The 71,828-nt window shown below is 47.6% G+C and overlaps 3 protein-coding genes across 3 annotated transcripts; 1 reads left to right on the forward strand and 2 right to left on the reverse strand.

Moving 5' to 3' along the window:
• Window positions 1-11,135: 11,135 nt before the first annotated feature.
• On the reverse strand, window positions 11,136-13,894 carry LOC124694902 (protein SOSEKI 2-like). The gene is made up of 5 exons (XM_047227826.1): window positions 13,714-13,894; window positions 13,508-13,577; window positions 13,266-13,381; window positions 11,991-12,648; window positions 11,136-11,256 (listed from the first exon to the last, which is right to left on the reverse strand). Exons 1-5 carry the CDS (start codon window positions 13,889-13,891, stop codon window positions 11,136-11,138), a joined length of 1,143 nt encoding a protein of 380 aa, XP_047083782.1. The 5' UTR covers window positions 13,892-13,894.
• A 13,525-nt stretch (window positions 13,895-27,419) lies between these two features.
• Window positions 27,420-32,520, reverse strand: LOC124701669 (NADH dehydrogenase [ubiquinone] 1 alpha subcomplex subunit 13-B). Its single transcript, XM_047233763.1, has 3 exons — window positions 32,196-32,520; window positions 27,958-28,029; window positions 27,420-27,875 (listed from the first exon to the last, which is right to left on the reverse strand). Exons 1-3 carry the CDS (start codon window positions 32,408-32,410, stop codon window positions 27,731-27,733), a joined length of 432 nt encoding a protein of 143 aa, XP_047089719.1. The 5' UTR covers window positions 32,411-32,520; the 3' UTR covers window positions 27,420-27,730.
• A 10,601-nt stretch (window positions 32,521-43,121) lies between these two features.
• Window positions 43,122-48,084, forward strand: LOC124694904. The gene is made up of 4 exons (XM_047227829.1): window positions 43,122-43,192; window positions 44,595-45,690; window positions 46,149-46,528; window positions 47,540-48,084. The coding sequence occupies exons 1-3, from the start codon at window positions 43,122-43,124 to the stop codon at window positions 46,461-46,463; spliced, it is 1,482 nt and encodes a 493-aa protein (XP_047083785.1). The 3' UTR covers window positions 46,464-46,528; window positions 47,540-48,084.
• Window positions 48,085-71,828: the final 23,744 nt, after the last annotated feature.

Raw genomic sequence — 71,828 nt, forward strand, 5'->3', positions numbered from 1 at the left:
CCTCGCGATCTATCCTTCGTCTTTTCACCGATGACTTTGAGCTCCGGTGGACAATGTGGAAGACCAATGCCTTCAAGAGAGTCCTAGAACCGCTCGTTGAAACAACTTGTCGTTGAAGCCGAGACTTCGCGAGAACGATATATCACCCTGCTCTGTTCCTTTGCAGCAACCGGATAGCCCGAGCCAACTCTCTATCGGTGATGATGGATCCCTCTTTTGCAAGAACTCGCCGCCTTTGAGAGAAATTGCGTTGCGGGACCGCGATGACCTCGATCGACCTCTCCAGATCGGTCGGTTGCCGCTGAGCTCGTTGACAAACGGACCCAAACTTGAGCGAATCTGAGCAAACGTGCCACCATCGATCACCTTTTTCTTCCGTTGAAATCCGATATCGAAGGCGAAGCATCAATCGGCTTAACCGTCAAAGGGTTGTGAGTCCTTGAAGAGAAAGTTCTGGCACCAAATCGGCTCATTGTCGCCGAGGAAGCTCTCACTGTTTACTCCCTCCAGGAATCAGAAGGTGATCCGCGTCTTGAACGCGCAGCGGGTAGATCTTGTGTAATTGTGCTAGAGTCGATGGCCGTGCATCGGCTTTGTTCCTTAGTTCTAAAGTCGATGTCCGTGCATCGGCTGTACATTGTGAGAAACTGCGTGAGAATTTTTTTTTACTGGCCGATTTTTCTATCGGTCCCCAATGCTTCACTGCACATGTATCGCACATGTTCATCTGATTAGGTGCCCCCCGATCCGATTCTGCCAGGTAACTGCTGATATCGGCTCTGTAGTTAGCCAAGGCACTGTACCTGAACGTCGGCTCTGTTAGGACCAATGTCGACTTCTTCCAGCTCATCAGCCGACGTAAAACCGTTGCCCATTAGATCGACGTTGAACCCAGGCAGAATGAATGGTGAGGATAATTTTGGCCGATTGCTGGAATCGGCCTCCATGTTGAATTGCTCAATGAAGGTTTTGCAATGTTCCTCCATATATCCTTGGGGCCGATCACATGGATCGGCATCGCCACGTTTGTCCATAGATGCTGCTCTTGTTACACGGTCAGGCCGGTGGATAAAACCAGCCTAACCCCGTCCTTTGTCACGTCGATGCGCTCGCGGTCGTCCAAATTGATGCCTGAGAGTGGCTCTTGGCCTGATGTCTCCCAAACGTTCATGCCGGCCGTTGAAATCTCGGCTGAATCATCTGCGTGGACGACTTCTACTTCATCTCCATCCCACTGTATTAGGCATTGGTGTATCGTGGATGGAATGCAACAGTTGGCGTGGATCCAATCTCTGCCTAGTAGGACAGCATAGGTGCTCTTGCTGTCGACAATAAAGAACGTCGTAGGGACAGTTTTCCTTCCTACGGTCAGATCCACGTTCAGAACACCTTGTGCGTCAGACGCTTGGCCGTTGAAACCGCTCAGAGTCACATTGGTCTTGATCAGATCCGAGATAGAGCGTCCCAACCGACGTAGCATGGAGTATGGCATAATGTTGACTGCCGCTCCGGTGTCCACCAGCATCTTGTTGACGGGCTGCCCATTGATGTAACCTCGCAAATACGGGGCCTTCGGATGCTTGTAGCTTCTTTCTCGTGGCTTCTCAAAGATGACCGGCCGTGGGCTGCGATCAAGTTGTGCCACGGGTGCTTCGTCTAATCCTGGAGCACTAAACTCCGTTGGAAGGATGAACACCATGTTTGTGCCAGCCGATGTCTCATCATCGGCTTTCTTTTATCTGGGGCGCCACTCTTTCCTTTGTGGCCGACCTTCTTCGTCCAGGGTTCGCTGAATTTTAGCGGCCAGATCGGGCCGCGCCTTCCTCAACGTGTGCAGGTACAACCTTTCGACTTCCTCCAAACCACGTAGTCGCTGAACCCTTCGCTTTTGGGAACGGCTGAGCCCATCAGGGCACCACCTTGGCCGATGATACTTGTCTTCTTCTTCATCATCGTCCTCTAGTTCCTCGAGATCTTCCACCCGAGCGGACTCGGCATGCTTGTTCCGAGGCGGGAGAGGCCCTAGACGTTTGAACACGGACACGTTAGCTGCATCCTTCTTCTTTTGCTTACATTACGGGCGATTGCCGATTGTAGGCAATCGGCTCATTCCTGAATCCCAGCAGTGTCTGAAGAAGGGGCAGTCCCAGTGCCTATCCACGTCGTCTTGCTCTCTCGACTTTTCCTTGGCGTGGCGCTCATATCTCTCCTCGTCGCGATCATGCCGACGACGTCTCCTGTCGTCCCTAGCCAGACGATCTCTTTCATCATCGTCGTTGTATCGCCGGCGTTGGTCATGTTGACCCACATACTTGTTGAGGAGGTGATCAGAGAGAGGTCGTTGATATCTTACGTTCCTCACTTCTCCCTCTGTGATGTAGCGCTTGCCATCGTGACGGAGCCGATCGCGTGGAGCGGCTTCCTCTGTGTCCTTGCTATGAGAGCAGCTGCCCTCATCTCCGTCCTTACCAGAGTGGTGCCCGGGTCCTACCATGTTGATATTGCACGAGAAATCTGGCTGGCACCCTCCATGGTAAGTGCACTCCACCATGTTAACGGCGGGGAAGGGGTGTGTGTCGACCTTCATGGCGTGCTGGCTGAAAATTAGACGCCCTTGTTCTATCGCCATTTGGACCTGCCGACGCCACACCCTGCGGTCGTTGGTGGCGTGGGTGAACGTGTTATGCCACTTGCAGTATGGCTTTCCGTTCAGCTCCTGCACCGTGGGGATCTTGTGGCCTTCGGGTAACTTTAGCTGCTTCTCCTTGAGTAAGAGGTCGAAAATTTGCTCAGCTTTGGTCACGTCGAAGTCAAACCCTTTTGGAGGACCTTGTGGCTTAACCCATTTACAGGACACGGGGCTTGCCCCCGAGTCCATTCAGCCATTGCTACCTCTTGATCTCCCGCGAGCACCTTCGTCTTCATCCGCCTCAACCGGGACCACCGCACGCTTGAATTTATCCTGGTAAACATCCGGGTGGCGCTTGTTCATATGCCGACGACTTCGCACCATGTGCGCCGGTGAAGGGTAGTCCGCTTGGGAGGCCACGTCCTTGATCGATGATGAGAGACCCACCGCCGCCAACTCGATCTGCTTCTTTTCACTCACATGAACCGAATAGCATCGGTTCCTAATGGTCCTGAAGCGCTGGACGTATTCCGCCACTTGTTTCCCGCGCTTCGTCGCACTTGTGCTAGATCGGCAATGCCGGCCTCGGAAGCCTCGAGTGATACCGCACGTGGAACTTGTTCTTCCAGCTGCTTCCAAGTTCGGATTGAGTTTGGTGGCAGCGATGTGTACCACCCGAAAGCCGATCCTGTGAGGGACTGTGCGAAGAACCTCACACGCAGCTCGTCCGATGCTGAGATCGTGCCCAGCTGTGCCAAATATCGGCTCACATGCTCGATGGAGCTGGAACCATCTGATCCATTAAGCTTGGTGAAATCAGGGAGCCGATATTTAGGTGGTAGCGGGATCAACTCGTACTCATTGGGGTACGTCTTGGAATAGCCGATTGTTCTCCTTTTCGGCATCATGCCGAACTGGTCTTTCAGAATTGTACAAATCTGATCCGCGGTGATGGCTGCAGGCGTCGAACTACGAAGATTCGCCGGGGTGGCATACTTAGCCAGCCATGCTTGCTTTTCCAGCTCCGAGCCAAGCTGCGGGAGCTGGGCTACGGAGGTTTGTCGGAGTGGCATACTTAGCTAGCCACGTACGCTTCTCAAGATCTGTTCCCGAAGTTCCTCCTGCTGCTCCGGAAGTCCCTGCTTGTTGCGGCTCGGTTCGAGAGTGCCCGATTCTTGCGGTCTGGCACGTATGCGCACGTGTATCCGTGAGGGATCTCCTTGGGCGCCTCATGCAAGAATTGGTAGTCACTAGGGTCACCACCGATCTTGTAGACGACGTATGCCGATGAACTCGGCACTTCTGGTGCTGCCAACGCGAACGGCAGCGGTGGATGGGACTGGAGTGGCATCTCTCCTTGGTAAGTCCCCAGAGCTGGTCCTGACGGAGAATACTGATGGCTCATGATTTCCTGGATCACGCGCAGAGCGATACGCTCCAAAGTGTTCACCAGGCTCTCGGAATGGCGGTGCAGCGAATGAGCCACCATGAAGTTGATCTCCTGACGCAGCGACCTGGTGCGTTCTTCTGACGGGGTGGACAGGTCCACTCCATCGAGCGCGCCTTCAGGTGAGAACCCTTTCCACCGATGCCATGTGAGCGGGTTACGTGAAAAGAGCCGATGAGGTCGGCTTCGAGGACCGCTTTGATCTCGTCATGCTTCTTCTTGAGCTCCTCGGTCGGATCCTCGTACTTGGCCGGAGTGCCTTCCGCCATCTCGGATGTAGATGGCGATGCGGTTGATGTCGAAGATCGTCCCACCGGGCGTGCCGAGAATGTGTTGCGGTCGAGAAACCCACCGGCGGGCAGCGACGGGCAGCACCGTAGAGCCGGGAATCTCCCAGGACTGCGGCTGGCCCTGGTCCCTCCGAGCGACGGCCCGCAAAGCCTTCGGCACGCACGTCCGATGCTGATGCAAGGGCGTGCCACCTGACCTGTACCTGGTCAGGAAGGTGTTGGATGATGCCTCGCTTAGTTTCCTGCATGGCATACACGTAAACATTAAATACGAGCCTCGATCGGCTCTCGGGTTATCCTGTGAATCGGCTCAAAGAGCCGATCCACCCATGATGCGTACGAGGTGTACGATCAGATGGTGGTCCTGCTTGATCAAGATAAAGCTAAAGCGACCTACTATGATTTGGGGTTTTCACCGCATAATCGGAACATCCTACTCGTGATCGAGCCTGGCGGCCACGCACGGTGATCGTAAACCGACCCTAGACAAGGCCTAAAAACCAACACGAAGTTGATCCTCGGAACATCCTGTCTAGGGCTAGCAAACTACACCCTACGCGCCACTTGGATCCTTCGACCCGTTTGTAAGGCCTAACAATGCAGATATTAAACTAATCCTTGAAGAACAAGGAGCAATCATACCGGATCGGATCTACTAAATAATGATCAAGCGGGGTGCCGCCCTTACACCCAAGATAGGTGTAAGGGCGGCTAGATGCCTAAGGGTCGCACGACGATAGCATATGATACGAAGAACAATGCTAACCCTAAAACATCTATGATAACTACGTTGCTCGCCATCAAAAAGGCTTCGGCACGAGCAACGCATGAACGACGAATAAACGTGTCTTGCCTAGATCGCAAGATGCGATCTAGGCAGCATGGTGCTTACCGGAAGAAACCCTCGAGACGGGGGAGTTGGCGATGCGCCTAGATTGGTTTGTGGTGAACGTGATTGTTGTTTATTTCATAAACCCTAGATACATATTTATAGTCCGTAGACTTTCTAATGTGGGAATAATCCCAACCGGGCACGAGCCCAAACTCCATCTAACCGACACGTATCCTACTATGTTACAGATACACGGGCAAACTAGCCCAAATTTGGTATATAAGGCCGATTCATGTCTTTCTTCCATGTATATTCTTCAAGCCCATCTTCAATCGCGGCCCACTTCTGATCCGGTCAAATTCTGGTGATAACAGTCCCACAATGTGCTCACCCTTTAGGAGTTGTTTAAGATTTCTCATGTTGACATGACCAAGGCGGCGATGCCACAACCAACCTTCGTCATGCTTGGACGCCATTAGACATGTGGAGGGAGAGGAGCTCTCTTTCGAGAGGTCAACCACGTAAAGGTTGTTCTCCACATATCCAACAAGGACCAATTTGAGATTGTCACTCCTAAAGACTTTCACACAATAATTAGTAAAATATGAATTGTAACCGGCATCGGCAAGATGATATATAGAAAGTAAGTTATAGCCAAGGGATTCAACAAGCATGACCGTCTCAAGGCACAAGTCCTTAGAGATTGCCACCTTGCCATACCCAAGTACCTTTCCCTTTGAGTTGTCACCAAAGGTGATGCTTGACTTCTTGTTGATATCTTCAATGAATTGATCAAGCACACCTCTTCCTCCGGTCATATGATTGGTGCATCCACTATCAAACACCCATTTTGGACCACCGGAGGAATACCCCTACAAAATCAAGTAGAGGATTTAGGAACCCATCGATTAATGGGTTCCTTTGCAATGGGAACAATATCTTTTGGTACCCAAATTGAGTACTCTCTATAAGCATAGCCATTACGAGGGCCAACATAGCTAGCATAAACATCACCATAATAATCAACAAATAAAGCATAGTGATTGTTTGGCCCCGTGCGATCACCACTAGTGGCTTTGCCCTTTGAGGCTTTGCCATCATTAGTGACCTTCTTGTTCTTTTCTTTAGCGGGCTTCTCCTTCTTGTAGTTCTTCTTCTTGTGAGACTTGGGAACATATCCAAGTCCAAACTTTTGATTGTTTGACCTTTGCTTACTCAAAAGGTCATCCAATCCCATCTTATTCTTGGCGGTGGTGAACTTTGCAAGTTCCTTTGTTAACCTAACATTTTCCTCAAGAATAGATGTTTGCTCACAAGAAGATTCATTAGGATGATAGTCGAGACCATATTTAGTCACCAAGGATTCAAGATACGCATTGGTCTCAACATGCAAGGAGAGTTCCTCTTGTAAACGAACATGTTTCTCAATAAGCTTAGCATCTCACTAGTAAAATAAGTGGGGGAACAAGCAAGCTTTACAACAACAACAGTGGGATCCTTCATTGATCCAAGAGCCTTTTTGTAGGTTTCTTGGAGTAGGTCATGGTTCTCTCCAAGTTTCTTGAGCTCATCCTTAACAAGCTTGTTAGCTCTTTCAAGGTGGTCAAGATCCCTAGAGAGAGAAGCATGAGCAACTTCAAGCTCCTCCTTTGAGGCATTGAGCTCTTGAGTCAATGATTGAGCCCTATCAATAGTTTCTAGGTCCTTAACTTTATCAAGTTCATAAGTTTCAATTTGTTGCTTAAGGCCTTGAGATATGCACCTTTCGGTTTTTAGCTCTTGTCTTAGGAGATTGAATCTCCGTTCATTTTCATTCAATTGATATTCTAATTCCTCAATGGACTCATCCTTTTCTTTGAGGGAGTCCATCAAGAAATCAAACTTGACAAGAGCTTCACCACGAAGGGTGCATCTAACATTTTAAAGTTCCTTAAGCACAATTAATTCTTCTTGATTTTCAGTTTCATCATCAAGAACACTAGATAAAGAAGGTGGGGATTCCATTACCTTGGTTTCTCTTGTCATAAGACAAGAGCCAATGATTGTAGAGGAGGGAGAGTCATCGGAGTCAACATCTTGAGTTGTTCTTGCCATGAAGGAAGAACCAACATCATTCTCCGTGGAGTAATCCTTGGAGTAGTCATATGTGAAGAGTGACCCGGGCTTAGAGAAAGCCAAACCGGCCACTCCGGCCTCCTTCTCCTCATCTTCATCTTCTTCATCGGACAAGTACTCGGCCCCAACAAAGGCTCTTCCCTTGTTCTTCTTGTATCGATCGTTGATTGGGTTTGGCTTCAATCTTGGCTTGACCCCTTTGATGAACTTTGGCTTGTCTACCCTTTTCTCATAAGGGCACTCATTTGCAAAGTGGCTATCTTCATCACAGTTGTAGCAAGTTCTCTTCTTCTTCTTGTCATTGAGGAGCATTGGAAGCTTTCCCTTGTACTTCTTGGCAAAGAAAGCAAAGTCGGTAGCAATGTCACTAGTTGAGGTCATCTCTTCATCTTCTTCAATTTCATAGTCTTCTTCTCTTCCATGGTCAGCTCTAGCTTTGAGAGCAAGGTTGTGTGACGCTTCATGGTTGTGTGAGACTTCATCAACACGGTTCATTGCCATGAGCCTTTTTCCTGCCTTGGCCATGTTTTCATTGGCGGCCACATAGGAGACTAGATCATCGGAGTTCAGATCAGCACTCTTGGTCATGATTTGCAAGTTGAGTGCAAGGTTGGTGTCTTCTTCCTTGACAACAATCATAGCAATGACCTTGGACTTTATGAATGCTTCATTCATCTCGAAGCCGTCATTGTACTTCTCAACTCCATGTCCCTTGACCCTTACTCTAAGAGCACCAAGCCTTGCATAGGCATCGGCCACGGATTCTCCTTCTCGAATCATGAACTGGTGGGCCTCTTGCTTTGCGGTCTCATAAAGAGCTGATTGGATCAAATCGGTTCCCTCTTGGAGTACTATGATTTGATCCCACAACTCTTTAGCGGAGTCAATGTCATTGACTTGATCAAGGAGCTTGCGGTTGATGCCACTTCTAATCTTGTCACGTGTGGAGGCATTGAGTTGACGGTTCTAGAATTCGGTGGAGGTCAACCGAGCGGGATCATGTGGCTCCCGGTATTCATGAACAATGATCTACCATAACTCCACACTGCAGCTGCGAATATGAGATTCCATAGCAGATTTCCAAAAAGGAAAGTGAGTTCGATCAAACTGGGGAACATTCCCACTATGGTTTATGTGAGGCATGGGTGACGTGTTTTTGGGATAGTCATGGTTGACTTCATGGAAACTTCCTTGAGAGGCCGAAGCCCCACTAGGATTCCCACTAGTCAAGTTCTTAAGCATGGCAGTCATCTCTGCCATTTGGCTTTGTAGGTCATCCTCCTTTTTCTTCTTCTCGGCATCATATGCCAAGAATCTAGATTTCATCTCTTTAACTAGAAAGGTTAGAGTCTTCATCTAGACCCTCGAATAGTTTATCCGTCTCACTCTTAAGGCGGTGAAGCCCTTAATAAGAGTCCAGACTCTGATACCAATTGAAAGTTCAGAGATGGTAAACCTAGAGTGGGGGTGAATAGGTTTCTACAAATTTTAATTCTTTCTTTGCAATATTAGGCTTTGCGGAATATAAAGGTGAGCCTAATGCAAACTAGGTGAAACAACCTATATGAGGATACAACTAACTCGAGCACGAAGGCTCTCACGAGCGATTAAATCACAAGTAAGGAGTTCGGTTAGAGATAGCTAGATAGCACGCGGAGACGAGGATGTATTCCCGTGTTCCCTTCCTTTGCAAGAAGGTGCGTCACGTTTGGAGGGGTGGAGGTCCCAGGAAGGATTCCCCACGCCACGAAGGCTCACCCTATTCTCCGGAGCCTATCCCACGAAGGAATAGCTCACTCACTTGTGGTAGACTTTGAGGTAGCCTCCAAACCTTCACAATCTTGTCAGGAGCAAATCCACAGCCCGGATGCTTCCGGACCACTCTTGCCCACCTAAACACTAGAGAGCAAGATTCTTGATGAATACAAGGGGGAATGAGATTTGGCTTGGTAGAACAGTAGATCGGGTCCTCCTCTATCGTTTCCCCCGAGGGATTTGAGTTTGGGTGGAGGAGGAGGGAGATCTGAGGCTTTTGGTGTTTCTAGCAATGAAGTATGAGAGACAGAACTCAAGAACAGCTTGTAGTGTAGTGCCTAACTTTTCAGAGGTAGGAGAAGGGCTATTTATAGTGTCACTTGAAATATGGCCGTTGGTCACTTGACACATCAGCTTTCTCCCGAGATTCCCGGTCAACCGGGCCATAGACCGGAGAGCCCGGCGCAGGGGCCAGTCGGACCGGGCTAGGGACCGGACCCGCCGGTCCAAACCGGGCGGCAGACCGGACCCCAACCGGAGCCTCGAAATGTCGCGCAGAACTCCCTCCGATTGCAGTCGGCGCGGAGCCCGGTCGGCGCCGGGACGCCCGGTCCGAGCCCGGTCGAGCCGGGCCGGGGACCGGACCCGTCGGTCCAAACCGGGCGGCGAGCCGGATCCCGACCGGGGGCACTTCGTGTCTTCCGGTGGGTCGCCCGGTTGGCATCGGCGTAGGAGCCGGTCGGCGCCGGAGCGCCGGCCGTGCGCCCGGTCGACCGGGCGGCAGGCCGGAGCCAGCCGGCGCACGGTCCGGTCCGGCCGGGTCTCTGACCGGATTCCTGCTGTAGACCCCTTTTTGATTGTTGTCGAAGTGGGGGGGGGGGTCTCCTTTAGACTTCTTGTTCCTTTGATACACCATTTATGCCTCTTTGGCTAATACCTGGGATTATCCTTACAAATATGTATTAGGCCAAATACTCTAGCACGGTGTCATTGTTACCAAAATAATGGTTAAGGGTAAAATACCCTTACAGCATGGTCGGCATCGGCGAAGAAAAAGAAGCCACACATCCGCGTCCAAGTCACCATCCCCCTGGCCCGCGGCCTATCCTACGAGTGCACGCAATGCGTCCTTGGGTGGACCGACGTCCACCTCCACAGTGGCTGGCGCTTTAGCCACCGAAGGGTGCCCATGCCTCCATTGACATGGCAGGGACATGAGCAGCGCCAGGAGATTACCCGACGAAGGGCCCTTCTGCCAGCAGATCTCCTCGTCAACCCGACATTTGGCTTTGAGTCACCAATTTGGGACTCGTTCGGCCACCTTGAAAGGGATTCGAAGCGCCGAGCGGTGTTCCTCGGCAACAACGGGTGCATCTACGCCGCTCTGCTCGCGCCGGTGAAGGAGGAGAAGTGGACGGAATAAGAGGAGGAGGAGCGAGACGACACCGAGGACTACTTCAACTACCTTGCGTACCTCGCGAAGAAGGCCAAGGAGGGCAAGCTGGACGAGATCCCCTGATACGAAAGGGCGTGGATGAGGAGATGGTACGTATGACTATTACGTTATCTACGACCCAAGGCAAACAGATCAAAATGAACATAAATTGTGTTCGAAATGTATGGGACGGCTGGAGATGCCGGAAGCGTTCCGCGGACTTGTAGTTTTTACCGAACACGACCCAGGAGAGGCCTACCAAATTGCTGACACACAGCGTCAAGAAGTACACACGCAGTAGTCACTTTCGAACAACGAGGCACTTACGTAGCGCCACAACTTCTACCAGTCCTTATCAACATACTACTCCGTCCATACATGATGCAAAATGACCTTCCTCCTTCCATACAGGATCCAAAATTAAGTGCTACGCGAGCCATCACTTGACAACGAAGAAATGGATCCATGGAACTACCTAAAAATTCTGGCTAAGCCTACTTCTGCTAAGCTCTCAGCACTGGACACGTCGCCCATTACAAGCACGTAGAGATGCTAATGTACTACTTGTACTCGAACAAGATGTTTAGATTCCAGCAAACTAATCTGGATAACCGAGGCGCCGGCCGGCCGCCCTATTTCTGCTGCTGCCTCTTCCTGCCCGGAATGCACCTTCCCCTCACCATCCCATCCTCCGGTATAGTCCGGTCGTCCGCTGCTTGCTCGCCGATCGCTCCGGCGCCGAGCCTGGAACTCCTGGAAATTAAGCACCCAAAAACATCATTATCAGCGTTTATTTTCAGAGCCTACACATACGACGACTAATATTCTGTCCTGATGAACAGTGACACAGTTGGGCTGCTCGATGAACGGCCGAACAGAGCGGGAGGTGGTCCGAGCATGAGCATCCACAGTGCACACTGCAACCACGACGCAAAGTCCACATGACAGCCTAAACATGCTACGGTGGTACAGCACACCGCCAACGAGAATCCATGGAAACAGTACCATCGAGTACGAATGGTACTTCCTCCGGCAATAATGCTCGTGCTATTGTACCGGTCTATGATCCTGGATGAACCGCTGGATCATGCAGCGTGCTTTGGCTTTGTTGGCGAGCGACGACATATATGCATGCATGCAAGCCTTTTCTTTTCATTTTTCCAGGACGAAGCAAGGACATGCATGCATGTTGGCCTTTTGACCTGCTGGTGTGACTCCTGTACTGTGATGGCTAGCAGTTGGCTACAGACCAAACTTCGTGGGCTACTACCTCTACATGACATGACCTAGTTATAATCGGCGACACATGTGTCCTGCAAACGATAGGCCTAATGTGATCAGAGGTACTCTAACTCGATGCATCTAAAATTTAGACAAAGAAGAGAGTACTTGGAACTTGAGGTACAACCGTACAAGCTTAATAAGGATAAACAGGGAGGAATTGCTGTGATAATCTTAAGACTGAAGAGATCTCCAATGTTAATTACCTCTCCTCGTTGTACGAGTTGGAGCGCTTGAGCGACGACGCCGGCAGCGGGGTGCCGCGGCCGCCGCTCTCCACGATGCTGCCGCTGAAGTACTCCTTCTCGTCCACCCGCATCTGCCCCAGCCGCCGCCTCAGCTCCCCGCCCTCCCCCTCCTCGTCCTCCTCATCCTCCTCCGCGCCGGCGCGCGACGAGAGGCGGCTCACCAGCCCGCAGCTCCGCCTCGGCTCGGCCCGCCCGCCGCCACACTTAGCCGAGCCGGCGGTGGCCGACCCGCACGCGATGAGCTGCAGGAGCATCGAGCCGGCCCGGTTCGGCTCCGCCTCCTCCCCCTCGCAGCGGCTCGCCTGCCGAGCCACCGGCGGCTTGTCGGAGGAGGTCGACGACGGCGGCGAGGTCTCCTCCACCGGCAGCTCCACGGGGTGGCCGCGGCTGGTGCGCACCGACACGGGCTTGCTGTCATGCCGGGCGAGACGGGCCGCGGCGACGCGCCGGTGGTAAGGGTACCCCAGCTGCTCCTCGTCCTCGGGCTCCTCCTCGCCGGCGTCGTCCCGGTACCCGTTTTCCACGTACTGCTTGTGGCTGTGCGCCGGCAACGCCAGCGGCGGCTTCGTCGGCGACCGGTCGGTCACGCGGAGGTGCTGGAACCGGTCTGCTGCAACTGTGGTTCAGCCAAACACAAAATTAAGATTACAAGATCGTCAAGCTGAACAGTTAACAGTGCGCATGCTAAATTCAGCTGATGCAGTGTGTTACTTTACTAGATACTGCTGCGCATCATTTAGATTTCGTTTCAGACGATACGTGCGATAGTGTGGTGCCACACTGCCAGTCCATACTGCTAATGCGCATGCTGCATTAAGCTCAGGGAGAAAACAGGACAAGGAATTGAAGCCTTGGGCTGCTGCTGCATGTTGGCTAATAAAGTCTTCGCGACTTACGATGCGACCGAGTGCAGAAAGGGAACGTGCAAGGTGCAGGAAGCTGTACTTCCTGCCCTCACCGGCTTTGGACCATTCATTTGAAAACGAGTTGACAATGAGAAAGGAGAGAGACATGAAAAGGCGCTCGTTTTTAATGGACAAGACGGCTGGTTTTTTCTAGGAAAAGAAGGAACAAAAAAATCAAGTTCTATCTCAAGTTAGGAAGATGAAAAATTTCAGCTAAAAAAAAGATAAAAACCTTACTTACATGCATCATGCAAGTCATGTTCATCCGTAATCTCAAGTTCTCAAGAAAAGTGACAGTAAGTTACAGAGAGTTGATAATGATGGTTACCGGAAGAACAGCCAGGGAATATCTCGGAGCCCTTGAGGACGTACTCCACGCCGTCCGAAGGGTAGATGACGTCGTTGTCCGAGAGGTCGTTCCACACGTAGCCGTTCTTGTAGTTCCTACAGATGCAAAACCATGTGTAAGTTGCAGCTTTCATCGTAAAAAAAAGTGCAAGTTGTACCAACTGTTCTAAAAATACATTGACGAAGACTCTCGGGTGTGAACGGCCAGGAAATGGGTAGTACCTCTTGCAAGACCATGAGAAGAGAGCAGGCATGCCTTTCCCCCTCAGCACCGTCAGCTTGTCCATCACATCTTCAGTTCACACCAAGAAGAAGGAGAAACCCATGAATCAGTCAGTGAATAGCGAGTAGATTTACCAAGCTTGTGGCCGACGGAGGTAGCAGATAGATGTAGCAACCATATATGCAATGCAGGCAAAGGCGGGTACCTTTGAGGCGAAGCGGCTGGTGGGGGTGCTGAGCGAGCTCCATGAAGTGCGGGTGCTCGAGCTGGCCGTTCCGGCAGAGGTAGTAGATGATCTGCACCCGCCGCATGGGCCTCGCCGGCGCCGACCTCGCCGGCGGGTACACTGGCCGGCCCCGCTCCGGGCTCGCCTCCGCCGTCATCCTGCCACTCACGTGATGCGGCAGCTTCCTCCCTTCCCCCATCGCCGCCTCCATTTCTCTCGCGAGGCCGGCCGGCGGCGGGCAAGCTAGCTCCTCTCAGTCAGTCTCGCCACTCTAGCTGGCTGCAAATGCCACTACTGCCGGAGGTAGTACGAGTCAGCAGCTTATATTACTACCGCGCGCGCGCTGGCTTGGTAGGCGTTGGCCGGGCCCCACGGGTTTTACTAGAGGAATGGAGGAGACGAGGAGGGAGAAGAAGGGATTTGAGGTCGTCATCATGCCACTATGATCGATCGATCGATGCGTGTGGCGTGGGAATGGAACATCCTAGTACCCAGCGCCCATGCTCTGCTCCTCTTTATAACGCACACACAGCAGCTACGAGCGCACAGCGTCACACTGTTATGCACGTCACCTCGCGCGCTTTGCGGTGCTAAAAAAGAGCCCAACCACTCGTCCGTGTATCTCGCCTTTGTTATTTACTCTCTCGGATGCATGGTAAAAAAATTCTCCAAAAAATAATCCTCCCACTTGGCAACATTTCAACTCACTTCGTTCAAAAAAAGATTTTCACCGTTGCCTAAATTGGAATGTATCTAGAAGTGTTTTAGTGTCCAAACACGTGCAAATTTATGCAAATTTATACAAATTTAAGATATCTTTTTTCAGAAGGAGGGAGTAATACTATATTTTTAACAAAGATTTAGAAATTAATACATCGAGCAACACGAAATCACGACTGTTGCTGCATGTACAAGTTTGATGAATGGGTGGCCATAATAGCGGTCGAGTTCCTGACCTAAACCTTCACACATCATCTAACTTCAGAGGCATCACCATGACGTCCACCGGCCAGCCAGGAGTCACAACCAATCCCATGCACGTGTCGATCATCACTCGTTCGCCGCCAAGAATGTGATGCACCATGCAGCCGAGACTCACCGTCGATGATGTGGCATATGCCACGACGCTCCACCCTGGCCACCTCGCGGGAGCACGTGGAAACCTACGCCCATAGCCGAAGCAATCCACCAGTCAATCCAACCGATATTGACTCCAAAGCATAGTTTTAAAAACCGGACCGGACCGCCGGTTGAACCGGAAAAAACCAGAACCAGACCCTGCACCGGTCTTTTTGGCGCACTAGACCGCTCGCACACCTGACCCAGTGAAAACCGGACGAACCGCGGCTCAACAGGCGGTTTTGGAAGAAAACCAGGAGCACTGAATCGCCGGTCCAACCAGTAGTAGCGTTACTTCGCGTGAAAAATTAAATGCATGAGGTAGGATTCGATCCTGTAACCTCCAGCAGAGCAGACACCCGCCCAGACCAATTGAGCTATAATTGTTTGATGACTTTAGAAGATAGCAGTTTATTTTATACATAGTTCACACGATAGGGGCTTTGCTTTTTTACGCCGCATAGCATACGTGCATGGTGCATGTTCTGTACGCTAGATTTGCTGCCTTTTAGCATTGCTGGATGCAAAAAATGAATTGCACGAGCGTGTGTTAGGTGCTTGGCTGTATTAGACATGGCAAAGTTGGTAAGTTGTCGACTACTTTATGAATTATTATAAAAATTTGCAAGTTTAAAATATATTTGTATACATAATTATTTATTTACTGCAGTATTTATAAGTAAAATATACTACTCTATATCTTAAAAAACCAGACAATGAACCGGTGAACCAGTGGTCCAACCGGTAAAAACCTGAACCGATAGCCTTACCGTTTCGGTCACCGGTCCGGTTTTTAAAACTATGCTCCAAAGATGATGCCTCGAAGGGGAGAGAAGCGACGTAGGCACGCTGCCATCATCCGATTCAGAAACTCCAAATCTGATATTTCCCTGGAGCACACTTTTTTTTCGACAAAGAGTATATTTTAATATCTCAATACCAATTACACCCAGTCCTGCAACAATGCATTGCCCTATTGGCAATACGGATACACAAAACCAAAGAAAGAAGAAGAAATATAATAAAAGAAAAGTCCCGTTACAGTGATCACTCCCTTGTAGCGCAGCATCACTAACACCACCGCCTCCAAGAAAGAAACAGTAAACAAGTGTCGTCATCGTCCAATCAAAGATCTTAGGTTTTTAACCTGGAGATGAAAGCCCTCGCTCACAAAATAATATCTTCAACAAGATCATTGCCAGGGACAACCAATTAAGGCACCTTGGATGTTCACCCTGAGAGGCCAGATTTTGAACTTCTCTTGTGCTGACGCCCCCACTTACGATGGCATTGCTTCAAGTAAAAAATCACCAAACCAATTTCATGTTGCCACAAAGACGGGGACCACCATAGCTAGTCCTGAGATCCCAACTTCAATGGCATTTTCTCAGCTGACTTAAACATGGACCGTCAAAGCGAGGTACATGATGGTAACATCCTGCAGAGCTTCGCAACGCTCCCTCTGAAACCAAACGGACAGCGAAAGACACGAGTGCGCACGACCGAATACCACCTGATCCAGCAATCTCAAGAATGGAATCGCCATGGAGTTCGCCAGCGGAGCCTTCCCGAACACGACACTCCAGCCAAATCGATGAGGACTCGCATCTTGCAGATCATCATCTTAGCGTGAGTTGCAACACCGGGACAACCACCATTATTCAAGGTCGTGCCAGTAGCCCCCACGCCACCAATTGATAACACAAGAGGCCACGAAGTGCCAGGATGCCGAGGTGGAGACTGGCGAGAACGCAGACGGCGGACAAGCCAACGCTATACATGGGGTCACCAACAAGCGAGATCGCTCAAGGGACGACCACAACCATCAGTAGGACAGCCAACCCCATTGGGCCCAGATCGGCCCGATCCGCTGCCGGTAGGTCAAGCACCGCCACCAACCATGGCGCGCTGCACTAGCCTCCCCTTCAAGCGCCCATCACCTCAACACCTCCTCCGCAGGGCCGTCGCAAGACATTCCCGACGCCGTGCCCCACCGCCTGGAGCACCACAGGACGCGACACCACACCGAAGAGCATGCCGCCCTTGGCAGGATGAGCGCCGCCACCGCCGCCTTTGTCGGCGGCAGCTAGGCAGTGGCGGGCATGGGGTCTCGAGGTGAAGGGGATGAGCGGCCTCCGGAGTCACCCAGGCGGAGATGACCCGAGAGGCAGATGCTCCCAAAGCACACGTAGAACAAAAAACCCTACAACACCTCCAACAAGATAATGGCGCTCAAAGACGTCGCCATAAAGAAATTCTAGCCAAGGATTAAACAAGCTTTCGCTGGCAGAATCGCACACGTCACCGAACGGCTCACGAAACCGTCCTCCATGTCATGTCCCACGGGGGCATCTGAATCGCCACCGTCAAGTAGCCGCGCAGAGCCTGAGCCGCAACGGTATTATCACCGCCATGATCTTGCTGCACTGCGGGGGGTGGGCCAATGATTCCAACATCTTTGCAATGTCGACGCTGGACCGTGCACACACTCTAACAATGATACCAGGCGTGTGCACGAGATCTGCGCCCTAGAGCCACGGCGGAGGAAAGCCCCGCCACCACCATCATCCCGTGCGCGGGTTTTACCTAGCGTCACTCTGACCACGGCGCGAAGATTGGCAGCGGCTGGTGAACCCTATATTGCGAGGATGGAGGGATGGCTGCTAACTACCTTCACTTTTTTACTTGATATGTGCACACCGAAAAAGCATAGCATAACTCCGGTTTTTTATTGTGAGACACTATGTTCCCGACGATACCGAGACGTCTGTGGTAACTTTACCAATATCAAAGACCCGCCAGATCAGTTTATTGTACTCGGTCTCTCTGGGTGATCATAGAGGTAGGTTCTACATGTATGCCTTCATAGTATGTACGTATTTGTAAGTGTCTGGTACTCTGTGTTTCGAAAAAAAAAAGGATATTGATTCATTTTTTCTAAACTATTTTGTCAAATCTTTAAAATTTTGGCTCTGATTAAACCTAAAATTCAGGATAATTATGAACAGAAGGAAATTAGGGTGCGAGAAAATTGGGCAGCGGGGCGCAGGGTGCCAGCAAGCAAGCATGCACCGCCACTGTCGGGCAATAAGTGCACCTGCCGCGGCGAGCAGTGTCAACCGCTGGGCGCGCGCGCGCGCGCCGGCCCCGGCCTGGGACCTCTGCCGCTGCCCCTGGAGCTACTTCCCCAGCGCAGCGCAGCGTCGAGAAAAAGCTTGGCACCGGGGCCCCATGGCACGGCGGGACGACCCCTCTCTTCGCGCAGGTCCTTGCCAAGGACTCCTTGGGTTGGGTTGGGATGGATCAACCGCTAATCGATCGCAGTTTGAAATTTGTTTGCGATGTGTAGTGGGCACTGGAAGGGATATTCACTTTGGCTTGTGTGAATCAACATTTCGAAGTGTTAAAAAATTCTAAACTAAAAAATTTCATGTACATCTACACATTTTATGTTTGTACACAAGTTTTCAAAAAAAAACTATAAAAATTTGTGGCTCCAGTAAAAAAGACAAATTTTGATGCTTTATACTACTGACTACGTACAGGACATTTTTTTGTTTTTTTTGTACACGCCACATAAAATGTTGTTTCTCCATAAAAACTTGTGCACTAACATAGAATATCACGATGTACAAAAAAAAATTATGTCAGAATTTTTTAACATTTTTAAAATTATTTTTTAATTATTTTGTATAATAGGAGCATTTGCTCCTATGAGCCAAAACGCCACCTACGCACTGGAACGCAATGTCCATATGTTGGCTTGTGCTGAGTGGGGTTGAAGCTTTTGGCGCGCAGTGTAACGGGGAGGCTTGGACGGTTGTTGTTCTCCACTCGCGGATAGATCAGCTTTAGCTTTGGTGGATCCAATGCATGCACGAGATCGATCGGGAGAAAAACAGACAGGTCATGCGTGCATGGAATGATCTCTGCCTGCAATATAATCCAAGCGCTCCGTCCATGGCTCCAATCGATCTTGGGTTTGCATTATCTGACCTTCTTTGGGTTTTGTTCGTTTGCTCTTGTACTGGTACAGGTGTGCACTTGCATCAGATTTAGGTTTGGATTCACAGGCTATTTCCGCTTCCAGCTTAAAGTTCATCACAGATAAGCGGCTCAGGTAGAGGATTAGAATAAGATATGGCCGCTTGCCTGCATTCGTGCAGACATTCACCAATGAGAGGGGCATGATCAGTACTGTGTGCCGTCAAGACCAAATTGGAGGATGACAGCCAAGTTATTTAGAGAAAAAAAACGGAGGCAAAAAATTTGCCTCATTTCTGAAAAATAGTTTGACAAAGCAAAGTATAAAAAAACATACTTAAGGAGAAATAGGAGGACAAGATCTGAACATGACGTACCAGAACTCCAAAGTACGACCCCCAACCCTAGCCCCCACCACACCCACTCCTCCCGCCGTCGCCGCCGATGGTGCCGCCGAGCAAAGCCCCGGTGGCGTGGTGGCGGCGGCGGGTCTTCCTCTGCTGCGCTAGGTAGTGCCCAACCTAGACTTCGCTCGGTGTACTGGGACGGCGTCGAGATGGTGGAGGCGACGTTGCATCGGAATAAGGATGCTTGAATACGATCCCCATCTCGGCAAGGCCACTTGTGGCGGCGCCAGCGAGCTGCTAGCCTGGTTTCCTCTTAGATCTGCGGATCGGGGGAGAGTGGATTCCCCGGGCACGGTCAAATTTCGACCCTGCCGTGGAGTTTGCGGAGTCTGTTCTGGAGTCGGAGGAGTGCTGATCCTGTTGCCTTCTCCTCGGCCGGCCGTGGTGGCGAGGGAGAGGAAGGAGATGGCACCAATGTCTTCCTTTTTAGGGTTTGTGTTCTTCTGGTGGTTTGCAGCGTTCACGTTTTGCAGTTTCTTCCGGCCGGCCTTGGTGGCTAGGGGAGGAGGCGATTCGACGTGTCGATGCCAAAATCGGCCAGATGGTTGAGCGTTCTGCTGGTGGGCGAAATACCCTTCTTCCTCCTTGTCGGTATGATTTGCTACTGCTGTTCTTCTTCGTCCTCGGCGCTGATGCTGGAGGGAGTTCCTGGTTTTCCCGGGAGGATGGTCCGGCCGCGGTGCTGGATCGGTCGGTTGACTCGAGTTCCCTTCCTTTCGGAAGGGACACTTTTCGCGGTACTCAAAGCCAAAGATGGCGACGGCTGCTGCAGGCGTGTTGGATTGGTGTCCATGCCTTCTCGGTGCTTGTGTCAAGGAAGGAGGAAGCAGCGTGGTGGCAATTGTACAGTGGTCGAAGATGATGACCTGCTTGCACTTTTTGAGTTCTTTCTGCTGCAAGGGTCTTCTCTTAAGTTTATGGGATGATGACACAGGGCTCCAGAGATCTTCATGGGTTATGGTGGTCTTAGGGTGCTCTAGGTGTTCTTGCTCCTTTGTGTTTGTTTATCTCTGTGCTTGTATGGGTCAACAACTTTGTATCTTTTCGTGATATGAATGTAGAGAAATTCTCAAAAAAGATCTGAACATGACGTCTTGGCCTGTGAACAAGATCTAAACACGGCTGTGATACGTCTCAAACGTATCTATAATTTCTTGTGTTTCATGCTAGTTTTATGATAATACTCACATGTTTTATATACACTTTATATCATTTTTATGCATTTTCCGGTACTAACCTATTAACAAGATGCCGAACCGCCAGTTCCTGTTTTCTGCTGTTTTTGGTTTCAGAAATCCTACACAGGAAGTATTCTCGGAATTGGACGAAACAAAAGCCCACGGCCCTATTTTCCACGGAGGATTCCAGAACACCGAAGAACAGTCGGAGGCGGCCACCAGGGGGCCACCCCATAGGGCGGCGCGGCCCAGCCCCCTGGCGCGCCCAGGTGTGGGGAGGCCACCCCCTGGCTCCTCCGACGCTGCCTCTTCGCCTATATAATCCTTCGTATCGGAAAACCCTAGCACCGAGAGCCATGATACGAGAAAAGTTACTGAGACGCCGCCGCCGTCAACCCCATCTCGGGGGGTTCTGAAGATCACCTCCGGCACCCTGCCGGAGAGGGGAATCATCACCGGAGGGCTCTACATCACCATGCCCGCCTCCGGACTGATGCGCGAGTAGTTCATCCTTGGACTATAGGTTCATAGCAGTAGCTAGATGGTTATCTTCTCCTATTGTGCCATCATGTTTAGATCTTGTGAGCTACCTATCATGATCAAGATCATCTATTTGTAATGCTACATGTTGTGTTTGTTGGGATCCGATGAATATGGAATACTATGTCAAGTTGATTATCGATCTATCATATATGTGTTGTTTGCATGCTCTTCGTTGCTAGTAGAGGCTCTGGCCAAGTTGATACTTGTAACTCCAAGAGGGGGTATTTATGCTAGATAGTGGGTTCATGCCTCCATTGAATCTGGGACAGTGACAGAAAGTTCTAAGGTTGTGGATGTGCTGTTACCACTAGGGATAAAACATCAATGCTTTGTCTAAGGATATTTGTATTGTTTACATTACGCACAGTACTTAATGCAATTGTGTGTTGTTTGCAACTTAATACTGGAAGGGGTGCGGATGCTAACCCGAAGGTGGACTTTGTAGGCATAGATGCATGCTGGATAGCGGTCTATGTTCTTTGTCGTAATGCCCTAAGTAAATCTCATAGTAGTCATCATGATATGTATGTGCATTGTTATGCCCTCTTTATTTGTCAATTGCCCAACTGTAATTTGTTCACCCAACATGTTATTTATCTTATTGGAGAGACACCACTAGTGAACTGTAGACCCCGGTCCATTCTTTTACATCTAAAATACAACCTACTGCAATCATTGTTCTCTGTTGTTCTTTGCAAGCAAACATCATTCTTCACACCATACGTTTAATCCTTTGTCTACAGCAAGCCGGTGAGATTGACAACCTCACTGTTAAGTTGGGGCAAAGTATCTTGATTGTGTTGTGCAGGTTCCACGTTGGCGCCGGAATCCCTGGTGTTGCGCCGCACTACACTCTTTCACCAACAACCTTCACGTGGCCTTCATCTTCTACTGGTTCGATAACCTTGGTTTCTTACTGAGGGAAAACTCGCTGTTGTACGCATCACACCTTCCTCTTGGGGTTCCCAACGGACGTGTGCTTCACGCGTCATCAGGCTGCTCCTCCCCGCCTTCCCGCGCTGCTCGTCCGTCCTTTTTGGCCCTGGATCTCCGGCGGTCGGTGGGTGGACCGGAGGTGGCGCTAACCGGGGGAAAGCCTTGGCCGACGATGGCGGCCACGATGTCAATGACGCTGCGCGCCGTTCTCTTCTTCAAGCCGACTTCGAGGTTTGTTTCCCCTCTCCCCCTTTCCTGACTGTCTCGAGTGAAAACCCAAAGCTTCGGCTTGGGCAGCGGCGGCGCTCCGGCGTCGTACCCTTCTTGAAGACGCTGCCTTGAGATAACGGATCTGGTGGTTGAGCTCGGCGATGGTTGGTGGTAGCTTGTAGGTCGGCGCTGGTTGGTGGTAGCTTGTAGCGGGTGCGGTGGTTGGTCATGTGCTCGCAAGGCTCGGCTTTGGGAAAGCTTTGGCGACTCTTGGTCTGGCCCGGTGGCACTAGCCCTTTCTCACCGTGTGTTCAATGGCGACCTGCCTGGCAGTTTGCGTCTCAGTATGGTGGTTGGTGCCGTGGGTGGTGGTGTGGTCTGTGGGTGACGGCGTTGAGGCGGTAGTGCCCGGAATCTTCCTCCTGGCAACGTGTGTGTCATTGGTCATGCATGCTTAGGGGAGTTGCTCCACCTCTTGACGGGTGCGGCACCTCTCGATCCGAGTGGAAAAGCAGGGTACTTTCTTTGGAGGTGGACGATGCCACTGCGACACGGCTCGCCTCCCTGAGGTTGACAAGGGCATGAGGTCCTCATTGGTGTGCACCTTCACCAACTCTACTTCTGTTTCGGTTGGATCACGGAGCTGGACGAAGGCCTTGGTGAAGAAGTTGTGCTTCTTTTCATCCTTTTCTTGTTTTCGATGTGTGTAAGCTGCCTTTCAGCATTGTGTAATATTAATTTAACGCAGAGCTAAAGCCTTACCTTTAAAAAAAATATAGGAGGACAGCGAAGTGGTGTGCACAATTAAAACTGCACCGAGCAAATTGAAGCCTACACTGCAATTTATACTTCTGATGGCCAGTACTGCTCCGATTTATCTCGAGCAGTAGGCATTCTGATAGCATCTTCGTCTCTCGTAAGACTTAAGAACCAAAATTTATATCTTGGCCCGTCAACGACGCCGACGCTCGCGTAAGTACAGGATTGACATCAATGGGTGTTAGTCATTTTACGCCAGATGTGCACGCCACATGTACCTATCTTAAGAAAGGAGTAGACCTCTCCAGCGTCAGTAATTGTAGTACTGTAGTATACACCCCATGTTCAGCAGCTCTGTCATACTCCAGACAGGCAAGTTGACATGCTTACATGCCTCCTCGATCTGGACTTCTAGAGCAACTATAACTAACTGCCTTCCATGAGAAAAATATTAAGGAATTCTGACAATCACCATTCCTACTGTTGGACATGTGTTCCTGAGCTGCCAGTTCGCGAAATACAGACGATGAACAAGGGCATCGCATACCCCTTCTTCTGTATACATCCACACATAAATTCGATGAAGATGAGCTAGCAGCTTTCCATGGATTATGCCATGCACAAATTCTGGAAACAAAAAGTGAATAGTGGCAGGCTGCAGAAGGCGATCTTGAAGCAACAACGCATATATAGCACCATAGGCAGGGGCTGGACCTGGAGTCCTGAACATGGACGATGTCACGAGGAGGAGAAGGAAATGAATGTGGGGTGGAGTACGTGCACCGATGACCAATAATGGCGGCTACGTGCACGCCCACAGGCTACAGTGCACGAGGAGGAACATCTAGGAAGAGCATGAGCAGATTGCCTCTGTCTACGTATGTAGAGGAGGTGCAGCCCCTTGTTTCTGAATTCTGATGCAGAGGCGTCGCCGCCTAGTCTATCGAGGATGAAATGTAGAGGGGAAACAGTGGATCCTCATTAACTTCATTGCCATTCTCTGGCCCTGCTGCATGATGCTTTGCTTGGGGTACCTGATCGTGACATTGCGCCCACTTGTGTCTCTCTGAACCCTCCAAATTAGCTAGCCTAGCATCCTGTTTGTTGTACTGGTCGACTGGTGGTCTATGGTGTTCCCACTGATCATGGTGAGATCAATTATCCCATCCATGGCTGTGTAATGTAGTGTTGTAAACCGTAGTACTCCCACCAAGTTGAAGAGAGCATTGGTTTGGAGTTCGGACACTGGTAGGACAGTTGTTTGTAGGAATTTAATCTGGAAATGGTAATCCATCTGAAACAACATGGAATGCTAGCAACTCTTGGAACGAAGCCTTTGTACTCTGCTAATCTACTGACGAACGAAGCGATCACGCAGGAGGAAAAAAGCTAAGGGCATCTCCAGCGGCGCGACGCAAACGGACGCTGAGCGACCGTTTGTGTCCGCCGTGACCGAAAATGCATCGTGTACCACCTCCAGCGGCGCGACGCAAAGTGACCGGGCGCTCGCAGAGACGCAAACCTGACCCAAATATGCGCTAGGTTTGTGTCTCGGCGGACGCCGCGCGGACGCGCAAAGTGTCCGCTCGGTCCTCGCACGGGCCCGCCCGCGCGCGGCACAACCGCTTCGTCTTCCGCAGCATTACTTCCGGGCGGCGCGCTGCAGCCTTCGCAGGGCCGCGTTAATGGCATGCCTCGGCTTCCGCGAGCGTGCGCAGCTAGTAGACGTTGCACTGGCAGGCCATTGAAGGCGATATGGCGTCGGAGCTTTTTAAATGGACGCTGCCGGCGTCCATTTTGACGACCAAACCATTGCCAAATCCCCCAGTATCCACCCCACCGACGCCATGGGAAAGAAATGCTGGCCGTTCCGCAAGACGAAGAACGACCAGGAGGCAAGCGGCTCGCGTTCCGGCAAGAAGGCAAGGGTCGGCCGGCACGTCCGCGTTGAGCTCGCGCGGCAGCTATGGGAGGAAAACCGGCTCGTGCCATGGCCGGACGCGAACTTGCCGGGAGGGCCGGTACTCGAACTCGCGGCGCGTGCCGGTCCCCCCCCCCCGTGCCGCACGAGGGCCGAGAGTCAAGCCGGCAATTCGACCCATGGGTACGTCCGCCCATGGGCACCCGACCCAAATGGGTAGGGTATGGGTCCCGATGTTCGTCCATGGAAATAACCTATGGGCAACCCGATTAGTCGTGGGTCGGGCATGGGTATCAGTCTATGCCCACGGGTTGCCCGATGGGTCACCCGATTAATATTACTAATTAAAATAATTGCATAATTTTATATGGTACGTAAGCTATGATACACATACATTATACATGTAGACAATATACATCATTTACACACAAAGCTCTTTTATCTAGACACCAAACATGTGCATATTAGTACTACTTTCGGTCACAAAGCCATGAACGGGAATACACCACTCTTTGTCCTGGCATCCCAACAATGTGCCGATGTGTTCTAGATATTTGGTTGCGTCAAACTCTCCATTTTTTGTACCCGATGGGTTGCCCGATAGGGTCGGGTTGCCCGATGGGTTTGGGCATGGGTCTCGTTCCTTACCCATGGGTAGAGTCGTGGGTCACAGGTGTGCCCGATAAGGGTGATGGGCATGGGTCTAGTTTAGGTCGACCCGACCAAACCCGACCCATTGCCAGCTTTAGCCGAGAGCGGCGGGACGAGGTGCGCTGCCGCCGGCAGATCTTGCCGCCGGATCTGCGGGAGGATGAGGCGTACGCGCTGAACTCCTACAACTGGATTTCATTCGGGACGTGGGAGTTCGACGCGCGCCGCCGCGCTGGCTACCTCGGCGACGTGGACTTCTTCGACCGAGAGATCGCCGAAGAAGAAGAAGAGAACGACGCCGAGGACGCGGACGACGAGGAGGACGTGACGAGGACGTCCACATGGTCGACTACGACCACGACGACGGCGGGCCGGCGTGGGATCCGGAGACCCAGCCGCCGGACCTTTCCGAGGATGAGGCCATTGCCATGGCACTGGTCAACAGCACGCGCAGACGAGCTCAACGAGCTCGCTTTGTGGGAGGGGCTCGCAATCCAGCCGCGGGAGTCGGCGCTCGCGCAGGGAGGCCGGCGACTCCTCCGGCTACGCCGACGCGTTCCAACGACCGCGCTCCGCCCGCTCGCTCCGGCGTGGGATCCCCGGCCACGCCCTCCCGCCCATGCGGCGGTACCTCCTCCACCGCCGGCGTACGAGCTTCCATGGCCGACGCCGGAGTTCATTAACTCGTCGGCCGACGACGACCGCAGAGGCAGCAGCAACTTTTAGCACGCCTTTATGGCTTTTTTATGTTTTTTTTTAACGTAAATTATGGTTGCATGAATGAAAAAAAAAATTTATGCGTCGCGCCGCTGGAGCCACCCCGACGCAAACGGACGCCCGGACGATTTCGACCATTTCGGCCGACGCAAACGGACACGACGCGTCCGTTTCGACGTCCGAAATGCGTCGCGCCGCTGGAGATGCCCTAATAGAAACATAAAAACCAGACATGAGAAAATGGCGTGTCTACTTTATTTGGTCTGTGAGCTCAGAAACGTCTTATCTACTGCGGCCATCTCATGCTGCCTGCTGCTGCACTTACATATAGACTGTTGCAACGGTGCAGCGGGAAGGCTGACGCGGTGCCGCAGGGCCCAGAAGAAGAAACCAAGCCAGAATAGTATAGTAGAGTACTGGGAAGAAGAAGAAGAAGAAGAAGAGGCACGAGAAGCCAAGGCCACCAGATTTAATAGAAGGAGGAGCTGCAGTACTCATAACTGCGTGTCTGCGACTCTGGTGGTGGCTTGCATTTACGCAGCTCGTGTCAGGCCAGGCAAAAGACAAGAGGAAGCCTTCACTTCTCTGGCTTTGGCAATGGCGATGTGTTGGCGTCCACGGCCATGGACGACCAAGCTAGGGCAGAAGGACCTACAGGACCCGTCGATCGATCGGCCATATCTCTCTTCGGATCTTGTGCTTCTGCACGCCTGTAACAAGTTTGACACCGCAAGCAGCAAATGTTGGGTCTCACGGGCGACGGGGTCAGCAGGATCAGCTGCAACAATGGCTGGCTATGTGCGTGGCATAGTAGCTGATGACTTGCTGCTGCGAGCATGGATGGACGTCGAACAGCGTCGTCGTCGTGGTCAACGGTGCGGCGTGCAACACGTAGCCGACCCTAGTGGCATAGTGGAAGCAGGGGCATGTCGATTCTTGCACAGCAGCCATCTCTATGAAGATGATCCTCGCACAGTACTACCAGACGATGTGTCGAGGAGACCATGCTTGCTCGAGTTGGCATCAGCTCATTCTGTTCCAGGCCATCCAAAGCTCACCGAGGATGTCCAAGGACCAAGGGAATATGATCGGGAACGAACAATATGCAGCTAGAAAACAAAGGTTTTGCAATAAACATTGTACTGTGCAGTCACATGAAGATGAACACGGGTTTCTTGAGTCGTCTACCAAACAAATGTGCTTCAATGGCGATCATACAATCCATGTTTCTATTAACACAAAGACATCACTCAGGTTGAATTTCAGAGAAACGACACCAATTTTTCCTGGCATGTCGATATACCCATGTTTTCCGCAGATACAGAAACAAAGATCAAGGGCAAAATAGTTATAGCCGTAAGATTACAAAAGCAGCATACTTAAAAAAAACAGATAATTCATATAGGACCAAAGTCGGCTTGGTATATCCAATTATTAGCCAGCCAAATTTCGTCAATATAAGAAATACACGACAAGTGCTCAGGAGTGGACTCCACGTAGCAAATTTTGGGGTATCCAGGTCTAAAAGCCTTATTCATGCCTTCAAGACATGATGTTACCCACCATGTGCTTTACCAGACCTCGGGACGCAGCTCACCGGTTGCAGGAGGCATCCATTTCCCAGAATTGTACACACTTTCGCCAACTTTCCACCCAGGAACATTTTTCATGATCCTCGCTTCCTCTTCAAGATACTTCTTCCATTCCTTCACAAATCTACAACAGGAGTATCAAAGGCCTTATGCATTATGCAGATGATATAAGGTGAAAACCAATGGCTTACGGTAACAAGTTTTACCTTTCATCCTCTTCAGCTTGGAGCATTGGCAGTATAGCACTACGTGCAGCGATTTTCTCTTCCTTCAGTGCACTGCACATACAGAATTCCACACCATTAAACTATAAGATAAGCATAACATGCACAGCATTCAGGACTTGTGAAGCTAAAGGATAGATAGATATATAATATAACATGGATGTGACAATATAGAATAAGAACTGCAGAGCTATAAAGCATGAACAGAAAACAAGGACTGTGGCTGGTTTCAGTATAAAATGGAGTGGAAACAACTAAAATTTGTATTGTGTTGATAAAATGATGCACAAGTTTATAAAAACAAAATTTTAATGGCAAATACAGAACGAAGATCCATAGCAGGAAGGAACGTTAGGCACCACTTTTGTCTGTCAAAGTTTGTCCATCATGAAAAACTGAATGTTTCGATAGATTGGACGATTGTCATTAGACCACTGTATTAACCAAAAATCTATTTTCTCATCTGACCCTAGTAGTAGAAGTAATCGGATTATTGCCTGGACTACAACCGCCTAAAGTGCACCCTTAACTGACAATACCAGTACTTGACCCTACCGTACCCACGCTGACCAAGGGTCAAGAGAGAGAGCAACAATGACATTGGTGAAGGCATAAGGTGAGCTTGGACCTGTACAGAGATACCCTGTGAGGTGTCAACACCATGAGGTTGCGAGGTGCAGTTACATGTCTTCAGAAAAGGGATCCCAGGGAGAGGATTCCCTGAGTGGACTGATGGTCTGGTAGGGAGTAGTTTGATTATGCTGGGCGGAGGACTTCAAGAATTTTGTCAATGGCTGCTCACCAGATAGTGAAGATGAAGGGCTCTGACATCTGGTTTACCAACTGACATGAGAGAGTCAGACCCATCCGACCCGCTGCAACATGATGTGAAAACCACGAAACGAAGGGGCAAAGGGGGTAAAGTGACTGTTTTGGGAGTTGAAGGCTGTATTTTAGGCAGTTACGGAATTTTAGGTCAGACTAGGACTCACTCAATAGTTCATCGGTTAGATATGGGTTACTCTTCTACAATAGTTACCACTAAAGCCATCTCTGCTAAAATTTCGAACTCATACATCTTACCTACAACACAGGTGACTTTAAAACTCTGTGCCAGGGTGCTGAAGGGGTGCTATTTCCCGGAAACCGATTTCCTTTCTGCGGTGAAACCTAGGGCATCCTCGTATACCTGGCGATCAATTCTGTTTGGTCGAGACCTACTGGTACAAGGGATCGGATGGGTTGTTGGTAATGGGGAAAGGATCAGTATTTTGAATAATAGCTGGATCCCAGGATACCATTCTGGTACATTTACCACTTTACAGAATCTGCACAAGGGTACCGACAAAGTGAAGTTTCTGTTGAACAACAGTGCAGATAAATCAAGTTACAGAATCTGCACGAGGGTGTCAACAAGTGAAGTTTCTGTTGAACAACAGTGCAGATGAATGGGATATGGACAGAGTTCACGAGTACTTTCCAGAGCCCATGGCGAATTTGATCCAGCAGATTCCGATCAGCAACTTTGGACGCGAGGATTTCGTCTCATGGCCACAAGCTAGACTGGGCATTTACACAGGCCGATCTGCATATAATATGGCCATGACTGCGAAGCTCTTCTCAAAGCGGTGTGCAAAAGGACACAGCGATAGTTTTGATCTGGCTAGCAAAGAGAAGAGCTGGAAAGCGATTTGGGCGGTAAATTCACCCAATAAAGATAGTGCTGTGGCGAATGGCCCATGACTGCCTCCCAACTGGTTTTCAACTTCAGTATCGCAAAATACCTGCAGACGACCAGTGTTTGTTTTGTGGGCGGTCGGAGAGAGTGGAGCACTTCTTCTTGTTCTGCCCTTTTGCTCGAACAGTTTGGGATGTGGTGAAGGAACATGTTCAGGTCAAGCTCAATAGAAGCTTGTTTTCGGATATGAAACAGTGGGTATTTGAGTTCCTGGACAAAGCATCTCCTATACAAGCAACAACAATGGTGGTCAGGTGTTGGCATCTGTGGGAAGCTTGAAACGATGCCAGGAACTGACATGACCGACTGCAACCAGCACGGGTAGCTAACAAGATCACGACCTATGTTGAACAATATTGTACAGTATTGCTTCAAGGCATCGTCGGCAAACAGGTGTGATTCCTCCTCACATCCACGATGGATTCCACCACCAGCCAGTCTGGTTTGTGTGAACATTTACGCTGTTGTGTTCAAGCCGAGAATCAGATGGGTCTGCGAGTGGTGGTGCGAGACCACTTATGTACCTTCAAATTTGCCTGCAGTGAAGGGATAGATGGCATCACCTTCCCTGAACTTGTAGAGGTTACGACTGTGAGGAGAGCTCTGGTGCTCGCAAGGGATCAGGGATTCAAACATATTGTCCTGGCATCACACTATCTCACTCTGATTCAGAAGATCTCAGCTCCGGCGAAGGATTGATCCATGCATGGTGGGCTGTGTGGTAGGTGACATAAAAAATCTAGCCTCAGAGTTTTCAATCTGCTCGTTCACGCATGTTGGATGGAAAGTGAATGTCGCGACGCATAATTTAGCTCGTAGTAGTGAGCCTTCTATTTGTAATCTCTCTTTTGATGTTATCCTGGAGTGTATTTGGGAAGTACTTTGTACTGATGTTGAGCAATCAATAAAGCGCCGCAATTCTCCCAAAAATGGTGACTTTAAATATATCGCCAAGTGTGTGTATGTGTGTGGTGGAGCGCATGGCAGGTTCATGAGGGGGACATGACAGACACAGTGTTTATAACAAAGGTGGATGGCCTCAGCGAGAGAGGGAGAAGGAGAGGGCTTGGCTATTGATGTACAATGGAAGTGGAAGAGTATTCTGGGTTTTTAGATTATATATCTAAAGGCCCAGTGAAAGATGGCTACTTCTTACTTCTTTAGAGAAAAAGGAGTACCTATGCCAATGACAGAGCCATAATTGTAACTACGATGATTTTGTGACTTGATGTATGCAGTATGCTACAACATTGACCATTATTCAGCTGTTCATGTGCCTATGATGTGCAAAGGATGTGCAGCAAAAAGTGGTGCTTTCAAATTCACAGAAATACACAATACGTATGCACAAAATGTTGTACATTATCACTAGAACCCATCCATCATAATTTTCACATACGAACCAATAATCATGCTCAAATTGGTCGCTGAGCTATAGATTTGGTGATATAGAGGTAAGAATTGTGAACTTGAAGTATTCCCAGTTTTAGCTAACTAGACGTTACAGTAGGTTGAGTGACATAAACTTGGAGCAGTTGCAAAGGAATATAGTAGCATATTAATTGTAATGTAACACATCCATTTACATATGAACCTAAAAATGACTCTTGTGTGATTTGAGACAAGATCCCAAGAGGCAAATAGTTTCTTCGGCATAGGATACATCTAAATGATGTCATGAGCCTACAACTAACCTGCCCAACACCAAAAAACACCAGAGGCACAATGTTTTACAGGATGTTCACTCTGCGTTCCATCGACAAAATCTCTAAAAATTCCATCGAAGATTGTTAATCATCAGCAGTGTATTGCTTTGGCCAAATTTTACAGAAAATAATGTTCCAATATAGTAACACACCGAGTCAAAATGGTACTCATGCGCTTTGAGATTTTTTTAAAAAAAATCAATTGAAGGTCACTTAGTTTCTTCAGCGTACGGAATACGTATAAATAAGGTCATCAGCCTACACGATACCACCATGCAGGCACATTGTTTTACAGAAAATTTAGTCTGTGCTACATCGAGAAAATATCAAACTGTTAAAATGCCGTGAAAGATTGTAAATCGACAACATTCCATTAGTTTGGTGAAATTTTACAGAAATGGCATTCCATTACGATCAGCAATTCAAGATGACATTCCTACGCTTTGATACCAAAACAAAAATCAGTTGGAGACCACTTAGTTTTTTTTTTGGCGTATGGAATGTATCTCCTGCTAATGCAAGTTCTTGCTAGATGCTACTACTGCCATTACTATATTGGTGTATCTTTGTTCACAAATGATATCTAATTATCAAACTAAATCATTTTTTTGAGATCAAACCAGCTGCATCAACGCATAGCGGTAGGCAAGGCGAGCAGTCATGGAAGATCGATACGTGACCAGTGGCCATTCGGATGGAATCGGTGGCTGGCGGGCAACAGCAAGAGATACGAATTTAGAACATACAGCAAATACATGGGAATGGCACAAACTTACCGGCGGACCTTGTTCCCCTTCCCGACCTGGTACATGCCCCATGAGAAGGCGCCGAAGGTGGTGAGGAAGATGGCCCAGGCGCTGGGCCCCGTGGTGGGGATGCGGCGCGCGTAGCGCACGGGCGCGAACCCGCCCGGCGGCGGCCCGTCCTGCAGCAGCGGCATGTCCTTGACGCTGGCCATCCCGGGCTTGTTCCGCACCAACGCCTCCGTCATCTTGGCTCCGATCCGGTAGCCTCGCCACCAGCGCGGAAGCGAGAACCTGCGGATCTGGAGCTCCGGCGATCGGGGGTGCGGCTGTCGCTAGGGTTAGTAGCGGATGGGAGACGACGGTGCGAATTGGGGGAGCTTGGTGGGAGGAATGGACGAGGCTGTGACTGTGTGAGAGGGTGGGTGGGTAGTGCGTAAATTCGTTGCTCTTCAGGGTCTTTTCTGCAAGACTTGTGCGTAGGAGGCCGCTTATGGGCTTTGGGTTACGTATGGCCAGCCTGGGCCAGGCGTATGGCCCAGTTCCCTTTTTGGGTAAACACTATCTAACGGAGTCCGATGGAAGTGTATTCATCGGACGGACTGGTTGCCGTTGATCAATACTCCATCGCACGGTAGTACGGTACCAGGTTGCTTCTCACGTAAAAAAAAGAGGCCCACGAACATCGCATGATGCCATCTGCACTCAGGATTATAGCTTCTACTAGTCATGTTACTTCTTCCCCAAATCCTCTCCACCAACCCCCGAAGATGTTTTCCCTGCCGAGCCGCCATTGTTCTCACGAACGAGTTGCGCCCTTCAATCTCGCGCGTGACCTGCTGCTCCACTTGGATTGACATCTGTGCCCACGCCGGCACACGCATGCCAATCCGCAAATCATCGTTCGGGCACCCCTCATTGCCGGCTGTCGTGGCAGTGGTTCAGACGTTTAGTCTGGAGCCGGCCAGCTTTGATTGTTCCCTTTGCAGATCAGCAGCGGGCGGGAGACCTCTTCCAATCGATCAGTGGCGGCACAATTCCGTGGCACTATTCCGCTCAGTAGCTACCACACCTTGTGCCCCAACTTCGCCAGGCTCAACATCAACCATCCTGCCAGAGTTCGCCCGACCGGTGTGTTGGCCATATCATGTTCGGGATTGCAGGTATGCCATAATTTTGGATAGTATAATCCAAGCTTCGTTTGTTTCTGCTATATGCTTAATCCAAGCTTCGTTTGTTTCTGCTATATGCTTCTACTGAATATGAGTTTTGCTTCATACATGCAGATCATGATTCATTGTGTCTATTTATATGATTCTATTCTATACAAAAAAAAGAACTCTGGAAATGCTTCATACATGCAGATCATGATCCATTGTGTCTATTTATCTTTCTTTTTTAGATATGGGAGCATTGCCCCAGCCTCTGCGTCAATAGATGCACACGGATTTCTTTATTTAAAACGAGTACGAGTTTACAGAGTATCCATTATTACAATCAAGGAGAAGCTAAGGTTGACACATGAATCAACCACAAGAAAATGCAACACGTGGAAAAGCTATACATTTGCTATTCTATCAGCATGTTGCTATCCAGTAGCCTGGAAAAAGAAGTTCTGAGCATCCGGTTGCATCCAGTAACCATATCCTGCCGCTGGTCCGACAGGAGAAGAAAAACCCATTGTTGGATCCATTGACCAGCGCGTCGGATAACCTGCAAAAAATTAGTCCCAGTATGTTTGTTAAAAATGATACTCCCTCCGTTCCTTTCTATAGTGCCTATTGTTTTTTGGCACGGAAATTAGCGCAAGCAAATTTATTGACACAAAACCCCCAGCGCTATTTGAGAGAAAAAAGGAAACCGGAAACAGATCGGAGACGTGATCTCGCTCCCTACGCGCGGCCTACTCCTTCCTAATCTCACGTGGTCCGTATTTGCTATTTCCTTAACCGTACGCGTGCGTGATCTACTCCTTCCTAATCTCACGTCTAGATTTTCTCTACGTGATTGCATACCAGATTTTGTCAACGTGAACATATTCTTTCCAGATTTTCTGGACGGAAACAAATCGGTGGAAGGGGTTATTTGCAAAAAAACACAGCTTTCCTCTTATATTCTGAAACAATTGCGAAAAAACAATAGGCATTACAGAAAGGAACGAAGGGAGTATCATTCCTGGTCCTCCAAATGATATCATTGTGTCTATTTAGCATCATGATCATGCTTTATACATGCAGATGCATGGTCGTTGGCTGCATGGTGGTAGCACGACAAGGAGCTAGCCCAATACATGCCGTTGTCACTTGTCAGTCATGCTACTGAACCTTGTGATGGCAATTGTCATGCTACTAAACCTTGTAATGGCACCGGTGATGCTACGGAACCCGGGAATGGCGAAGGTTGCATCGCCACGAACCGCGTTAGTTTCCCAACGGCATCGTTTGGCAAGAGATCATAGATATACAAACATGGTGCATCATTTCCAGTTCAGGGCAAGGCGTCGATGGATCAAAGTACACCGAGCTCACGCGTCTTTGCTTGGTTGTTCGACCGCTGCGAGGACGACGGCCGGTTTCTATGTAAACATAGATCATGCAGGCAATTGTAATCCTCTATGTATCAAGCAATAGTGGGAACAATGGAAAATCTATATTGTTATACATGGAAGCAGGTTCTCAAGTCGACAGGAGCTATTTTTAATTGCTTTGAAACATTGCCTAATTTGTTTGAATCACGTGTAAATTACCGGTGATGATTATACTGATCTTGACCAGAAAACCCCCTTTTTTTTGTATGGAAGCAATTTTGTTGTAGATGGAAGCAATATTGTAATGCTTATGAATCAAGTACAACTGTACAAGTACAAGTAACCCTTACATAATACATATTTACGTTAAGCTGAAACAGGACCTGGGAGCAAGTTTTTTGTTGTAGACAAATTGTTCTTCAGAAGGAAGCAAAGTATATAAATAGGAAGCAAATCCTCCGGTGTATGAACACGATTTTTGAAGCAAATTTTGGTTGCCTAGGAAGCTAATTTGACTAACATTATATCCTTCATATGGAAGAAAAATATATGAATATTCATGTTAAGCTGGAGCAAGGAAACAAAATCATGTTGTCTTTGAAGCCGAATTCCCTTTCTGGCGATCGACCGCCGGAGCGGTTAGTTTTTCCACCGCGAAACCCGCCGCGCCCACCTACCCGGTTTTGTCGTATTCGAGTGTGTATGCGAATCATTCATGCCATGATATTGTCAGTTATTATTTTTGCTGTATGCAGCAGATTGCATGAGCAGTATAGTCGAGTGTGCAACATAATCGGATTGTAGAGGGGGCACCTTGGTATAGAATTCTGTTCTATCCATAAGTGAGCCAAGACCAGTAATTTTCCTGGTTTATTACTTTGAAAAGCTACTAAATCCCAGCCACATGCACATCTGAAATCTTGATTTTATTTTTGCAACAGAGGTTAATTAAGTACATCCCTATGAATGCAATGGAATCTGTATGTTTGTTCATTCACCAGTACTTAGTTTCACACTTCTAGATGCACATGCCTTTGATTAGCTTTTTTTTTTTTGGTTATTCAAGTGGTCAACATCTCTTTGTCCACTGTATAATGTACGAGGTTCGCAATGCAGATACAACCTTCAAGCTTATTACATGACCTCCATCTGCATCATTTACAGATTGTTTGCTTTGGTAAGGTCTTTGTACTACTTACGGCTAAATATCTCTTGGTTTTGTTTTCTACTATATATAGTGCTATCATCAACAGTTCAATGTCTTGTGAACCAAAGCCAATAGCAGTTAAAGGTTCATCTGGCAGCCATCGTTCTTGCCTAGGTTGGTTCTTCATCCTATATGTTCCCTTTTTTTCACTGGAATGTCTTATGCTGGCTTCATGTTGGTCTTCGACACCTGCAGTGCTAGGAACGGTTGCACTCCCTGCTGGGGGTTGATGGCGCGTCAACCATTGTGCAACACAGAGTTCAAGTGAGGAGGGGAGGAGCTACGGCTACGGCCTGATGTACAAGCACAATAACCGGCATAGATCGGTGTTCATTCTCCAGACTGGGTCAGCTGAATGTGTCGAAGAGAACATTCCAGGTCTGCATTCATCAGTCTAAGTACTTCAGCTTTTTAGTTGTGTACTGATTTTTCTATGCATGGCATACTCCCCGTTGGACAAGCTCTTCCTAGATGTCAAAAGATAGGTTGAAAGAAACTGTTTTATTATTGCAATCTACTCGGTTAATTTTCAGCTGACCATGCCAAATTTAGAAAATTCTCTTGTAGTGAGTTAATGTCTCTTAGATACATCCCTCCTCTATAAAATTAAACTACCTGTTGTTTCTTGCTTTCAGTTGAAACTACTCGCATTTACTACCAAGTAACAATACAATATCATTATCATGCAGTATGGGAAAAAATGGAATGTGTGCGTGAGGTTAATTCGATTTCGAATGTGTTATTTACAGATAAAGAATACAGATTCATTAAATGCAAAACCTTCAAATACATGCTTGACATATTCTAATGCATTTTACTTAATCATCTACCGCCAATAAGACCACTTACATGCTCTCAACTATATAAAGTTGTGCACATTCCTTTGAAATAAGCTAAGTCACATGATATAATAGTTGTTATTTACTTATAGACGAGTGATCAATTTTACTCCAGCATTAACATGCACTAACGTGATGTACTTTATTATTATATTGGTACACAAATAAGCATGCACGCATATACACATGACTCAAACTAGGGAAGTCTATTTTTTCCAAGTTTCAAGTATTAGTAAAGATAGTTTCACAGCCATACACAATACACAGTTTTAAATTCTGATTTGTTATTAAGTAGTATAGTTATGTATTTGCTAGGTTTTTGTCCATGTTTAGTAACAGAGGAAAGCGCAGGAGTGGTGTTTTGGAACATGGGAGCATATGCTCCCTATATTTTGAAATGCATCTTATACATATTTTAACTTTCAAAAAAATTGAAACAAAAAATTCACACGTACATCTTCACGTGCTACGCGCTCACAAAGTTGTTTCATAAAAAATGAACTTATCATGTGACGTGTGTAAAAAAGACAAAATTCAGTGCTGAAAACAATGCTTTTCACAGGATAAGTTTTCTTTTTTTACATAGGCCACAAAAAATATTATTTTTTCGTGAAACTTGACGCATACACATATATTATGGAGATGTACATGTAGATTTTTTTTTCAAAATTTTTCCACACTTCGAAATATGTTTTGTTGGTAGAGGGAGCATACGCACCCAGGAGCCGAATTGAATTTCCGAGGAAAGCACTGAGTTTTTAATCATTCTTGTGTCACTATACAGATTATCTACTATACTGGCGATATTACTTTCAATTCATCTCCTTTTTTTTGTGAATCATTCAATTGATCTCCTTTCAGTGGAAAACAATCCTTCCCTACTGGATTATGTGTGTTCCATTCATCACTTTACAGATCAGATGTTAATGGGCCTTTTATTTTTCAAAAAGGGGTAAATGGCTAAGTTGTGATAATTTCCTAGGAGTAACGAGACATGCAAATGACGCAGATTGTGTACTGCAAGGTTTGCTTCTTTTTTTGGTTATACGTCTGCAGCAGTTAGATATTAGTTCTTGTGCACATGATGTTTGTCGATTTAAGGAATTCTACTTTAGATTTAAATCTATAGCCCTGAATCCTATTCAAATAGGACATTATGTGAGGATCTGACAATTAAAGGACATGAAGTTTGGGTATACATTCAAATCTTGATTTCTCGTGCGCGCGTGTGTGTGGGTGGGGGTGGGGTTTTTGTTACTATATGTCCTATGAACAAGGCCTTTGTCGGTTCCAACCAGCTAATATATCTTGGACACTATGTATGACCTCACTGTCCTCGGCTTTCTACAATACTTCTCACGATAGTCACCAGTCGCTCAGTGAGGAATGAGGACCTTGAAAGATGACATGTGTTTATGCTTTCAGCATCCAAGGAGGCTGCTAATGAACTGCCAAACAGATGTTGATGCAGTAAAATCATGAGCAAAGTCTCCACATGTGGTGGCCAAGGAAATACGAGCTTCCATAACAATCAGCTAGGGACAATTACATAGGACAAATCAAGATTGCACAAGGTGACGTATGTGTTTATGCTTTCTATAGAGTTACCTTCTTACCTTCGAGTATGGTTAAGGTGCAGCTAAGCCTTCTAGCCAATGCATGATAATCTCAAGATTATGGCAGTAACCTGCGGTAGACATATGTTTTTTTTTTTTGAGAAACACAGTACAAACGCAGGCGCTCATATACACGCGCATACACTCACCCCTATGAACGCACACACGCACACCCTACCCCTATGAGCACCTCCAGAAGACTGAGTCGGCGGATTCGATCTTGAAATTGACGAAGTCACCACAGGTGCCTCGCTGTCGACGGGAACGTCGCCTCCCACTGAATGAATATTCCGCCTTTATGAGACACACAGATGTCAAACCTGGGGTTTGAACTCTGGTGGGCTGGGGGTACAACCACCCTCCTAACCATCCAACCTCAGGTTGGTTCTCCGGTAGACATATGTACACTGGTACACTTTTTATCATATTATCCTCCAGAATAAGGAGTCCTCCGATTGAAAGCAGTCCCTATTGTATTTTAATTTCCTTGTTTCATGTGACATATATGTGTAGAAATATCTAACATTATATTGAGAAAATAGATAGTTGATACATATTTCCGTAGGATGGAAAGTAAAATAACCATGAGAAAAAACGTGATTCATAAGGTAACGGGGCTAAAGTAATTAGTCAATTTCCTTTAAATCGAAGACTAGTTTTCTAAAAGGCAGTATTGTTTCCTAAAAATAAGCAATTAGGAATGGTTAGTGGGAGAAGTCAATCCCATGTCAATAACTGATTTTTTTGGAAACGCCTGGGTGGGATGGACGTGGATTGCGGGATTATTTAAGACCGAAGCATGCAATCGCTCGACGTGAGTGGCTTGCTTCAATACCGTACCTTCCATCTGCTTCTAATCCGACGGATAAACAAGGGTCCGATGGAAGCCAAAAATCGGCATCCGATTCTGCTTATCGCTGAATCAATCCAGTATCCGGATATGGTATTATGGAAGCTGAATTTCAGGAAATTTATTGTCGATCGGTTTCTCCATGGAAAGTACATTCCTTCAGTCGGAAGCTAAGATTTGCCCGACTGCAACATAAAACCCGATCGACCCCGACGCCTCTCCACCTACCCTACTACCCTTGCGAGTTGCGACCAAGTTTCTACCCAACACGTACGTACGGTACAACCTGAAGCAAGGATGGCTTGCAAAGGAGACGGCCAGCTCGGCGGCTTCGGCCACCAAGACAGCGCTGGCGGCAATGGCGGTTTCGGCAGGAGCGGCATCCTCGCATTTGACGATATCGGCGGCCCAGGCTGCCCAGGGTGTAGCATCGGGAAAGACCTGCACCGGCAGAACAAAAGCAGCATCTTCAGCAACATCTTTGGCGGATGTTTTACGCGGCGGTGGCGCGCGCCGGCCGATGCTGGCGAAGATGAGGCCGACGGCAACAGACGCAGCCGGTGGGGTAGGCGATGCCGGATCCGGTGGTGGCTTGCACGCACCTGGAGTGCTGGAGGATCTACCGGTGCCAGCGCCGGCGCCGAAGCGAGTGGTGGCCTCGGAGGGAAGGGCACGCCCTCGTCGTCGTAGTGGTAGGATTAAGGATATGCTAGGCGTTTCCTCCGCGGCATGCATGCAGTGAATCACAGGTCTTGTTAGTTGCTCTAGTCCATCCTCCAATATAGTTGCCACATATCACAGTCGTTTCAGTTGTGAATTGTCCGTTTGATTACCTGCGTTCCGCATACTAGTACCAAAATATCGTTGCATGTTTCCTTCATCTGAAAAATATCTAGTACAGATTTTTAGAACTATTATGTGCATTGAGATAAGAATTATATGGGGTTTTCTTAAGTAAGAACCACGAGCAGCGGTGGCTTTCCTTTTCGGCCCACCCCTGTCGCTCCCCGTGGGCGACGGAGCGAGCGACCAAAACCCTCCCGGCCACCGCCATTATTGGCGCGGATGAAGCTTGCCTGCGCCCGCGTCGTGCGACCATCCGTGCGCCGTGGGTACGTGGCCTTCATCGCCTCCTTTCCGCCTTTTTTTCCCGCGTGTGTGCTACATCTTTGCAAAAAGAAAAATCGTAAATACGGGCAGTACATGGTCGTCTCTCGTCTCACATCACCAAAACAAATTTGTACAGCACACCGACTATACTTCTTCGCTATCTCTTTCCCTGGCATAAACTTGGAGCTAGCTATGGCCAGAGGTGCCGCAGTCCGACGAAGGCTTCCTCGTGCACAGAATCGACACACGGCATGCATGATAACTTGAACTGGCCAGCAGACCGGCGCTAGTCTACCATTAAGTAGCCGAGCTTCGCCGCAGCTCCACCATCTGCTCCGGTGACACCGTGGTCATGAACCGCATCTACTAGTCCGGCTGGTTGGCTGCTTCTCGCCGAAGAGCCCCGCCTCCAAAAGGTTGAGCCCCGGCAACATGGAGATAGTGTTCAAAGCGTTCAGAGCCGGCTGAGCGTCGAACAGCATGCCGCGGTCCTGCGCAGCGACGAGGAGGCTGCCGAGCTCCGAGTTGAGGATGAGCGACCGTTTGAGCCACGGTAGCTGGAGAGTTCTACAAGGTGGGTAGCTTTGTTAGGGTCGAGCAGGTAGACCACTAGACCACAAGGGGCGCACCGGTTGAGAACCAGCTCTAGGAGCACGCACTAGTGGTGGCGTCCCTCCTGCACCTGTCGAAGACGCCGCGCGACCAATTAGCCTTGACGGCGTCTTGCACTCAGTGTGCAGGTATCCTGGAACGGTGAGGTGAACGGGCTAGAAGGGCGGCGCTCATTTCCCCCTCCCCCTCTCTCACCCAGCTATAGTACCTGAGCGGGTTCTCCACCGCTTCTGGCCGGACCAAGGTCCTCTCCGGCGGCGCTGCCGCCGGAGAGTGGTTGAGGCTCCGTGCCAGCCCTCGTAGTGTATATAGTTGTAGGTTTGGCCGTTGTGCCAGTGTTGGAGGCGTGCACATATCTCAGTTGACCAGATCTGGTGCAACCGGTGATGGCTTTTCTCCGGCGAGCTCCGATGGGCGGAGCTGCTGGTTTCCATCGCCGGCGCAACTATCTCCGTCAATAAGGTCAAGGGTCGCTGTCCAGCAATCCCTGTTGTTGTATTTCTGTCTCTCTTCCTTCTGGCTGGCTTTGGAGGCGAGGAGGAGGGGGGAGACAGAGACAAATACAGTCGATTTGCTGGGTGGTGGGGGTCTTCAGCTGCTCTGGCGCATCTGCGCGGCGCAGAGCAGTCATCTGCAAAGCACTCCGGCAAGCTTCCATGGAGGAAGGAGCTGGTGTACCCTCTAATGGTGAGCCCCTGCTGTAATAAGCGCAGCCACCTTCTCCGGTGTGACGCTGCTTCTCCCCTCCTCTCGGCCGGCCTTGGTGGCGAGGGAGAGGTTGTGGACGGCCGCATCGTTGCCAACGTCTGCAGGTGGTGGTCCGGTGGATCTTTGGAATCTGTGATCCAGGCAGCAGCTCCCAAGCGGCGGCGCTTTTCTGTCGCGGCTATCTTCGGCCACAAGGGTGGCCCTACTGCGCTTGGCCAACAGGGCACGAGCCTCTTATTCCTCCTTCGGGTGAGGATCTTCATCGGCCTCGGTGTGGCGTCCATCGCCGCGGCTTCCCCAAGTGGTTTCGTCCCCGGCGGAGGCAGCGGCGGCCATGTCGGAGAGTCAACCTTCATCGGCATCGACAAAGGACTCGATCGACTCCAATGTAATTTCCTTTTTCTTCTCTGTCCCTCTTGAAGTTGTAACCCCCCGCCGATATAGTACAGATTCCAGGGCTCTCTGGCCCTTTGTGTTAAAAAAAACACTCGGTGTGCAGGTGCAGGTGCCCGTCCTCGTGGTGTGATTCCGGGAGCGCAGCAAGCCGCTGTGGCCGAAGGCGTAGACCTTGAGATTATCATGAGCGTCAATAGGACGATCTTGGGAGTTGGGATTGATGTATTGCGTGACGAGCACCTCATGGGATGTAGCGGGCGACTGAACGCACCGCCCTGCGCCTTGTCTCGACCTCGACTATCCACACTGAGTGGTTGGCAGCGGCAAGGATGCCTGCATGGCGTCCCTCGCTCACCAGGAAGAATAGGACGTTGTGGTCGTCCATGCTCACGAGACATGGTACTCGATCCGGCGGTCCGGCCGGACGTGCAGGACGTGCTCGTAGGCGGAGAACGCCCAGAGGTCGGCCGCGGGGAACTCACCATCCTTCTTTCACTCCATGCTGCCGTCCGGCGCGCTGTTCAGGATCGAGACGGTGAGGGTGAAGACGAATAGCAGGCCACGACCGACGTTCACAATTCTCACCTTGTCGTCGGCGCGGACGTTGACGACGCGCACGCTCCACCTTTGTCGCAGGGCGTGTTTGTATCAGTAGGGTGCGAGTATCACGGGGTGGGATTCACCGATTCGCGATTTGTTTTTCCTATCGAAACGTACTAACGCGTGCCGATGTTTGCGGAGCCGCTGGATGGACGCCATGCCTCATGGGCGCACGGCTTGGGCGCAGGCAAGCCTCGTCCCATTGGCGCAAGCCGCGGAGTAAAGCCCGCACGGTGCCGGTGGCGGCGGAGCAGCACTTTCCCGCACACGTGGAAGGGAGACGCGGGGTCTCCTCGGCAGGTGGCGGTGCAATGACGGGTGGTGGCGAGGCAGTTCAGCAGCTGCTTGGTCGCGGGGCACCACGGTGGCTTCGGGCGGCGCCCGCCAGGTCCAGATCTGGGCCCTTCGGGACCCATCTAGGTCTAGGAGGGTTGGGGTCCTGCTCGGCTGTGTGCTTCTGGCGGATGGAGGGGTGGCCAGAGTAGGGGGTGGCGATGTCGGCGGCCCATGCTCTGCAGCGTGGAGATGGGAACTTCACGAGCCCGCTCGGGTTCGGTAGGGCCAGGTAGGCCTGGTTTTTTCAGGTCGAGGCGTTTGTTCGGTGATTGCAGGTGGTGGTGGAGGCGGTTCCCTCCCGCGTGGTTGTTAACATGCTAACATGCTGCCTCTCGCTCCTGGCCAGCCCTTCTTGTTCCTGCTGGCCCCGTTTCAATGGCCATTGTGAGATGGCCGTGGTGTTTGCAAGGCCGTGGTGGCGCGTCATGCAAGGCGACAAGTGTGGCGGAGCACGATGAATCGTTCGAGGCGGGGTTGCGAGGGTCAGGGAGAAATACTTGACGGTTGGCCGACACCGGCGCGGTGACGCCCGCAGGCGCCACCTTTCCTCCTTGAAGGGTGTTGCATGAAGCCCTCTTCCCTTGTCCTTGCGCATACCGGGGAAACTCTAGGACCTCCGGGAAGCAGGATCGTTATCGTTGCATCTCCTTTTTAAGGTGATGCTTGGTATGCGGGGCTTCGGAGCGAGAGCAGCGTGTGGGAATCCTCCGCAGGGCGCAACAATTGCGAGTCATCTATGTTTTCATTGATCCGATATTTTCGACATTAATTTCTCTTTTCTTTCTTTTGTGTTTTCTTTTAAGCGTAGTTATGCTGATGCCCCAACAATTGTACCAGGTGGTTGCTATATTAATACTACCTCCATCCCAAAACTTAACGCTTTAAAAAAAGTCAAAGCAAGTAAAGTTTGACTAAACTTTTAGAAGAATTATCAACAAATATGATATTTTGTAGATACCATATGAAAATATATTTCATTATCTATCTAATGATATTGATTATGTATTTTGGATGTTAATGATTTTTGGTAAAAACTTTGGTTAAACTTGACATAGTTTAACTTTCTAAAAATAATACAAGGTTTAAATTTTAGGATGGAGGTAGTATAGCGAGGCAAAAGACTATTCCAAAGAAAAAGATACTAAGAATTATACGACATGCAAGATGCATATGATGACTAAAGTTGGAATCCTCTGCTCCCAGCTTTTATTTACAATGCCATCTACTAACATGGATGTTGCCTTCAAGATTATTTGTCTTCAGTCAAGAATGGCCAGTCTTCTTTCCTATGTTATTTTCCTACTCAGATGGACGAATTGATAGAAATAGCAGCATCGAAACTGATACTGTGTATTAAGATCTTCGCGCATTTTTGTGTGTACTGAGTTTCGGTCTAGCTTATGCTTATCTGATCACAACTCGTTGTGTGTACTGAAAAATACTTTGGTAGGAAACTGAGTTCATTTTGTCTATTTTCACCAAAGTTTCAGCCGCGTGAACTCGTCCCCACTGAGCAACCATTGTCCACCATGCTCTCCCTGTCCCAGCCCCCAACGTCAACGTCGGCGCCGCCGGCACCGCCGGCCGCTCCCACCGATATAACCGGTCTCGGCGACGACCTCCTCCGCGAGATCTTCCTCCGCCTGCCGTCCCTCCCTCCTCGTTCGCGCCGCCTTCGCCTGCCGCGCCTTCCGCCGCGCCGTCCGCTCCTCCCCCGCCTTCCGCCGCAGCTTCCGCGCGCTCCATGCGCCGCCCCTCCTCGCCTTCTTCCTCGACTCCAGCTTTGAAGTGGTCCCGATCTTCCCCTGCCCCTGGCGCCGCTGCGACCCGGACCTCGGCGCCGCTGATTTCTTCGGCGTCCGCGTCTCACGCCAGGACGACGCCCGCGCCACCGGGTGGGAGATCCTTCCCGGCTACGACGGCTACTTCCCCCTAAAAAAGGTGAGCCGGAGCACTAATTGGGTAGTCTCCCACAGACCGCTAACGCAGGCTCTGGATCTGTTCCTCTATAAGCCGGGGAACAGCATTGACCTTGAGTTCTACACTCTCTCCTCAGAAGATGGCCAAGGCCCGTCCCGTGTGGTCTGTGTCCGTCACCACTTCAATCGGAGGGCGCAGGTCGCCGTCTTCTCATCGAACACCATGGAGTGGCAAATTTTCCCAAAGAACACATTGGTGTTGCGTGAAGGGGCCAGTTCCGGCACGGTGATGCGCGGGCTCATCTGGTGGCCAAACTGGATGCATCAGAAAATTGCGGTGCTCGACACCTCGACCTTTCAGTTCTCTCTAATCGATGTGCCCACGCCTTTGATGACGCAGTCGGATGAATCGTCGTACAAGCTTGGCGAGACCAAGGATGAGAAGCTCTGCTTCGTAGATATAAAGGATGACACGCTCTATTCTTATTTCCGGACAGCCGGCGATGGCGGTGTCGTCGAGAGGTGGATCTTGTACAAGGAGTTCCCGTTGCACACGATTGTTAAGATTGCCATTGGAGGCTCAATGGAGCAAGAGGGGTGTCCTGTTGATGTGGAGGTTGTGGCAGTCATCGATGGCTTTGTATACTTGACTATTTTCTACTGCAAGGACACACAACTTCGTGATTTGTGCCTATCCTTGTGTCTGGAAACATCGGAGATAAGCGAGCTCTTTAGTGATGCACGGGAGTATCATGAGGAGGTTCATCCCTATGTCATGGCATGGCCTCCCTCTTTGTTACAAAGCAAGGTGAACCTGCACTTATGTGTCAAGTATTCTTCTGGCCACTTTTTCGTAGATTCTATGCATATAATTTACTTGAGAGCATTGGATTCTTGTGTTGTTGTGAAAAGCTCAAAAACTTCTATCACATTCTGACATGCCTGATCTGCATAAATTGTAGTTCGTGAATTCAATTACAGATTGCATATTCGTACAAGGATGCAATATTTTAAATTTTACCTTGAGTTTTTGTGCTTGTTACATGATTGCACATGGATATTATATAGTGCCACGTTGCACATATTTGTGTTTTAGATTTTTTTTCCACTAAAATCCCTCTGCGCGTATTTCACCTTTACTTGCCCGTGTATAAGTTTAACCAAATTGGTGATGTATGCCTGTATCATCAGAATATATAGCCTTTCACAGTTTGTCTATACAAATACTCCAATTCTTACATGCGCTGAAATCCCCCTTTGTCACAGGAGGTTTCAGAAACTGAATTCACTGGAGACAGTGCCACACACAATGATCCTATGGGCACAGAAAAAGCTTCCTCTGTGCTTGTCGCCGCACTGCAGTCACTCAGCCAAGCTCTGGCAGGTGATGGTGGCAGCAACATAGAAATATTGACGGAGTTACATTCCTTCTTGCTTGACAGTAACAAAGAAACAGTGGCAGAGTTAAATGCCTTCTTGGGTCCTAACGGGGATGGCGAGGGCTCTCTAATGAGCACAATTGCTAGTTTGGACGCAAAGTTGGTAACTGCAAGAGACCGTATCTTGAGGATAAGTGCATGATTCCATTATGGTGATTTCTGTCCTTGCTGCAGACAAAGATTCCAGGAAAGAAGTCGTCATAAAAGGTAAGATCAATGACTCGGTCGACAAGTGGGTGCATTTTTACATATGGATTGCTAGTAGTCTATTGTTTGCGTTGTTAGTACCTAAGTAGAGAATTAATGCTATAGTTGGGACATGCTTGTTTGACCATTACTGGATGAGTTTGCACTTGACTGCAATTACAAATTTGAAATGTTGCTTTTGTATATGAGCTTTTGTATTTCATTTTTATTCTTTTTTTCCTGATGTTAGAGCTTGACATTTCCCTTTTAAGCTTGCAATTCCTAATTAAATTCTGATTTAATGTGTACGCAGTTAAATGGCCTTATTTTCCTTGTGTGCTACAGTCTCTCTTTGAGTTGATAATTTTAACAGCTGTGAATAGTTGTCCTATTCAACTCAATTTTCCGTTGATGCTTGCGAAGTAGTTGCATATCCGAGTAATGCTCGGCGTGGCAAGATGTTCAGGAAAAACACACCAAAATGGTCATAGCTTGGGAGTTAGGTGCCCGAGGCTATGCAAAATAGTCGCTGCACAACGATAGGCTCATTCGTGAAAATATTGCATACTCCTTGTTTACTTTCCCATTTTACTATGCGGAGTACTTCTTATTCATCCACATATGTAATTCCTTGTTTACTTTCCCATTTTACTATGCTGTATAAGTTAAGGCTCAAGATATGTGAGCTGACCTCCCAAATATGTAATAGTGCACCAAGGCCAGAAAAATACAGCCTTCATACAATTCACCTTTTTAGATATTTTGTATATATTTTTCATGGTTTTCATGTTGGTGTACCCCAAAAGGCCAAAAGTACTCTCTGCATGTTGGTTTTCAAACTCTTTATCTTCGTATATCCTTTGTAGTGTACATGCCTACATCATCTTTGAAGCTGAGCAGGTAGCTTTATCTCATAACATGGCACTGGTAGGTTGGCAGTCTTACAGCTTTCACATAGCTGAAGTACATCTTAAGAACATATTTGTCATATCTAATAGTATAATGTATCTATTTGAAGTTTGAACTTTCTAGTTCAAGGGAATCATATCTGTGTTGATGAGGTATATATTCAGGCAAAGTCTGAGGTGCAGAGTCGAAATACCAGTCGGAAAGAGAAAAGGAGAGAGCACTAGCGACACGACCAGGCCTAAAACTAAGCCCCCAGCAACATTGGAACAGGCCGAGGCAGGAATGAGTGTTGAAGGAGGATCCTGTAGTAGAGGCTATGCAGAGAAACGAAATGCACTTGCTGAGTTATCACTCTACACCTTGAAGAACTAGTACATTGTATCTATCTGAATTTTGAAATTTCTAGTTCAATGGCGATCGAACTAGCATACACCAACTTGATTTGGGAAAAAGGCTTTGATGTTGTTTGCTAGTTAAATGGCAACTACACCGTGTTGAAATGGCATGCCCTGGTGAAAATCTTAGAGGAGAAGGACCTCTATGATAGAAAGAGGACAGTGTTTGTTGGTTACCTTCCATTTGATGTGAAGGTGTGTATATGATGTTGATGTGCTTAATCTTGTAGTCCTGCTGCTCTTTCAATGAAAATCAAAGTATCATAACGTCCACTTAATCTAAGTAACCAATGTCAATTTTGTTTCTTGGTAGCACATTAGGATGAAGAACTCTACCAGCATTTTTGTGATCCCAGAGGACCACAAGGTGATGTTGAGGCTTTACACATTGTTAAGGCTACAGAGTTAAGCCGAGGAAATGGCATCTCTTATGTTCTATTCAAAACACTGGTATAATTTGTATCCTCGCTCTTCTGTTTAGTGTACTCTCAGTTCTGACTCATTGCAACCGGTAAAAGTTTTGTCGGGTATATAATATGTTTATGGATAGCTGGATTTGTTATACTTTATGTGATTGTGCAAAGCATTCCTGAAAGATGGTAAATTTAGTATACAAATGCTAGTATAACATAGAAGAGGATAAATGGAACACTTTCTTGCTGAACTGTATATTTTACAAAGGAAACATCAATTGTTGAGTGTTGCTTGTGTTGTAAGTTCAGTATGACAAGTTTACTAAGTGTTGTTCAAAAAAGGATGTGTTGCAATTCAATTATAACTAGTTAGAGTAATAAAATGCATGATGTATAATTGTATGATGCCTACTTCGAAGTTTCAAAGAAAAGACACTGCTGAGTTGAGTCGAACTACACCCCCTCCTCTGAAAAAACCCTAGGCTCCCACCCCCCGCTCCCCTCCTCCGCCGCCGCCAGAGGTCCCGCCGGGCAAAGCCCGGGCGGTGACGGCGGCGGCGGCGGCGGGGCCTCTCCCTCGCGCGGTGGCGGCTTCCTCTTCCGGCGGCGGCGCTCTGGCGGCGAGGTGCTGCAGGAGGCCGGCGACCGGCGCATCCCGGGTCGGCGGAGGTGCTGCTCTCCCCCGCGAGGGAGGCGTCCCCTGCGGCAGCGGCCGGGATCTCAGGGCCCGCCGTGGCTGCAGGCCGGCGCGTGGACGCCTGTAGGCGTCGGCTGCTGGGCACCATGGAGGTGTCGGCGGCCGGCCGGGCGGCGGCGGGCTGGAGCCTCACCCTCCGGTCCCCGTTCTTCGTGCGGTGAGACGGAGGTCAGCACCTCCCTCTCCGACGACGGCAGCGTCGCTTCTCGACGGCGGTGTGGCCAAAAGGCGGCTCCTTGCGGCGCTTCTTCGACGGGCTTGGGTTTCGCGGCAGGACCGGGGAGAAATCCCTGCGTAAGCTGGCGACGGCGACGCCCGCGGGTGACGTCACCTCGTTGGAGGCGTCACCATGGTGTTGCTCGCTCTTCCCCGCATCGAACATCGGGGGAAACCTTGATCCGGTCTTCGGATCGGGCGGCGGCGGCACGGCTATGTCGTTTTCCTTCTTGGAGGCGTCGCCTAGATGGTTCGGGGGTCCTCGGTGCGCCATTTGGAGTCGGTGGTGGCCGCCGCTCAGAGCTTGGGCTTCCGGGGCGCTATGTACACCGTCGGCGGTTCTTCTTCGTGGTCGACGCCTCCCTCGATCTGTTTCAACCCCGCCGTTCGCTCGCCGTTCCTGGGCACTTTTGGGTGGGCGGTGCGTTGGCTTGTGCCATCTTGAAGTTGGAGTTGGCTTCCCGGAGTTCCTTTCTTCGGTCGTGACGCGGCCCAGTAGCTTAGTGTTTCGTCTCCTCTGGACGGTGCAAGGCGAGTTTGTCGTTCGGCTGGTGTGGGTTGTGGTGTAATCCGTGTGGCGTCGTGTTTGTATCGGGTTGCCTTTGTTGGCGTTGTCGGCCGTCTTGGCCTCTTCTTCTATGAAACTTGATGCACCTTCCAGGGTGTATCCTTGAAAAAGATATGATCTAGGCTTATCAATTGCACGATCAGTTTTTTTTTTTTTTTTTGATACAGGGGACTTACTAAGGGAATTCTGCTTCTTTAGGAACATATAACATCTTAAAATGAATAAACTTATGATATCATCTCGTGAAATGCTTTTCCACGTAGGCTATGAGAACATTGTTATCTCCTTGCAGGATCTTATGCTCGTTTTAATGGGTGTTATTCAGGAGTCTGCAAACTCTCTTGTCAGAAAATGAGGTCTAGAGATCGCCTTTGAGCCTCACCCATGTCGTTGAAACTTGAAATTCTTTGGTACTTGTTTTTTTCGGAATGGCGTGAAGATGATACTATCTGTATACCATAGTCATATACTAGGTCAGATGATGATTGTAACAAGCACGCCAATGGTAGTTTACAAGAGATGACGAGCTGCATTTTGTCTTCCTAGATTCTGCTATGTATCTTGCTTGCTCTACATGCTGACTTTGAGCTGCCTTCGTACTGGTAGACAATTTCATTTTGTTGAGAACTAATTTCATGCTGGTCTTTTTTCTTTTGAGAATTTTCACGCTGGCAATCAATCTCCTGCTGGTTTAAACAGAGTATTTTACACACATAAATAGAACTTCTAGCACATTTGATTCACAGGTAAATAACAAAAAGAACTTTTAGCATGGTCTGAACAAATAAAAAAGACGTATCTTTAACTGAATATACAAACATGATCTGAACAGCTAGCCGAGGGATCAAACAAGTTGATACTCCCTAAACAAAATCAGTTAAAAATCATCCCTTTAACTATTCTGCATGGGTACAAATTTGAGCTGGACAGAAGTTGTAGAAACTATTCTCCATCTACCGAATTAATAAGAGAGAAGTACAAGGTCTTCATGTACCAAAATATTGCAAATGTAGAGAGCTAATTAAAAATCTAGAATGATCTTCATGTAGCTGAACATATTGCAACTGAAAGAGCATTCTTCCATGGAACATCATCTTCATCCTAACTTGTCGCTTGCAATTCTGATGAACTTATGGTTAAACTATTAAGTAGTTAAGAAGAGAAGAATTTGTAACCAATTTTGATGATCTTATTAAGCTGTTATCGTGCTGATCATACATGCATGCATACTGACCAACTCGCAACAAGTTATTTAACAGACTGTCATTCACTTAGCAAAGCATTTCTAGAGCTACTGGAAGAACCAAAAAGAAGAGGCTTTCTACTTTATTGTCATTAAATTAGCAAGAAATATGACATGCCAATATAGTCAAGTAACCAAGAATCGACTATCTAACGAATTCGGGGGATCACACTGCTGCTTGTTTGATGAGTAACTGTCTACTTAGGAATATGTTTCTGTCGTGTACGATGTTATCTCATTCTGTACGAGCTCGGGTTGGATGAAAACCAGTTACTAGGGAAAGATGCAAGCTTCTTATGTAGACCAGGCGACTAGCAAGTATTCTGATGCACTGGTGCACATCTACCCAGGCCAAATTGGTGTGCAGCAAGCATACCATCAACATTAGTCTAACCTCAAGGCAGCCCCTTGATGCACATTTGTAAACACAGGGCACCGCGCGGCTAAAATAATGAGCAAGTATCATGTTTCTTACTTATACCTTACCCAATATAATGCTGGTTGGGCTTGGACATGTGAATGATTGTGGCCGGCTACGCCTAGTGGCAGTATTTGCTTTGGCCTACTTGATGGCTGACTCTGACTCTTACGCTCTTTTTCGTGGAAATGCTGACATTACTTACAGTTGTTAGTAATGAAAACCAAAGGATAAATCTGAAGATAGCAACGAAACAAAAAGAGTGCCCTGATTTGTGAATACAAACGGCTGGAACCTTCTCTGTCTTTAAGCTTTTTTCGAGAATACGTCTCTGTCTTTAAGCTAAAGCCACTATCAGTGTTAACTGTGATTAAAAAGTAAGAGAGTGTGAGAATGCAGTAATGCACTAACTGTTGCTGTCCACCGACAAACAGAAGCAGAGGAGCTATCGACACTCAGGCCTTCAAGGTTTCCTCTTTCACACAACTTTTGATGCTTGGATAGTTTCTCTTCACTCTTCAGTCAGGAATGCTCAGACGTTTTTCCTATGTTTTTTCCCTACCCAGATGCCCAAATTCATAGAGATAGCACCAACAAGCTGACAGTGTGTGTTCAGACTATCCGTGCAATTTTTTCTGTGTATTGAGTTTTGATCTAGCTTGTCTGATCACAATTCGCTGCAAATTTATATTTCTGCTTCTCCCTGCTTCTGAGCTCTGACCCGATCTGTAACAGGTGTCTTGGCACACGAACATGGCCACAGGCTTTACTTCCAATCGTCGCAAATCAAATGTTCCTGCATCGTGAAAAAGTCAAATATTCCTACAACATGCATGCAACAAAAGACAATTAAAGCATAGGCACATGCGGTTGCTCCTAACTTCTTGCTGTAAGAATATTCCACAGAACATACAAAGCATCGGAGGCAGAAGTTTCAACTTTCAATCCCAGATCCAAATGTTAGTCAATGAAGAAACACTTACACTAACGTCTAGTTCAACGATGATAACCACATGGACATACGATCAGCCAGGGTGCATCTTCCGATAAAAAAAAGTATTGTTTGCAACTTGTAGCAAGCACCAAGTCCCATTGGCCATTTTTCGGCATCAGTGGAGAGGGAATGCTGCGAGTGGAGCACTGGAACTTCATTTTTACTTTACATGAGAAGAATAATCCTCAGTGGTGGTGGTGCAGTGGCGAGCTTGCCTTTGTGCTCTTGGAGCCTCACGCTGCAGAATAAGGTTCAGTAGCCATCTGAAGAATGCGAAGATGCTGGCAGGGCCCAGATGAACTAGCCGGTGGACGAGCGAGGGCTGATCGATGGGCTGGGCAACGTCATCGATCGAACAGTGAAATCAGCTCAGGCATCCTATCCCTATCCTCATCTCAGATGATCTGTTGCATTTAGATCTTTGCCACCGAAGCATTTTTATATCATATCTGTCCAGTGCAGTGCCGCCCTCATATGGTGTTTTGTCAACTTGATTGAGGTAATAACGATAGTAACCTTATATCTACACTAATCATGTAATAAGCTGATGTGCCGTACCACTGCAGGTTCCGAAGTTTGCGTCGTACCTAGTTCGCTGTCCATTTTTAGGCTGATCAACCAGATTGTTTCCCGAAGGTTCACCCTGACGATCCAAACTGTTTGGAGGTGCCACTGCAACTAGCTCTGAACGGATGGTTTTCCTTTGGCAATTCGTCGCATAGACTTCAGTACCACTAAATTGTACTCCTCTTACTAGTAAACTTTTTTTTCTGCGAGAACCCCTCTTATCAAGCTGGACAGGAAAATCAGGTTGCAGCAGAGGCATATCCTACGATTACAGATAGTATCAACTTCAGAATTAAATTCAGCACTCTTCCGCGAAGCCTCTGACTCTGAACTCCGATCCGCCAGCGAGCCTTTGTCTCCCCCACTTGCCCCGCGCGCGGCGAGATCTACACACGACCTACCACCACAATTCTGATGCGCTCGTGCCTTCACCCCAGATCTGCTGAACGCCAAATCGTACAGCCGGCAGATCTCTGGATCAGTATCGGAAAATGAAAAGGGAACAGAAACCCAATGATTGCAACTTATCCATCAAGCCGAGAGATAGAGAGGACGACATGCTGCTCACTCATCCTCCCGGCTTGGAGTACTTCTAGCGAAGGTCGCATCCATCTCGAAATATACTGTATTTGAAATCAAAAGAAGAGATAAAGAAGTGCAGGACTAGTGCAGATCGCATCGGCCGATCACTTGCCCACGACGGCAGGAATTAGCTCGTAAACTAATCAGGTCTGAAAACGCAGTGCTAATTGTCATCGTGGCCCAGTGATCAACGCCCTTATCCTAATGCGAAGAACAGATAATTAAACAGCGGAGACCGATCGATCGGAACCCGGCACCAGTTCCTTCCTGATTGCTGGGGTTTGGTCGCGGGCCGCCCTCGACGCGTTGCGTTGCGCGACGAGACGAGACGACGCTCGCAGGCTTCTTCTTCGCTGAATCGCTGGATAGGGGCGAAACCGCGAAACGTAGGCGGGGCGGTGGCGACGCGTGGAGCGGCGGGAGTGGTTACATGTCATGCCGCGGTGGCTCCCACGTGTAGGTTTTGGCATCCACAAAATTATCCACAACCGCGAACAACTCGACAAGCAACGACTTGATCTCAAACCTCTTTTGCAGTCTTGCCCGTTCCAAGCTCGTATATTAGTCTTTGGTGGCTGTTCTCGCGTATACGGTTTCCTTTGTCATGCCACACAAAAGAAAATGCATGTACGAACTCCTCACCTGCATTATTTCATAGTACTTGTTTTTATAAGTTTGAGACTGGATGATGGTTCGAGATGTCAACGGATGGGCGAGACAACATTGCTTTTGTAAATGAGTGAAATATTTCCGATACTAGCAGGCTAAGGCAATGTTTATACCACAATAAATAACAATTTTACTTTTTTTGCGAATGACATAACAATTGTACTTTAATAAAATAACAAGATAGAGCTCACTGGAGAAAATGATAGTTTCCAATAGTGTCCACTCCCACCCCAGATGTACATTGGGATTCTGTCAAAAAAAGATGTACATTGGGATCATGATGCCTCTTTCTTTGTCTTCTATGCTTCAAGCATGGGATGAACAAATTCGTTGTGCACACTGATGCGTGTAGTTGACACGTCCGTTGGGAACCCCAAGAGAAAGGTGTGATGCGCACAGCGGCAAGTTTCCCTCAGTAAGAAACCAAGGTTTAATCGAACCGAGTAGGGAGTCAAGAAGCACGTTGAAGGTTGATGGCGGCGGGATGTAGTGCGGCGCAACACCGTAGATTCCGGCGCCAACGTGGAACCTGCACAACACAACCAAAGTACTTTGCCCCAACGAAACAGTGAGGTTGTCAATCTCACCGGCTTGTCAGTAACAAAGGATTAACCGTATTGTGTGGAAGATGATTGTTTGCGTGAAAACGATGAAACAAGTATTGCAGTAGATTGTATGCGATGTAAAGAATAGGACCGGGGTCCAGAGTTCACTAGAGGTGTCTCTCCCATAAGATAAAAGCATGTTGGGTGAACAAATTACAGTCGGGCAATTGACAAATAGAGAGGGCATAACAATGCACATACATGACATGATAAATATAGTGAGATTTAATTGGGCATTACGACAAAGTACATAGACCGCCATCCAAGCATGCATCTATGCCTAAAAAGTCCACCTTCAGGTTATCATCCGAACCCCTTCCGGTATTAAGTTGCAAAACAACGAGACAATTGCATTAAGTATGGTGCGTAATGTAATCAATAACTACATCCTTAGACATAGCATCAATGTTTTATCCCTAGTGGCAACATCACATCCACAACCTTAGAACTTTACGTCACATCGTTCCGCATTCAATGGAGGCATGAACCCACTATCGAGCATAAATACTCCCTCTTGGAGTTAAGAGCAAAAACTTGGCCGAGCCTCTACTAATAACGGAGAGCATGCAAGATCATAAACAACACATAGGTAATAACTTGATAATTAACATAACATAGTATTCTCTATCCATCGGATCCCGACAAACACAACATATAGTATTACGGATAGATGATCTTGATCATGTTAGGCAGCTCACAAGATCCAACAATGAAGCACAATGAGGAGAAGAAAACCATCTAGCTACTGCTATGGACCCATAGTCCAGGGGTGAACTACTCACTCATCACTCCGGAGGCGACCATGGCGGTGAAGAGTCCTCCGGGAGATGAATCCCCTCTCCGGCAGGGTGCCGGAGGAGATCTCCAGAATCCCCCGAGATGGGATTGGCGGCGGCGGCGTCTCAGTAAGGCTTTCCGTATCGTGGCTCTCGGTACTGGGGGTTTCGCGACGGAGGCTATTTGTAGGCGGAAGGGCAGGTAAAGAGGCGGCACGAGGGGCCCAGACGACAGGCCGGCGCGGCCGGGGCTCGGGCCGCGCCGCCCTAGTGTCCGGCCACCTCGTGGCCCCACTTCGACTCTCCTTCGGTCTTCGGAAGCTTCGTGGCAAAATAGGACCCCGGGCGTTGATTTCGTCCAATTCCGAGAATATTTCGTTACTAGGATTTCGAAACCAAAAACAGCGAAAACAACAGAATCGGCTCTTCGGCATCTTGTTAATAGGTTAGTTCCGGAAAATGCATATATATGACATAAAGTGTGCATAAAACATGTAGATATCATCAATAATGTGGCATGGAACATAAGAAATTATCGATACGTCGGAGACGTATCGCATCCCCAAGCTTAGTTCCGCTCGTCCCGAGCGAGTATAACGATAACAAAGATAATTTCGAAGTGATATGCCATAATAACCTTGATCATACTATTTGTAAACATATGTAATGAATGCAACGATCAAAACAATGGTAATGACATGAGTAAACAAGTGAATCATAAAGCAAAGACTTTTCATGAATAGTACTTAAAGACAAGCATCAATAAGTCTTGCATAAGAGTTAACTCATAAAGCAATAAATCAAAGTAAAGGTATTGAAGCAACACAAAGGAAGATTAAGTTTCAGCGGTTGCTTTCAACTTGTAACATGTATATCTCATGGATAATTGTCAACATAGAGTAATATAATAAGTGCAATATGCAAGTATGTAGGAATCAATGCACAGTTCACACAAGTGTTTGCTTCTTGAGGTGGAGACAAAATAGGTGAACTGACTCAACATAAAAGTAAAAAGAATGGTCCTTCAAAGAGGAAAGCATCGATTGCTATATTTGTGCTAGAGCTTTTTATTTTGAAAACATGAAACAATTTTGTCAACGGTAGTAATAAAGCATATGAGTTATGTAAATTATATCTTACAAGTTGCAAGCCTCATGCATAGTATACTAATAGTGCCCGCACCTTGTCCTAATTAGCTTGGACTACCGGATCATCGCAATACACATGTTTTAACCAAGTGTACAATGGGGTACCTCCATGCCGCATGTACAAAGGTCTAAGGAGAAAGCTCGCATTTTGGATTTCTCGCTTTTGATTATTCTCAACTTAGACATCCATACCGGGACAACATGGACAACAGATAATGGACTCCTCTTTAATGCATAAGCATGTGGCAACAATTATTATTCTCATATGAGATTGAGGATATATGTCCAAAACCGAAACTTCCACCATGAATCATGGCTTTAGTTAGCGGCCCAATGTTCTTCTCTAACAATATGCATGCTCCAACCATTAAGGTGGTAGATCTCTCTTACTTCGGACAAGACGGACATGCATAGCAACTCACATGATATTCAACAAAGAGTAGTTGATGGCGTCCCCAGGAACATGGTTATCGCACAACAAGCAACTTAATAAGAGATAAAGTGCATAAGTACATATTCAATACCACAATAGTTTTTAAGCTATTTGTCCCATGAGCTATATATTGTAAAGGCGAATGATGAAAATTTTAAAGGTAGAACTCAAGCAATTTACTTTGGAATGGCGGAGAAATACCATGTAGTAGGTAGATATGGTGGACACAAATGGCATAGTGGTTGGCTCAAGGATTTTGGATGCATGAGAAGTAATCCCTCTCGATACAAGGTTTAGGCTAGCAAGGTTATTTGAAACAAACACGAGGATGAACGGTGCAACAAAACTCACATAAAAGACATATTGTAAACATTATAAGACTCTACACCGTCTTCCTTGTTGTTCAAAACTCAATACTAGAAATTATCTAGACTTTAGAGAAACCAAATATGCAAGGGATTTCTATTTTCGTGCCCTTGGGTCCTTAGTTGTACTCAGTTTTCCCCAGCTCCTTAGTTTTTCCTCAGTTTTCCCCAACTTCTTGTCTATAACCCGCAGAAAGAGCTCGGACGGAAGGAATCCCGTTTAGTTGACGTTGGTTGGTGCTGGCAAGTGGGGCCGCTGTTGGTGCCCCGCAGTGGACACGTCTCCACTTATCCGGATCATCGTGGGACCCACAACTTGTCCACGTGAGCGCGCCGGACCCACAGCTTACCCCGGTGACCGTTGCAAAATGGGAGCCCGAGCTAGCCCCGCGCCCGTGCCCGTGCCATTGCTTCCCCTTTCTTTCTCCGCGCCCCATTGTTCTTCTTCTCCGCCAGCGGCAGCCCTTCTCCGGCACGCGGGTGATGTCTAGTTTCTCTTCGACCTTCCGTTCTTCATGGCCGCAGTATGGACCCGTGCCTTTGACAAGATGCCCCGACCGCCCACGCCGAGAGCCTCGAAGCGGTCGATCCGTAAGACGGACGAGAACGGCAACCGTGGACGTGAGTTCGTTGCATGCGAGAGCTTGCCATATAGAGAGGGGGATAAGGTTAGATCTCGCTCCAATTTCTCTGTTTTCTCTCGATTTTCTTGTTATTCCCTCGAATTTGGGATTTAGGGTTCACGTTGTTGTTTTCAGATCTTGAAGAAATGCGGGCATTTCGAGTGGATCGATGTGTACGTTCGGAGGCTTCGATTGCGAGGAATCAATTGGCGCTATTGGGGGCGCAATTTGGGAGGGGGGACTTGTCGTAGAGAATGCGGCGGAGAGAGGAGCCGTTCCGATTAGGGACCTTCCGATTATGCCTAATGCTCCCAATGCGGAACCGGGTGGAAGTGAAGGGAGAACTGAAGAAAATGAACAAGCGATTAATGCAGCTGATCGAGTTGAAGAAGCAAGCTAATCCGATGGCTGGTTGTTTTTTTTGTTGTATAATTACGATCGGATTCTTATCATTGCTCACCGGGCGCTAGAAGTTGTTACAAGGGATACCTAGTTACAAATCCATTATTCAGTTACATGTACTTGTAGTTGTTTTCAAAGTTAGTGTGTGCATTCACCGAAATTACCAAACTATATTCCCTAAAAGAAAAGGACAGCTAAAGATAGTTGATAATTGTTAGAGGGGTGACAAATAATGCAATCGCCGAAATCCGCAAAAATGTATGCCTCATGTTTATAACAAAATTATACCACTTTTAGGCCGTTTCAAAATACCAATACTATATCCCAAACTATATTCCCTAAAAGAAAAGGACAGACTAAAGATAGTTGATAATTGTTAGAGGGGTGACAAATAATGCAATCCCCGAAATCCGCAAATATGTATGCCTCATGTTTATACCAAAATTATACCACTTTTAGGCCTTTCCAAAATACCAATACCATATCCCAAACTATATTCCCTAAAAGAAAAGGACAGACTAAAGATAGTTGATAATTGTTAGAGGGGTGACAAATAATGCAATCGCCGAAATCCGCAAAAATGTATGCCTCATGTTTATACCAAAATTATACCACTTTTAGGCCTTTCCAAAATACCAATACCATATCCCAAACTATATTCCCTAAAAGAAAAGGACAGCTAAAGATAGTTGATAATTGTTATAGGGGTGACAAATAATGCAATCGCCGAAATCCGCAAAAATGTATGCCTCATGTTTATAACAAAATTATACCACTTTTAGGCCGTTTCAAAATACCAATACTATATCCCAAACTATATATTAAGTGGCAAACTCGTCATTGCATTCTCCACCGACGAGAGAGAGAGAGAGATGGGTGGCCACGAAGAGAGAGAGAGAGAGAGGTTGCCACGAAGAGACGGATAGGGGTATACGCCCGTTAGATCGGTGGATCAACGGTTCGTGGAGTCGATCCGTGTGACAACGGCTCAACCAATCGGGATAAGTTTGGGCTTCTCGGAGCATTTGTGACGAGTACTTGAGGGCAAAACTGAGTAGTACTAAGAATCCAAGGGCACATAAATAGTAAATAGACTAAGGGATTCAAACAAAAGAATTACAAAATGAAAAATGTGTGTTTTGTACAATATAATTCATATTGGGCTACATCAAATTATTTGCAATTCAAATATACATGAGTGTGACAATTATGGCATCATTTGGACAAACTATGTTTTGGGAAAGATGTTTTGCAAAGGGGTTTGGGTGGAAAACCATGCATCTTCATAGCTACACTAGTGATTACGAGAAGTGGCAATTTGTGGTAAAACTTGATTTATATATGTTTGTTAAGGTTTTCTAGGTGGCAGGTTGCGTAGGAAGACTCCATGAGTAGTTGCCACTATGTTTTTATTTTTTTGGATTTTTTTGCGCATGAAATGACTCAATTAGCTATGTTAATCTCATTTGTTGACTCTCTGTTGACCAGCTACTTGAGGGTAAAGCTGAGTATATTGCACTTGCTCGGTCTAAGTCCTCGAGGGGAAAAGCGAGTACGGATAAAAATTTTGTATAAGGCCCGAGGTTATAACCGAGTACACCAAACGTCCCGAGGGTTAGACTCGGGTAGCGGTGCACTGCTGCGGCCGTGCATAGCGGACGCGTGTTGCCGTGCATAGCGGACGCGTGTTGCGGTACACGCCACCTTCGTCTTTATAGAGCCCCTCTTTCTCTCCCTCGACGCACGTTCTCACTGGCTCACTGCAACCACCTCTCCTGTCCCATCATCTTCTCCACAACCGAAGAAAAAACCCCGAAGAAAACCGCCGGCGATGGAGAAGAATGAGATGCCCATTGTCGGCACATCGGCCACCGCCCCCGTCCGGGCCCCCGTCGCTGCTTCCATCGTAGCAGCCGGCGCATCGGCCGCCGCCCCGTCCGAGCCCCTGTCGCTGCTTCCAACGTAGCAGCCGGCGCATCGGCCGCCGCCCCCGTCCAGGCCCCCGTCGCTGCTTCCAACGTAGCAGCCGGGCGCATCGGCCGCCGCCCCGTCCGGGCCCCATCGCCGCCGCTTCCAACGTAGCGGCCGGCGCATCGGCCGCCGCCACCGTCCGGTCCCCGTCGATTGGGACCCGTACGAACCGGTGCGGTACGACGCGCCGGAGAACCCCTACGACACCACCATCGTCGACAACGAGCCGGAGGTAACCCTTTGTTCCCTTGTTCTTATCTCATTTCAATCATTTTGTGTTAGATCTACCGTTATTACGGTTCGTCACATTCCTAGTTCAATCCTTTTTGTTAGATCTTGCGTTATTACTGTTCAGTCTGTTCCTAGTTCGATCCTTTTGTGTTAGATCTTGCGTTATTAGTGTTTGTGATTTGCTTTTGTTTAACATTTGTGCCGATGATGATGAATATTTGGGCATAAATTGATTCGGGGTTTGGTCGGTAAACAATTGGTGTGTACAAATTTGTTGTGCATGATCTTTGGTTTGCTGACTCAAATCCTGGATATAAGTGTGTCCAATGTAATCGAGGCTACCTCTTTTTTTCGAGCCCATATTATCATGCATGATTTTTTGTTCACTCTCGTTCCATCATCGTTGCAATTGACTCCGTGTTTTTTGCACGATCTTTGGTGCTACGTGACGGGTGCGGAAGCGACGACGTCGACAGACGACGACGAGTCCTTCCACACCAAGACTCGTCACGTCCTCGAGGAGGCTGCAGTCCGGCCATTACGATGGCCCTTTTGCTCGAGGCATTTACAAGTGCCCCTTACGCAACAGGAAGCTCCGCGCCACCGACTTCAACTCCCTGGTGAACCATGCTGAATCCATTGGCGGATGTGGCGCTAGAGTTGGAAGGACCGTGAACGTGCATGCGTACATGGCCAAACACAAAGCACTTGGGATTCACCGCGCAACCTCCAAGCGAGTCACACGCGCTACCGGAGGCGTTGAACGTGCCTCCTGCACTCTCTCGTATGTGACTCGCTCTATCGTAGAGCAGCTTAATTTCATGTAAATTGTAGCTTATGTTGGATCTATCGGTACTACTTTTGGATCCGTCCTGAATATATCTATGCTATGTTGGTTGTCGTATGCAGCTTATCCTATATTTTTTCTCGGATTTGTGCCCTAGATTTCCTACCTGATTGGGTAAAAACGAAGGCATAAAGAAATGAATGGCATTAAAAAACAGAAGGAGAAGCTGCTCTAGATTTGCTACCAATTTGGGCTATCAAATATGAATGAGATCGAGCGATAGAGAGGAAAAAGGTACATTGAAAGCTGCTAATACGGGCGGAAGAGACGAAACCACTCGTGCCCCCGTCCCGGACCCACACGGCTCCACACGCTACGGCCCCACACGCTACGGCCACACAAACACGGCCTCGTCCTGTCCCACGCGGTCCCTTCCTACCAGCCCCACACGACGCGGTCCCACACGACGCGACCCCACAAACGACACGACCCCACTCGTCGGCACGGAACGGTCAACTTAACGGATTCCTTCCGTCCGAGCTCCTTCTGCGGTTCAGACAAGGGCTTGGGGAAAACTGAGGAAAAACTAAGGAGCTGGGGAAAACTGAGTACAACTAAGGACCTGAGGGCACGAAAATAGAAATCCCAATATGCAAACCAAATTAGCAAGCTCTAGGTGTTTCTTCATTAATGGGTGCAAAGTATATGATGCAAGAGCTTAAACATGAGCACAACAATTGCCAAGTATTAAATTATTCAAGACATTTTAGAATTACTACATGTAGCATTTCCCAATTCCAACCATATAACAATTTAACGAAGAAGAAACTTCGCCATGAATATTATGAGTAAAGCCTAAGGACATACTTGTCCATATGCAACAGCGGAGCGTGTCTCTCTCCCATACGGTGAATGCTAGGATCCATTTATTCAAACAAAAACAAAAACAAAAACAAACCGACGCTCCAAGCAAAGCACATAAGATGTGACGGAATAAAAATATAGTTTCGGGGGAGGAAACCTGATAATGTTGTCGATGAAGAAGGGGATGCCTTGGGCATCCCCAAGCTTAGACGCTTGAGTCTTCTTAGAATATGTAGGGGTGAACCACCAGGGCATCCCCAAGCTTAGAGTTTTCACTCTCCTTGATCATATTGCATCATTCTCCTCTCTTGATCCTTGAAAACTTCCTCCACACCAAACTCGAAACAACTCATTAGAGGGTTATTGGACAATAAAAATTAACATGTTCAGAGGTGACACAATCATTCTTAACACTTCTGGACATTGCATAAAGCTATTGGACATTAATGGATCAAAGAAATTCATCCAACATAGCAAAAGAGGCAATGCGAAATAAAAGGCAGAATCTGTCAAAACGAACAGTCCGTAAAGATAGATTTTATTGAGGCACAAGACTTGCTCAAATGAAAATGCCCAAATTGAATGAAAGTTGCGTACATATCCGAGGATCATGCACGTAAATTGGCTTAATTTTCTGAGCTACCTACAGGGAGGCAGGTCGAAATTCGTGACAGCAAAGAAATCTGAAACTGCGCAGTAATCCAAATCTAGTATTCACTTTACTATCAAAGACTTTACTTGGCACAACAAAACTCAAAACTAAGATAAGGAGAGGTTGCTACAGTAGTAAAAAACTTCTAAGACTCAAATATAAAAACAAAATACTGTAGTAAAAACATGGGTTGTCTCCCATAAGCGCTTTTCTTTAACGCCTTTCAGCTAGGCGCAGAAAGTGTATATCAAGTATTATCAAGAGACGAAGCATCAACATCATAATTTGTTCTAATAATAGAATCAAAAGGTAACTTCATTCTCTTTCTAGGGAAGTGTTCCATACCTTTCTTGAGAGGAAATTGATATTTAATATTACCTTCCTTCATATCAATAGTAGCACCAACGGTTCGAAGAAAAGGTCTTCCCAATATAATGGGGCAAGATGCATTGCATTCAATATCCAAGACAACAAAATCAACGGGGACAAGTGTAATAACCCAGAACATAGGAACAACGAAGGGTAGATTTAGAAATGGGATGTGCATTTCATCGCAAAACGGGGGAAATTTTCGCGCCTTATTGCAACTAAACCTAAGAGGGACCGAGGTTCTCTCTCATTTTGCATTTAGGGTTAGGCAATGTGAGTTAGGGAAATTTCGACATGATCTCTTTTGTATCTTGTTGATTTGGGGAATTTATTTCATTTGACAAGTATCAATACATTAAACAATAAACATTGAACAATATAAATGGAATTCATAATTCAAACAACTTATGAATTCAAACAACTTTGAATTTCAAAGTAAATCACCAATACAATGTTTATTTCAGAATATATATGTCACATAATCAAAAGCTCATAAACAAAAACCTTGGGCTTTATTGATATCAACACGGATTACAAAGTCTTTACAATATTCTTGATACAAGAATTGATAAATAATAAACGAAATGAAAATAAAGATTACAATTTGCTCCTATAACTAAAACCTAAACTAAATGCTTGAAGAACATATTCTGGTCATATTCAACTTCAAAACCTGCAAAACAAATCACAAACACTAGCCAGAATATAAGTGTTAGCTCAAGATTCAGTTTAGACAGTTAGCAAGTGACACAATCTTCAGTTTGGACAGAACCAAGTCACAGCACACTTGTGCTTGTCCAAAACCAGGGACAGCACAAGATAGGATCAGCGGTGAGACCAAAGCCGAGCAGGCTGCAGGGGGCTCAAGTTTCGAGCATATGAGAGCACACAGCTCAAGTGTCGTTGGCAAGCAACAAGCAAGGCCATGCAAAAGCATAGTCACCAAGCATGCCGGGCTTGTGTGTCAATGCGAGGAGAGAAGTAGGGATCATATAAAAGGAGCACAAACCCTAGAAACCAGAACCGATCGACCGGATAGGATTCACCGAGTAAGGGTGAAGCAAGAACAAGCTCGGTTCATCCAGTTCTTGAGCAAGAACAAAGCCAACACACACAACCACTCAAACCATCAGAAATCATGGTGACCTAGAAGATCATCCAAGATCTGGAGGTGAAGGGCTGTGAACAAACCACAAGTCTGCATCAACACAAAATCTCATACTAGGAGCTGGAACAAGGTATACCAAGTTCCTGGAGCAGATCCAATGGATCTAATCCATAAAACATGCATGACATAGTCATGGGGTTGAGCGAGATGCTCAACGGGGTGAATCATCACTTGGTTTTCACCAAGGATCACTGCTAGTCTAAAAAGCCACCAAAATAGAAACCATCCGGATACGAGATCTTGTGCACTGAAGCAAGATCCGATGCACGAATAGCACCGATAGATGTATTGCAATAAATAGCAGCTAGTATAGACTACACGAGAAAATCCTAGGCACATAACCATCGGTAAAACCCTAGATTTCATCACGAGCGGGCATATTGGCATTCATAGTTAGTATGATCCCCAAATATGCAAGCAAAGTTGAGTAGCCCACAAGATCCAACCAACCATGTGAGCAACCAGTCAGTAGCAAGGCTACTGAGGTCACATCACACTTAGCACCAAATAAGAGCAATCCAAATAGACCACATCACTATCCAGAAATGGATTCAGAGTTTAATTGCTTGTAAAAGAATCATGAACAGCAAACTCATATACAAGCAAGACATTTAAATCATCACTGCATAAGCGGTTCATCATAATTAAGTAATCTAAGCATGAATTTATCACAGATCCATGCTAAGCATGACAACAGCATACTGTTAAGCAATACAACTTAATTCATAGCCACTAGAGCAAGTAAGCAACGACACGGTGATGCTTGAGCATCGACATCACCAAATAAGTGAACCATATAACCACAGGTGTTAGCCGATAAGCAATCATCGACAAACAATTGATCAAATTGATCAATCATAGCAAGCCAAGCTACACAGAGAGATTTGCCAACAAGTAAGAAATGATCCAATGGATCATTGGATTGCGAATTAGTACTTGAATCATATCACGGGCACCTCTGGCACACACACAAGTGTCACAGATGCATCACAAGTGCACCTAGACAAGCAAGCATGATAGACCAGTGAGCATAAGCAAGTCATAACCAAGCATAGCATGGCATAGTTAGCTCTTGAGCAAGCACAGTAGAGCATGGCAAGTGTAGAGCATGCTAGAAGCATCAGAGAAGCAAGCACAACATGAACAGCAAGCATAGCAGCATGTGCCAGCCCCAGTAAATGGGAATTGGGCCATGAATTGGCAATTAACAGAAGCACAGGCAATTTGTATAGGAATAGCATGATTCTGTGTGATCACAGGATCTCCAAAAAGTCACAGAGCATAAGGAAGAAGAACAGTAGCTTGAGAGGCGCAGGCATGGAGAGGAGAAGGAGATGAAGAGAAGTACTTACACGCGCCTGGTGGCAGAGGCTATGGCATGGCGAGGCAGTGCTCGCGCGGCCATAGCGGCTGCAAGCCGAGGTAGGCGCCGGCGTTACGCCGACGAGCACGAACACCACCACAGCGAGCACGGCACGAAGACGACGGCACGGTATCGCGAGCGGCACTCGCGCCGGGTCGGTCTCAGAGACGCGCACGTCGACGGCGAGGACGAGATTCGTCGGAGACCACCAGATCGCCCATGGCGACTCTCCACGAGATCCAGGTGGAGGCGATTCGCCAGGAGAGGACGAGAAGGGAAAAACGGCGCGGACAGATCGATAGATCTGCTCGCGGCGGTTCGAGAGCGGTAGGTGGCTACGGCGGAGGAGGCCGGCGATGGCCGGAGCAGGGCGGCGGCCATGGCGGCGACGCCATCGCCACGGGAGTCGCAGGAGCCTAGGGTTAGGGACGAAGAGAGTGAGAGGGCCGAGTGAGTGAGTGGGTGGGCCATTCGGCGCCACCAAGCCACTATGGGGCAAGCCGTAATGGGCCGTCCCATGGGCTTTGAGTATTGGGCTGGGCCCAATAGGGGCCAGGGGGCATTTTTGTCTTTTAACAATTATTAAAAGACCAGAACTTTGCCAATTTTTAATAAATAAAATACAATTCTAAAAATCCATTAAAAATTGGATTTATGAATGAAAAATAAATCTTAACAAGGATAAAATATGAAATAGAATTTATGAAACAAATTCAAAATTATGAATTTTAAGGATTTAAATAATAACTAGGAATTTAAAATTATTATTTCCTTGTATTGAAAAATTCAAGGAAAAATCTCAAATAAGTTCAAATACTTATTTTCAAACATTTCAAAATGAAATTCTATTATTCCAAATCATTTCTTTTGTAAAAGGGTATTTTTCCAAGAAAATACTATATTCCTTTTTATTCCAAAAACTATAGAGATAATTTTATAATTTCAAATTATTTTTGGAATGACTAAGGAAATCACCAAGTAAATAATTTTACTTTGAATTGTTGTACTTTGTGTGAATTAAAATGGTTTATACTTTTAAATCAATTGTAAATTACCGTCAAAGACATAAATCTTAATACAACTCTAAATTGTAATAACTCCACGGGGAAAGGGATTCAACATAAAATAATACATCCATGATTGCATTATTTGGATTTTATAACATTGTCCTTACCGGACAATGATGCTTCTTACAGAACCCGAGGTCCAGGTTCCATCAATTGCATTGAACTGCACTATCTCGCAGATCCACGGTGCAAGTTCACCCTTGCTCATATCAACTTGATTATTTTCTACTACTTTAATGCAAAGCTATATACTTATCATTCCTGCATTGCAAATGAAATGTTATTTTCCAACTATGAATATGACTATGTGGATGGCAATGGAACCATGGTATGTGTTGATATGGTGGAGGTTCCATTGCAATGGGTTACATCACCCTAGGATTAAATTACCAATGCCGGTCCAGATGATTCTAGCGCCGTACAAACCGCGTTGACCATGAGATCTATAATGGCTCTGGGGAAGCCAGTCGTATCTTTTCCCTTCTGCACGCCAACGGATTGGTAGAGCCGGCGGGGTGTTGGAGGCACTGCCGTAGGTTGGTATAGCCTTTTAAATCCCCATCCATTAGTGATGATGGCTCTACGATCTATGAAGGATTGTCCAAAGTACACCATGAGTAAAGCCGTATTATCGGGGGAAGTCTACTCGGAGGTGTGCGGGTGGACAAAAGGGTGGGTTTGCGGTCGCAGGAGAAGGCGGTGTGGGCTTGGATATTTATACCCGGCCTCACACCAAAGGAAGTGTGAACGGGGGCAAGTCCTCGCGGATGGCAAAAAGGGTGAGATCTCTTGTGGGAAAAGTAACGCACCTCTCGCAGAGTGTATCAAATTGTGGCCGTCACTCCTTGTTCCGGGAAGGAACCGCGAACGCGGCAGAAAGGAACTCCACGAAGTTCTGGTCAACTCGTGAAGACCGACGGGCATAGTTTTCATAATAAAAGCAACCTTTTGAAGAAATGTTTTCAAAACATGCATTGACCTGCGATTTCCCGATCAATGGTCGTAGCTAGTGCATCAAACACCTTTTATTCTTTTAGAACTTGCTGAGTACCTCTCGTACTCACTTTCTTTCGACACCCTTGCTAGACCGTGATCCCGAAGTGGAGGCTATCAACGATGGAGCACCGGAAGGAAGCTACGAGCTGGTCTACGAAGAACCTCGATCTTACCGGCGGAGTGGAAGGCGTAGACTATGGGATAGTCTACGGACCAGATGACACGGAGGTGGAGGAGTAGTGGCATACCTTAGTATCATAGAGCCGAGCAACGTAGAACTTACCTAAATAAGTTGTTGAGCTCTTTTCATCTTTAGTATAAGTTGTAATGGTACTTTAGTAGTCTTTTAGGGTGTTCTCATAGGACCCGTGAGAATACCAACTTGTAAGAAAATGTTTGTAATAAAGTATGGAGTGTTATGACCTGCAATGTTTCTGTTGTACCACTCTGAGGGATATGGCAATTTGTGAGGAAGCCCCTTCACAAAGATCATATCAACGACTTGTATACTACAACATGCAGTGGTATGCTGGGTCACCGCAGCTGGTATCAGAGCAAATGTTGCGACCTTAGGTTGGAAAGACCTAGTATAGGGAAGAAACCTGTAGGAGTCTAGTAGAAATAGTAAAGGATTCTCTAGAAATATGGTGGTTATTCACTTGAGAATAGCAAAACCATATATTTTAGTGCGATAATTCTTTATTATAGCTATTATGATGCATTATCACTACTAATATTCTGCTTTTGTATACAGCCATAATGGCGAACACTTTTCCCAAGAGGACTTTGAGGAAAGTTGAGGGTTGGCTCGGTGATTATGATGGACCAATAACAGCTCTCCCGTGTGGGATGCTGAAGGAACTTCATTGCGATCCACGGATACCTGTTATCAAGTATACTTACTATGATGGGGAAATCCTAGCCAAGTGCAGAGTATCGGTCCAACTACCGGAACAACTGCTGATGAGTCGTATAATGCCATACGGAGAAGCCAAAACTATCACCACAGCCTACCATATGGGCCTATTCAAGGCAATCCTTGAGATAAGGCAGCACAAGTCAGTAGAACTCCTATGTTCAGAGTTTTCTCATATACCTCATGCCGAGGAAGATGAGGATCCCACTCTTAATCATTTGGTGTTAGCACACAGAAGTCCTGAAGCTGCAGCACAACGACATGGATAGTCGTAAGTCTTTATTGACCACGATGTATCTTTTACACATGAAGATGAGAGGTGAGATTGACCACATGCTAGCTGAGTTCACGGACCCCGATAAAGTCCAAACTCGGATGCATGACTTGAGGGCACAACCACAACATACTACACCCTTCTTTAACCTGATGACGGTGATGTAGATTTGAGTGACCAGAGTGGTTCAAGAGAAATCTACCTACAAGAGACCCACTTACACCTAACTTTGTTCCGCACTATCCACATGTGTCAGCATCGTATGATACCGGATATGGGGGAGACCATTCATGGAACATAAATTGCTCGGAGTCACCGATTGAAAACTCGACGGGTTGGCGTTTCGGGGAACCTTTCGGTGATGAGGAGGAGCCAATTCCATGTGATACCGGAGATGAGAGTGATGCGGTTAACCCAAATGTTAACCAACACTACGAGCAGGAAGAGAAAGGTACGGATTCCATTTCTTTGGATTTGGAGATGGGTATATCTAAACCATCACAAGTACGAAGTAGGTGAGAGTTCGGAACAAAGAAAAAGAAGAAGAAGAAGATGAGGGGTCAAGTGAATAGGAATCCTCCATGGATGACTGGAGAAGAGGCACTGTATTCCACTGGGGATATGTATGAGTCTTTATCTAGTTACTTTGGAATGACGGATCTCTGTCTCGGCACTTCGTCCGATTCAGATTACATACCCTACTGGAAGGACCTTTGTTCCGGACGGTGTTCGGAAGACTAGTCGCTGTACTGGTTGGACCCCAGGGATGTACGCGGAGGCGAATGAAGACGATGAGGAGTAGAGCTCCAAGGAAGAAAAAGTAATCTAAGTGGTATTGTAATAGAACGTATTTTAAATTCCCGTTGGCTTGGGCTTGGAGCCAAATAAGTGGTTTATATATACCACATGTAATATACGTTTGTGAGTGTGTTATGTATTATACGGTGTATATACATAATAAATGTTTGTTTTGGAGTTGCTTCTTGATTTTATTGTGTGACTAGTTACGGGCAATGAGTTGAGCTCGGAAAACATTTGCATGGTGTAATTATGAGTAATCGCTCTTTGTTACGGGACTAGGGGGAAATGGCGTTAGTAGAAACCGAAGAGGCTCGCGAGAGCGGGAAGAAAGAGAGAAAGAGGAGGCGGATGCAGCAGCTAGAGCGAGAGAACGCACCACCACCACACCCAATGTTGCACCCGGACTTCCAACAAGATATGAGGTCAATGGAGGAAGATAGGAGGCGTTACCAGGAAAGCCAGAACAAGAACATGCAAGATTTCTTTACTCATGTAATCAATGATAGGGGTAATGAAGGCAAGGGAGTAACACTATCGGACTTCCAAAATGCAAGACCACTACCATTTACATCAGCTCCAGAACCAATGGACGCTGAAGATTGGCTCATGGATACGGAGCGGAAGTTGAAGACCGTTGGCTGCAACGATGAGGAGAAGATTAGATATACCACTTATCTGTTGTCAGGACCAGCAGCATCATGGTGGGAGAACCTTGTAGCAAGTACACCCTCCGGATAAGGTATTTACCCGGGAGGAGTTCAAGAAGAAGTTTCGGGATGCTCATGTTCCTGGACAGCGTGGTGGAGCCGAAGAAGAGGGAGTTTGAAGAACTCGAGACGGACATCGCACCAATCATGCAGTATGTTCGGGATTTCAATAGGTTATCCAGATATGCACCTGAAGATGTAGATACAGAGGAGAAGCGGAAGAAGCGGTTCATGAAAGGCATGAATCCATACATGAAGATGCAACTGAGGTTGGCCCGGACTGCCGAATTCCAGGAACTGATTGACTCGGCAATCACTTTCGAGGATGATTACAGGCAAGTCCAGGAGGACAGGAGGAAGAGGGCTCGTATAGAGCCAAGGAAGTACCCAATCAGTAAACCAACACCTGATCGAAGTTTCAAACCCCGATACAGACCTACTACTGGTAATCAATACAACCGAGGAGGTCAGAGTCAGAATCCAATCAGCCAAATCATCTGCAACAATTGTGGCCTAAAGGGTCATTTGCAGAAGGATTGTCAAAAACCCAGAATCATTTGCTATGGTTGTGGGAAGGAAGGACACATCAAGCCGGAGTGTCCAAACAAGTCGTCTTGGAGTGGACAGAGCTCTGGAGGACGAGGTGGCAACAACAACAACAACAACAACCGCAACTACAACAACAACAACAATAAGAGGGGAAAGCCTTATGGAAAGCTGAATTGCACATCTTTGGAACAAGCGGAAGAATCGGATCAAACAAGTCTTAGGTACGCTAAGCATTCTTACTCATCCCGGCAAAGTATTATTTGATACCGGAGCAACCACATCATTTCTTGCATTGGAATTTGTGGAAAAATTCGGGCTTAGATGTTCTAAGTTAGAAACCCCTATAACTCGTTCTATCCGCGGGGGAACGATCTTAGTAACCCACGTGAAAGAAGCACAAGTCCTAACCATATGTGACTCGTGTGTATTTCGCGGACCTACTCATCATCCCCATGAAAGACATATCGCTCATCCTAGGGATGGATTGGTTGACAGAAAATGGAGCGGTGATTAACTGTGGAGACAAAACAGTATCACTTCGCAACTCCATCGGAGGTCGAATAGTGTTCCAAGGAGATAAGTA

This window comes from Lolium rigidum, chromosome 3 (genome assembly GCF_022539505.1).
Source record: "Lolium rigidum isolate FL_2022 chromosome 3, APGP_CSIRO_Lrig_0.1, whole genome shotgun sequence".
Classification (NCBI taxonomy): domain Eukaryota; kingdom Viridiplantae; phylum Streptophyta; class Magnoliopsida; order Poales; family Poaceae; genus Lolium; species Lolium rigidum.

Coding starts and splice junctions, on each gene's coding strand:
- LOC124694902 (XM_047227826.1), bottom strand. CDS start 13,891: ATGACGGCGGAGGCGAGCCCGGAGCGGGGCCGGCCAGTGTACCCGCCG. Junction 13,382..13,507: donor TTCTCATGGTCTTGCAAGAG/GTACTACCCATT, acceptor TTGCATCTGTAG/GAACTACAAGAACGGCTACG. Junction 12,649..13,265: donor ATTCCCTGGCTGTTCTTCCG/GTAACCATCATT, acceptor GCTGAACCACAG/TTGCAGCAGACCGGTTCCAG.
- LOC124701669 (XM_047233763.1), bottom strand. CDS start 32,410: ATGACGGAGGCGTTGGTGCGGAACAAGCCCGGGATGGCCAGCGTCAAG. Junction 28,030..32,195: donor AAGGGGAACAAGGTCCGCCG/GTAAGTTTGTGC, acceptor CTGTATGTGCAG/TGCACTGAAGGAAGAGAAAA. Junction 27,876..27,957: donor CAAGCTGAAGAGGATGAAAG/GTAAAACTTGTT, acceptor CTCCTGTTGTAG/ATTTGTGAAGGAATGGAAGA.
- LOC124694904 (XM_047227829.1), top strand. CDS start 43,122: ATGTCGGCGGCCCATGCTCTGCAGCGTGGAGATGGGAACTTCACGAGC. Junction 43,193..44,594: donor CTCGGGTTCGGTAGGGCCAG/GTAGGCCTGGTT, acceptor CTCCTCCGCGAG/ATCTTCCTCCGCCTGCCGTC. Junction 45,691..46,148: donor CCTCTTTGTTACAAAGCAAG/GTGAACCTGCAC, acceptor CCTTTGTCACAG/GAGGTTTCAGAAACTGAATT.